Raw genomic sequence first — 55,000 nt, 5'->3', positions numbered from 1 at the left:
AGTTGAAAACTTCAGCTAAGTTCGTGTTAGTAACGTCATACCTATGACCTCCATCATGACACAACGACCATTAGACATCTCACCCACGTCATCAATACAAAAACTTGCCTCTCGTTTTGTAGTCCCAATTGCCTTTAAGCCATTCAGTACCTTAACTTGTTGTCTTTGCTCAGCAATTCTACCAAACAACTTCTTTAGCTGAACATTACCCATAGCACGATTAAAGTTGCTAAGCGAATGAAGTAAGCCAAACCTATGATAGGCATTAGGCGGTTGCCACTCCGGCTCTTCCATAGTTGCTAAAATACCCGCATGTCTATCAGAAATAACGCATAAACCCATCCTTTGTGTGACATGCTTACTAATACAAGCCATGAACCACGACCATGCACCTATATAATCCTTCTCTACCAACTTCCATATATGGACAAAAAGGCTTGTTGCTTAGCACACCATGCTCGCTTATAATTCACTTCTACACCAAAAAGATCTTTAACCATCTGCCGTACGACAGATACCTTAATGGATGGGTCTTTAGCAACACAATTTCTAGTGACATTGTTAATGACAGAAGATGTCAAGTGAATGTGTCCAGCCGAGACATTGTCATTACTTAAAACACAAGACCCATGCTTACCCTTATACATAAAAATACGCCATGAAGATAAATATGAATCGAGCGTAGCCCTAAGTCTCCACGAACAGCCCCGCTTACACTTCAAGGTAAGGACAGTTTGGTTTGAGGTCTCCGTTCTATACTCCACATTTCTACGAATATGATACACTCTGATAGATTCTAACAACGCTTCCTTACTATCAAACATTATACCCTTCTCCAACTCCCCTTTTGCAATGTAATTGGTATCACAAGCCCAAGTCCTCCAGGAGTTGTCCTCTTCATACTCGTCTAGAGGTGGACATAGGGCATAAGGTGTAAGAGGAATGATTGGAGGAATGTTGCCTAGGGTCATGTCATTTGCTAGCGCATCCTCATCGACATCCACATCATCCTCAAAAGGATCGTTAATGAGCTCATTACTCTCATTTCCATCATCCTTATGGGAAGAAAGTTTCTTTATTATTCAGTTACTTAATATTAATCAGGTATTTTAGGCAGCTATGATTCATTTTCTTAATAAAACAGTACTCATGTATATATAGAATAGAAGAAGTTACTCTGTAATATAGAATATAGCAAAAAAATTGTATTTTTCATGAACAAAATACTCCAAAATCATCAAATCTTCATGGTATCAGAGCCTTAGGGTTTAGATCCGGGAAGGCCTCATCATCTACTGTTTCTTACCTTGCAAATGGCCGATGTATCAGAAGAGCAAGCACAGCAAACCCTAATGTCAATGGAAAAGATGGAACAGATGTTTCAGATGTTCCAGAACTCAACAAAGTAACCAATCAAACAGAAAACCCAACATCACTCAAGATTTCAGAAAAACTCACATACAACAATTATACGAAATGGTGCAAGCTAATGCACGTAGCAATTGGTGGGGGGCAGCTCAATCACATCACTGTCGGACCCCCACCACCGTTAGACCCCAATTACACCCAATGGAAACAAAGAGATGCCATGGTTATAGCGTGGATAATCGAGAACATAGATGGAGATATTGTAAATCAATTCCTGGACTACACAACAGCACACAGCCTATGGCAAGGGATCGAAAGTCTCTTAGGATATGGTAGGGACGAACTACAAATCTTCGATTTGAGTTCAAAAGCAGCAACATTAAGACAGGACAACGACAATATCGAAGTTTACTACGGTAAACTCAACATACCATGGAAAGAAATCGATCGGAGAATGCCAAATCCAATGACATGTCCACAGTATATAAAAGAATTCAACAAATACATCCAGAGACAAAGATTATATCAATTTTAAAGTCTTAAATACAGGTCTGAAGAAGACATTGACTGGAAGTTACAAAAATTACGTTTTCTGTTTTTAGTTAATGTAAAAGGTTAAAAGTTTAATTAGTTTCTTACTTAAGTTAATTTATTAATTGGCAAAAAGTTTTTGAAGAGACTTATTCCTCACTGAATTAGTCTCCTATAAAATCGGACACCCAAGAGATTTATTCTCTACTTTGAACAAGTCTCCTATAATTTAGGATCATCCTAGTGACTCATGTACTATTAACCGTACAAGAGAACCGCAGTCATTTTCCACCTCTACTTTCAATAACTTCCCAATTTTCTTTGGGAGCAAGTAAGTAAATGGAAGTCATGGGGTGAGTGCATTACATGGAAATCGTGGGTTGAGTGCACTGATGGTTGTTCCCTTTATAAACGAGGGAAGCTACGCTAAACCGATATCCATCTAAGAGTGTCCTTAAGGTGAGATCAAAATAAGAAAAATATTTTGTTCATGTATTTGCCAATTAATTCATTATATTTTTCTTGAGCAACTACTTAATTTTAATCTTCTTAAGAATTGGCCTTGTAAGGGTAATTGAGTGTTTTTGTTGTAATTAGACTTAAGGGAAGTCAAAGGGAATAGAGAAGCGTGAGAAGAGAAAGAGAAGGAGAAAAGAAGAGTAGAGAAATAGGCCTAGAGTAGAGAAGCTTCAAGTGAAGCATATTTGTTTTATGTAATTGTAATTGATTGCCTAAAACATAGTGAGAATTTTGAAATCCCGGGGGGTCGTGGTTTTTCCTTCTTATTAGGCCAAGAAGGTTTCCACGTAAAATCTTTGTCTCCCTTTATTATTTTTCTTTTCGTTTTTGAGTTTAAGTTTTGTTCTTTACTTGATACAATTCCGCAAAAATTAGAGGCAAAAATCTTAAACCTAATACACAACAATTCACCCCCCTCTTGTTGCATTCGATCATCTATTAGCATTCCTACAATTGGTATCAGAGCCCTGTTCCTCATTTAATCAAGAAACCCTGAGAGCAGTATTCTGTTCCCTGGCAAGATGTTGAAGATGAACGAACGCATGGAAGAAGGGTACTCTACGCAAAGGCCACCTATGTTCGATGGGAAATTCTATACCTACTGGAAAAATAGGATGGAAATTTTTATAAAGGCCGAAAATTACCAAGTATGGAGAGTAATTGAAATAGGAGATTTCGAAGTGACGACCATCAACTCCAACAATGAATCGATTCCAAAACCAATCACGGAGTATGAAAAGAAGATTTTCAAAAGATGGAGATGAACGCTCTTGCTATTAAATTAATTCACTGTGGACTTGGTCCTAATGAGCACAATTGTATTATGGGTTGCAAAACTGCCAAGCAGATTTGGGACCTGCTGGAAGTTACCCATGAAGGTACCAGTGAAGTGAAGCGCTCCAAGATTGACCTCCTAATGTCCAAATATGAAAGGTTTGTTATGGACCCTAGAGAGAACATTCAAGAGATGTTCACCAGTTCACAAATATCACGAACGAATTAGTCTCTCTTGGTAAGATCATTCTCGTTGATGAACAAGTCAGGAAAGTACTTAGGAGTCTTCCTCAAGACGAACGGTGGAGAGCTAAGGTCACAGCCATTCAGAAATCGAAAGATTTCACCAAGTTTGATTTGGAAGAGTTGGCTGGTTCCCTCATGACTCATGAATTGCATTTGGGAACAGCTGACAGTTCCCGTAATAAAGGACTGGCTCTGGCAGCGGATGATAGTGAAGAATCAGAAGCTGGTGAAGAGGAAGCTGCTATGTTGGCACGTAAATTCAAAAAATTCTTCAGGAACAGCAGATATAGAAACCAAAGATATAATAAGGAAAGAGGAACTGCTAACTTGAAGACAAATTTTGAATGCCACAAATGTGGAAGTACTGATCACTTCATCAAGGATTGCCCTCAATGGAAGAATGAGAAGGGCAAAGGGAAGACAAGGGAAGCTGGAAGAATACCAAAGAAGGGAAACTTCAGAACAGATTTCCGCAAAGCAATGATCGCAGCTTGGGGCGACACCGAAAGCAAAGCTGAAACTGAAGTTCCAGTAGAGGAAGAAATTGCAAATCTGTGTCTCATGGCATCTCATGAAGAGACTAAGGAAGAAGAGGTAATGTCTTTTAGTTCTTCTCCTAAATATCTATTCAGATTAAGTAAAGATAAATTAATTAAATTATTTTTGGAAACACAAGAGAAGTTGGAAGAAAAAACAACTAAGTGTCTCCAAATTGAGAAAGACCTTAAGTTAAGTAAATATCACATCTCATACTTGAATACTTTTAGGATCGATGTGCAAAGTAGATTTCTTGATTTGTTAGATAAGAATGTTATTTTAAGAGAGCAATTGGAGAAATTAAAGCAGGTTTTTATTATTCTTAACATTGAAATAAATCAAAACAAATTGCTAAGATTAAAATGTGATGAAAATGATAAATCCACTAATGTGTTTAGCATGGAATTTCAAGAAATAAAATCAAAATTAGAATCCTATGAAATAGAAAATAAATATTTGAAAAATAAAATAAACTCAAGAGGAAAAGGGAAAATCAATGAAGTTCCCAAATGGATCTGTTCCTTTTGTGGCAAAACTGGACACCTGAAAAATCAATGTGTAAAAAGGGTACAGCATACAAAAGCAAATAAAAACTATGTCGAACGCATATGGATTAAGAAATGTGATTCAAGTATTATCGACAGGGAACCCAAGGAAGACTGGGTTCCTGTAACTAACCATTAAGTTGCTTTGCAGGTTCAAGTGAGGGGGAACAACTCATGGTATCTCGACAGTGGGTGTTCCAAGCACATGACGGGTGACAAATCTAAATTTCTCTCACTTGAAGCTTATGATGGGGGAACTGTAACCTTCGGTGATAATAGGAAGGGTGAGATAATCGCCAAAGGAAAGGTTGGAAGGTCAAGTTCCCATGCCATTGACAATGTATTTTTAGTCGAGAATTTAAAACACAATCTTTTAAGTATTTCTCAATTTTGTGACAAAGGTAACTCTGTTAAGTTTACTTCTGAACGATGCATAATTTCTAGGAACAACACAGGAGACCCTGTACTTGAGGGAATCAGAAAAGGGAACACTTATGTTGTGGACCTGGACACTGTTCCCAAAACCAGTCTAACGTGTTTAAGTGTCATAGAAGAAGACCCACTACTTTGGCATAAGCGACTAGGTCATGCTAGCTATTCATTGATTAATGCATTAAGATCAAAAGACCAAGTTAGAGGACTACCAGCTATAAAATTTCTTAAGGAAGAAATTTGTGATCCTTGTGCCAAAGGAAAACAAGTGAGGACATCTTTTAAATCAAAGAATTTGGTGACTACCACTAGACCGTTAGAATTAATTCATATGGATTTATGTGGACCTATGAGAACACAAAGCCGTAGTGGCAAAAGGTATGTGTTTGTTGCTGTTGATGATTATAGTAGATTCACTTGGACATTATTTTTGGTAAGCAAAGATGAAGCTTTTGATGAGTTTGTTTCTTTTGCTAATAAAATACAAAAATCTACCAATAATCAAATTGTTCACATAAGGTCTGATCATGGGAAAGAATTTGAAAATTCAAACTTCATGAATTATTGCAATGAACATGGTATAAATCACAATTTTTCCGCACCTAGAACACCACAACAAAATGGAGTGGTAGAGAGGAAAAATAGGACTTTAGAAGAAATGGCTAGGACTATGTTGATTGCTAGTGGTCTACCTAGAAATTTTTGGGCCGAAGCCGTTAATACTGCATGCTATATTTTGAATCGTGTGTTAATAAGACCAATCACTTCTAAGACACCCTATGAATTGCTCAAAGGTGTCAAACCCAATATTTCCTATTTTCGTGTGTTTGGATGCAAATGTTTTGTTCATGTGAATGGAAAACGAAATATAGGTATATTTGATGAAAGAAGTGATGAAGCAGTGTTTCTTGGTTATTCATCACATAGAAAAGCTTACAGAGTTTACAATAAGAGAATAATGTGCGTAGAGGAATCTATTCACATAATTTTTGATGAAACTAACTTTTCAACAAGTGAACAGGAAACAAATAATATTAAAATAGGTCTTGCAAATTTAGAAGATGATGATGAAGGAGTTAAAGTGCAAGATCAAGGAACAGTAGGTGAACAGCCAATACAAGAAGATGCAGGAGAAACTGTCCAAGTCCAGGAACTGCCAGCACAACAGGACCAGCGTACTGTTCCCAATCCAGCTGTTCCCGCAGATGACCAAGATGATCCAGTAGCTGAACAAAATGCAAATCAAGATGCTGAATCAGAACATGCTACTGTTCCCTCCAGAGAATTTGTGCCTAAACCTTGGAAGTATCAAAGTTATCATCCTCTTGACCTGATTATAAGTGATATGAATAAGGGAACACAAACCAGATCCCAACTGAGAAACTTTTGTGCACATTTTGCGTTCCTATCATCACTTGAACCCAAAAATCACGAAGAAGCTCTAAAGGATTCCGAATGGATAGTAGCCATGCAAGATGAATTAAATGAATTTGAAAGAAATAAAGTGTGGCACTTAGAACACAAACCAAAAGGCAAAAAGGTAATTGGTTTGAAATGGGTATTTCGAAATAAGCTAGATGAGCATGGAATAACTGTAAGAAACAAGGCAAGACTCGTGGTAAAAGGGTACAATCAACAAGAAGGTATTGATTACACTGAGACATTTGCACCGTTAGCAAGGTTAGAGGCTATTAGAATCTTAATTTCTTTTGCTGCTTTTATGAACTTTAAGTTATATCAAATGGATGTGAAATGTGCTTTCTTAAATGGATTTCTTGATGAAGAAGTGTTTGTTGAACAACCTCCTGGTTTTGAGAGTGCCTCTTGTCTTGATCATGTCTACAAGCTTGATAAAGCTCTTTATGGATTGAAACAAGCTCCAAGGCAATGGTATGAAAGACTATCAAAGTTTTTGATACAAAATAACTTTGTAAGAGGAAAAATTGATAAAACCTTATTCTTTAAGAATAAAGGTTATGATATTTTAGTTGTTCAAATTTATGTTGATGATATGATTTTCGGTGCGACCAATGATTTGTTATGTAAAGAATTCGCCAAACTTATGGGCACAAAATTTGAAATGAGCATGATGGGAGAATTAAATTTCTTCCTTGGTTTGGAAATTAAACAAACTGAAAATGGTATTTTTATTCATCAACAAAAATACATAAAAGAACTTCTTAAAAAGTATGGGCTAAACAACGCTAAAACCAACCATACACCCATGGCAACAAATGTTAGATTAGATGAAGACCTAAAAGGAACTAACGTAGATCAAACAATGTATCGAGGCATGATAGGCTCCTTATTGTATCTAATTGCAAGTAGACCCGATATTTCATTTAGTGTTGGTTTATGTGCTAGATTTCAGTCCAAACCCAAAGAATCACATCTCACAGCAATAAAACGGATTTTAAGATATTTGAAGGGAACAGACGACTTGTCCCTATTTTATCCTAAAAGTGATGTTTATGATTTAAAAGGCTTTAGTGATGCAGATTATGCAGGTGATCTAGTTAATAGAAAAAGCACGTCAGGTATGGTACAATTTCTTGGTTCATGTTTAGTTTCATGGAGTTCCAAGAAACAAAACACGGTTGTATTATCCACAGCCGAAGCTGAATACGTAGCAGCAGCAGCTTGCTGTTCCCAAATGCTTTGGATAAAACAGCAACTAAGAGAATTTGGTATTAAGGTTGAATGTATTCCTATTTATTGTGATAATACCAGTGTCATATGTATATCTAAAGATCCAGTGCATCATTCACGAGCTAAACATATACATATTAGACATCATTTTCTTAAGGATAACGTGGAACACAAAAACATTGTATTAAAGCATGTCAATACTAATGAACAAGTTGTAGATATTCTGACCAAACCGCTTCCAAGGGAACAATATGAAAAGATGAGATTGGAACTTGGTATGATCAAGCTCCACTAAAGTTGGTTGCATAAAATTTCCAATGAAGCATCATGAAAAAAAGAGGGTCGGGAATCAACCTCAATATTTTGATTGAGAATCAATTATTGCATGGATCAGGTAAACACGTAATAAAGTTTGTACTATGAATATTCTCTTTTTTGCATGTTGTTAATTTGATCAGACCAAAGCAATATGTTCGTTATTCTCTTTATAATATTTCATAATATCATAATTCAATTTTTTAAATTACTTTACCTTGATTTTGTATTTTATTTTGATATCATAAATTATATTATCATATTGTTTGAAAAATGTTTAGCCATTTTAAACTTAAATAAATAAAAAATTTAAGGGAAACGGTTTAATCCAAAATTCAATCCCAACTCCACTCAATCCTTCCATATCAAAAGCCATGATGAATGGCATTGATGAGATGGGACGTGAGGTAACCGTCCGCCATCTTTAAAAAGGCCCTAACACATCAAATCACTCAAACTATCATCATCCCTTCTCAAAACCGTCTCAAGAAACCGTCCTTCTTCTTCTCTCAACCTTTCAAAATTCAAACATGAAAACACCAAAATCAAGCAAGAAAACTTCTAAATCAGGAAAGAAAGCCTCTACATCCCACCAAAACATCCAGCCAAAACCCTTAAAAATTGTTCATCCACCCCCATTACTGAACGCTGCACCATCACCATCCCAAGAAACCACTGAAAATGTTGGAACAAAACGAAAAATACTTTCACCAAAAGGTGAATCATCCTCCAAAGCGGTCAAGCGTTTGAAGCAAGTTGATCCTAACAGTGCTGAAGAGATTGCAAAAGAAATGTCCATCGGATTTGGGGTAGATAAGTACTGTTATGACTCTACACACTTTCCTCAACTTCATACTATTTTAAAATTTCAAGAATGGGAGGTTTTGATGACTGAGTTTAGTTGTAATCCCATTTTTTCAAACATTATGCGAGAGTTTATTTCAAACTTCTCCAATAACTGTGGAATGTGTTCTAGTATGGTTAGGAACATAAAATTAGAGTTTAATAGCGCATTGTTGGGGGAATGGTTCAATGTTCCAAATGTTGGGTTTGATACATATTGTGTTGGTGCAAAGATAGTTTTTTCAGGAATAAATGAAAAAACGATTTTTAAGTTTTTAGGGATTGCACAAAAGAAGGGTAAAATCAGTCACAATATCTTGTCTCCAATGCATAAATTACTTTACAATGTTGCACGAAGATTCATTTTGGCCCGAAACTCCAAGAGGAGTGAGGTGAGTCTACGTGATGCAACCTTGATTTATTGCATGGATAATCAAATAAAAATAAATTTTCCATCTTTGATGATATCACATTTATCTGACTGCATTGAGAAAAAGAATGTTGTTGGCTATGGGGGGCTGTTAACATGGATTTTTCGCAAGTTTGGGGTACCATTGGATGGGCTGGAGTTTCCAATGGGTCCCAATATGAAAATTGGTGCAAGATGTCTGAAGAATTTGCATCTCAAACTAAATGATAAAGGGTTGTTAGTAAATGAATCATAAGAAATAATAGATGTAGGTTCTGATGAGGAGGAAATGGATGAAGAAGAAGGAGAAATTGAAAAAGAAGTAAAAATAAAGAAGGAAAAAGGAGAAGAAACAGAAAAAGAAGAAAAAATAGAAAAAGAAAATGAAGATGAAAAAGAAAATGAAAAAGAAAAGGAAGAGGAAGTAGAGGAGGAAGAACAAGGGCCTGTTCCCACTGAAGAAGGAAAAGAAGGGGAACAGGAAGAGGGGGCAAGAAAAGAGGGGGAACAAGGAGAGGAAGAAGCTTTAGGAGAAGAAGTGCCTCATGATCTCTGTCATGATTCCAGTGATGAAGAGGTTGTGATTGCATTAAGGAGGAAGGGTAAAGCAGTTCAAAGGAAGAGTAAGAGGCTTGCTTCAAAACAAAAGGCTGCATTGGTTGATGATATCACTTCTGAAACCATTCCTGAGCCTACTTCAAATGAACCTCTCTCTCCCAAGCCAACCACTCCACCACCAAATCACTCTCCATCACCACCTCCATCACCTATTCACTTTACACCACCACCATTTCCATCATCTCCTGGTATTGGTTGTGCTGATCCTATCTCTACAGCTTCCTCACATTCTGTTCTCTCCAAGATCATTGACCTATAGTCTCAATTCAGTGCTTTTCAAGATGAAGTTCGTGTCTCACTCGCTTCCATTGTTGATCAACTTACCATGATGGAGAATCGTCTTGGTGCAAAGTTGGACACAGTAGAAGTGCAGACCGAATATGTGGATGACGAAGAGACTGCCCCTTGAACCCTCTCCCTATATTTTTTTAAGATTTGAATGGCTGTTGCATTTCACAAACAATTTCACTTTTTACTTTGTACCATCTGGGGTACATTGTTGTTGTTACGTTGAACATTTGCTACTTTTCTTTGCTTTTATTAATGGTCTGTGACAACTAACTATATGCAGGTTTGATTATTGTTCATTGCACTTACTTTTATTATTGTTTCTTGCTTTCATCACTGACAATTCTATATGTTTTGTGCTGAGGATTGATATTCCTTATCTTATTTTTGATTGATGACAAAAGGGGGAAGAGAATGCACAAACTTAAGAGGAGCTATGTGAATTGACAGTTACATATCTCAATTGATTCATATTGATTCAATTATGGGAGATAATGTGTTGTGTGCAAGGATCATGCTGCTAATTATTATGCTACTATTTATGTTTATGCTAAATTTATCATCTGTGTTGTTTTTAACATTACGGTTATTTTGGTTAATTGTTTGTTTTTGTTTAACTGTTTTAAAAGTTGTTTTAAGAATACTTTATTTTTTAGGTTATTTTCATTTTTGTTTCAGTTTAATTATTTAAATAATTTGAGTAAATTGGTATATGCGTGCTTAGTAAACTATACTGTAACGAGTTAATTTACTAAGTTAGTTAGAGTTACTTTAATCTCTAGTATACTCTAAGAATTTTGTTTTACTCTTGTTTACTTAAGTTTGTTTATAAAGTTTGTCATCATCAAAAAGGGGGAATTTGTTGGCCTCTTAGGTTTTGATGATGACTTCACTTCTAAATAAACAAACATACTTTAGAGGTTGTTTTGTAGGTATATATCCGATTGTATTAATCGTTGATGAAGTCTATGACTTTGTTCGTGGAAGCTGTATGTGTCTTAAATATCCAAGAAGTTGGACAATTGCTTTAGAAGTCAGTTTACTGTTCCTAGAGTTAAAGTCCTGACGAAAGTTGTAGATGGAGACAGTGCGCTGTTCCCCACGATACAGGTCTGAAGAAGACATTGACTGGAAGTTACGAAAATTACGTTTTCTGTTTTTAGTTAATGTAAAAGGTTAAAAGTTTAATTAGTTTCTTAATTAAGTTAATTTATTAATTGGCAAAAAGTTTTTGAAGAGACTTATTCCTCACTGAATTAGTCTCCTATAAAATCGAACACCCAAGAGATTTATTCTCTACTTTGAACAAGTCTCCTATAATTTAGGATCTTCCTAGTGACTCATGTACTATTAACCGTACAAGAGAACCGCAGTCATTTTCCACCTCTACTTTCAATAACTTCCCAATTTTCTTTGGGAGCAAGTAAGTAAATGGAAGTCATGGGGTGAGTGCACTACATGGAAATCGTGGGTTGAGTGCACTGATGGCTGTTCCCTTTATAAACGAGGGAAGCTACGCTAAACCGATATCCATCTAAGAGTGTCCTTAAGGTGAGATCAAAATAAGAAAAATATTTTGTTCATGTATTTGCCAATTAATTCATTATATTTTTCTTGAGCAACTACTTAATTTTAATCTTCTTAAGAATTGGCCTTGTAAGGGTAATTGAGTGTTTTTGTTGTAATTAGACTTAAGGGAAGTCTAAGGGAATAGAGAAGCGTGAGAAGAGAAAGAGAAGGAGAAAAGAAGAGTAGAGAAATAGGCCTAGAGTAGAGGAGCTTCAAGTGAAGCATATTTGTTTTATGTAATTGTAATTGATTGCCTAAAACATAGTGAGAATTTTGAAATCCCGGGGGGTCGTGGTTTTTCCTTCTTATTAGGCCAAGAAGGTTTCCACGTAAAATCTTTGTCTCCTTTTATTATTTTTCTTTTCGTTTTTGAGTTTAAGTTTTGTTCTTTACTTGATACAATTCCGCAAAAATTAGAGGCAAAAATCTTAAACCTAATACACAACAATTTACCTCCTCTCTTGTTGCATTCGATCATCTATTAGCATTCCTACATTAACGATAATCTAGACAAAGAAAGACGGGAAATTCTCAATAGTGAACCTTTACCGATGGTGGAGACAGCCTACGCATCAATCAGACGAGAGATCACACGCCGGAAAATTGTGAACGGCGTCTCATCACCGGGAACTCGTCCTTCAGAGATTGGATCGGGTTTAGCCACGAGAAACAAACCTTTCCAAAGAAGCCGAGAAGAGGATGACCGGAGGAAACTCCGATGCACTCACTGTGGTAGTTCTAGGCATACAAAGGAGGGATGCTTCAAACTTGTGGGGTACCCCAAGTGGTGGGACGATCTACAGAAAAGGAAAGCCGCCACCAAGGCACCGATAAGCCGGACCGGCGGCAAGGCTAACCTCAGTACTGCCGATCAACCGACATCATGTTTAAAATCAGGTGAACTAGAAGGATGGAGCAAGGGGGAAGGAGAGGCAATAGTAATCACAGAACAGGGAGCTAACAATGGTGAGAAACGGAAATGGGAAGAGAAAGGAAAAACAGCCGTCAGACAAGGGGAAGGGAAAGGAACGCCTACCCCTAAATGCCCCAACATCCCCTTTTATAATCACCAAACCCTAAACCCAACCTCAAAATATTCCATCCCAATTCCCATCCCCAAGCCCAATAGTCCTTCTAGCCCACAACAAACCAATTCCAAAGGCCTTCTTAGTCACAACACAAGTTCCCAATGGCGAATGTGGGGCGACCGATACGATGACCTTTGACCCCAGTGATTTTTTATCCACTCATCCTACTAACCGAACCCATATCCAGACGACTAATGGGGAGTGTGTACCGGTTGCCCAAGCTGGAGCAGTCAATATCTCTCCCTCTCTTCATCTTAAAAATTGCTTGTTAATTCCCAATTTGTCCCATAAATTATTGTCAGTTAGTGAGTTAACTAAGGCCTTAAACTGTACTGTGATTTTAACCTCTAAAAACTGTATTGTACAGGATGCTCAGACGGGGACGATCATCGGGCGTGGTATTAAACGAGGTGGACTATACTATGTCGATGAGGTGATTCAAAATAGTGGTGCAATGCTTGCTCAAGGATCTCCTGCTCACCAATTGAGGACTTGGCATCGTCGTTTAGGTCATCCATCCTTAGGTTATCTAAAACAACTTTTTCGTTCTCTTATTAATGGTACTAAATCACTAGATTGTGAAACTTGTCTACTAGCTAAGAGTCATAAACATTCTTATTCACCTAGTAATACTCGTGCTCCCAAACCCTTTGATGTAGTGCATTCTGATGTATGGGGCCCAGCCCCGCATACTGACTCTCATGGTTTTTCATATTTTGTGTTATTTATTGATGATTGTTCTCGAATGTGCTGGGTTTATTTTTTGAAACACAAGTATGAGGTTTTTGATGTCTTTGTAAAATACTATAACATGATTCTCACTCAGTTCCATGTAAAACCTAAAATCCTTTGCTCAGATAATGGTGGTGAATATATCTCTCTTGCAATGAAACAATTTTTTCATGAACATGGTCTTATTCATCAAACATCCTGCCCCGACACTCCCCAACAAAATGGGGTTGCTGAACGCAAAAACCATACCCTTCTTGAGGTAGCACGGGCTCTCATGTTTGACACCCATGTACATGTACATTTTTGGCCTGAGGCCATTGCTACTGCCACCTATCTCATAAACTGACTTCCCACAAAAATCCTCCAATTCCAGACTCCTCTTGCCACACTCAATACCTTTACCCCTGTTCCCTCTTCTCACTCCCTTCCTCCTCGCATCTTTGGGTGTGTTGTGTATGTCCATCTTCCATCTAGAGCCAGAACAAAGTTTGAACCACGGGCAGTAAAATGTGTGTTTCTTGGGTATGGCACTACACAAAAGGGCTATCGATGTTATGACCCTATCCATCACAAGCTTTATACCATCATGGACTGTGACTTCTTTGAACAATCTCCCTACTACACCCAACCTCGATCTTAGGGGGAGATTATGAGTGAGGATCTCAGCTGGTTGACTCATCCCTTGGCTGACAGTCGAGCTCCCAAAGAGCAAGTAGGCACTACCACCGATATTGCCATTGACATTGTTACTGAATCATCTCCTCAGACTACTACGCCAGTCCCTGAGCATCCAGCTGAACGAGAGGTAACACTGAGTTCTACTGCTCCTTTCATTGATATATCCACGGACTATATTGTGCCAAGTAGTGTTGTTGTCCCCAGGAAATATAATTTGCCCCCTCAAAGTACAAGAGGAATGCCTCCTAAGAGGTATGATCCTGAGTATGAATCCCAGAGATCACGATATCCTATTGGTAGACCGGATGATGAACAACTATCACAAACAACTGTTGCCTTCAATGCATCCCTTTATTCCAGTACTATTCCGAAAATCACTGAAGAAGCCCTCCAAGAACCAATGTGGAAACAAGCTATGGACGAAGAGATCATGGCTCTCCAGAAAAACGGAACGTGGGAGAAGTGTAGATTACCAGGTGATAAGAAGACGGTTGGCTGTAAATGGGTTTTCTCAGTCAAGTATCATGCTGATGGAACCATTGAGAGGTATAAAGCAAGGCTTGTTGCTAAAGGGTACACACAGACTTATGGGGTAGACTACTCGGAAACATTCTCACCTGTGGCTAAAATCGATAACATTCGAGTTCTCTTCTCAGCAGCAGCAAATGAAGAATGGCCTCTATTTCAATTTGATGTAAAAAATGCCTTCTTACATGGAGAGATTGAAGAAGAGGTGTACATGAAGCCACCACCCGGGTACTCAGATAAGTATAGCCAAGGAGAGGGGTGGTTTGGGAGATTCACAACAGCAATGAAGAGATTTGGCTACAAACAGAGCAACTCAGACCATACTCTATTTCTCAGGAGGAGTGGAAACCAAATTACATGCCTCGTGATCTATGTAGATGATATGGTGATTACCTGAAACGACTCCAAAGAAATTGATCGACTCAGGAGCAAATTATTCCAAGAGTTTGAGATGAAGAATTTGGGACAACTGAAATACTTCCTTAGAATAGAAGTTCTAAGATCAAGAAAGGGGATATTCAGCAATCAGAGAAAGTACAATTTAGATCTCTTAGCAGAAGCAGACATGTTAGACTGCAAGCCAGCAGATACTCCTATGGTAGCTAATCATGGTCTACAAATCGTTAAAGGGGCAGAAGTGGCAGATCAAGATCGTTATAGAAGGATGGTGGGAAAACTGATCTACTTATCCCACACGAGACTAGATATTGCCTACGCAGTAGGGATTGTAAGCAAGTTCATGCACCGACCTCAAGTGGAACACATGGCAGCAATCCTGAGGATCCTGAGATACTTAAAGGGAACCAGTAATAAGGGAGTTTTCTACTTAAAGAATGATAATCTTGATCTTGTTGGTTATACGGATGCAGATTGGGCTGGTGATCGGGACGACAGGAAGTCTACCTCGGGGTACTTCACTCTTGTAGGGGGTAATCTAGTCACTTGGAAGAGTAAGAAACAGAAGGTAGTGGCTCTATCCAGTGTTGAAGCAGAATTTAGAGGGATAGCAAAAGGAGTTACAGAGATTCTGTGGATCAGGAAACTTCTAGGAGAGCTAGGTTTTCACCAGACACAGGCAAGTCTTCTATATTGTGATAACAAAGCAGCAATAAGTATCTCTGAAAATCTAGTCCAACATGATCGAACGAAACATGTAGAGATTGATCGACACTTTATCAAGGAGAAACTAGAAAGCAAGGTCATTCGTCTCCCTTTTATTAGATCTAAAGACCAACTAGCTGACATTCTCACAAAAGTAGTTTCATCAGAGGTCTTCAATAACACTTTATGCAAGTTAGGCATCGGTGATCCCACGACTTAACTTGAGGGGGAGTATGGGAAGGAAGTTTCTTTATTATTCAGTTATTTAATATTAATAAGGTATTTTAGGCAGTTATGATTCAGTTTCTTAATAGAACAGCACTCATGTATATATAGAATAGAAGAAGTTACACTGTAATATAGAATATAGCAAAAAACTGTATTTTTCATGAACAAAGTACTCCAAAATCATCAAATCTTCAATCCCAAGGTCCCATCTCATCACTTTCTACTAAGTTAACCATTGATCAATTGGAACTTGATTCGGAGGGGTTGAGAAAGAGCATAAAATGTGGAAGGAACGAAAGGATTTAGAGTTTCCTGAGTTGATATAGGCATATGGTTAGGAGTAGGATTAGAAGCAACTACATTCCCCAAGGGTACTTCTTCTACGTATAACTCCAAAGAGGGAATTTGGGTGGACTTTGAATGCTCCCACATAGCATCTATAGCCTCATTATCCTTAATAGGAAAGGATTACAATTCTCCACTCATGTCATATTTAAAGCTTATATTTACAGTACTTCTAGTGGGGTCCAATCCAATCTTAGAACATATAAAACGTTTAAACTGATTCAAATCTATGTTCGAATTGCATGCAAACAACCTACGTCTTCCCCCAATATAATGAACTTTGCCACTACTTTCTCGAATACAATCATCTCAAAAATATACTATAGTGACACGAAATGATGTCATTTCTACATGAATAGAAACAAAATCAACATCATCATTAACTTCATGCCCATACAAGTACATTATATTTATTTGATTATAATCTTTTTAGTCTACAAATTAATAAAGTCTATAATGTAACTAAGTTCATACATATATAATGCACATAAAATTCAAATAATAAATCAATTAATAAGTTCATAAATGATATTTCTAATAACAACATCAAAATTTCTAATAATCTATAATGTACATCAAATTCAAGTAATTCAATATGCTCATCAACAAGAATACTTCAAAAAATAACATAAAGCTATGAAAACAATTAAACATTACCTTGAACAGTTATGGATGATTAAGAAAAATGTTGATTTTAGAACTAATAAACTACATTTGAGAAATAACCAAACTTCATCAAAACCCTAAAAAAACGATATATATATATATATATATATATATATATATATATATATATATATATATATATATATATATATATATATATATATATATATATATATATATATATATATATATATATATATATATATATATATATATATATATATATATATATATATATATATATATATATATATATATATATATATATATATATACTCAAAAAAACGCATAAAAGTTTACCTTTGTGCAAGCTGGAGTATTCCAGAATGATTTTGAAGTGCCAAATTGAAAGAGGAATGCAAGAATTGATGGATTGAAGCTGGTCTAATAGTGGTTTTGTAAGGGGAATGTCGAGTAGTATAAGATAGGGTTTTGAAATTGGGGAAAATGGGAACGAAGGGAGCTGCTGTGCGTATTTGCGGTGCATTCTATTCGCAGTTACTTACTGCGAACAGGTCAAACAAAAGTCAACATCTGTTCGAACAACTAATTTTCTTTTTTGACCTGTTCGTAGTTAGTAATTGCAAACAGCCCCAAACCATAGGTTTAAAAATTACACGCTTATTTTTTAAAATAAGTTAAAACTTGTCTTATTTCCTATATTTTGTTGATAATTATTATTCATTTCAATTTTTCAGTGAATTGCTGCCAAAATAAAATAAATGACCTAAACCCGTATAATCCGCCCCACTAATCATTTCAATCCACATCTAAACCAAAATAACGTAATTCAAACGGACTTCTAGCGGGGGAAACGGGGAACCCGTATATAAAGCCAGCATCGCACCAAACACCAAAGCAAGCTCCCCAAAAGTGGAAAATGACCTCCAAACCCGAAACCCACCCTACCATCATCTACACTTCCCTCCCACTTGACCCGAACCCCCGCGATTACGTGATCCTGCAATCTCGCCCACCCACTCGCCACCACTATAACCGCCGCGTATTTCAAACGCTCTCTCTCATCCTCCTACTTTCTCTCTCTATCTACCTCCTATTCCCTTCCGATCCTCACATCCAACTCGTCCGACTCCAACTCAATCACATCCGAGTCAACACATCTCCTCACCTTCTACTCGACCTTTCTCTTTCTGTTACTCTCAAAGTTCATAATCCTGATTTCTTCTCCCTAAATTATGATGATCTTGATGTTTCCATATCGTATCGAGGGAGACAATTAGGGTTTGTGAAATCTGATGGGGGTAAAGTTCGAATGAGAGGGTCTTCGTATGTTGATGCTACTCTAGATGTTAATGGGTTTGAAATTTTGCATGATATTTTTTATCTGATTGAAGACGTTGCTGCTGGTAAAATTCCTTTTGATACTGTTTCACATATTGAAGGAGAGCTTGGTCTCTTGTTTTTCAAGTTTCCTATTCAGGTTTGAAAATTTTTTGTTGATTTAGGCTCTTTATTTCTTAATTTGTGTGGAATTTATAAATGTTATGCATTTTCAATTTGAGCTTTCTACACCAAGTATTGCAAATTCAGTGGGAGGGAGGGAGGATTCATTTTGGATTTTGATGTTACAATTTTAGGGGATATGGGTATTAAGTTGGTGGAACACTCATCTCCGCTGAACCAATTCTGTTATTATGTTCTGTATTGTATGCTACACAGTTCAAAATTAATATGCTTTTTGACTGAATGGTCTCGAATTCACTCTATTAAAGTAAACATTGGTAAATACTGAGCCAATTATGGTGATGGAGTTACAGGATCTTTTTTTGAGCGGTACTTTTTTTAGTGAATGACGTCAAGTATAAGTTTACCAGATGTTTGGAAATGCTTAGATTTTGATTTTATTTTTCGGACGGCTATGGTCTTTAGGGTGCTCATGAAAGTAAATTTGACAAATGGGATTTATTCCTTTGAGATTCTATGGTTGTTTTTTTCCCTGATCTTTTCCATTTGTTTTGAAATGGTTGAATGTATGGTGTTCCACCTAAAAAGTGGAAGAATTAAATTTGGTAATTATAAGCTGATTAGCATAGTTTTTGTAGTAGTTTGTACATTTGAGACTTTGAGTTAAATTTCCTTTGAGCTGAATTTAGAGTATAGTTATTGATGATCATTTGTAACATTCACAATCTTTACCGACGTGCAAGCATTATTCACAGTAAATGAAATTCATACGTCAGTCTTTACTTGGTTTGGTTCTTTAGTGTTTGTGCTCTTAAAATCTTGTTCGAAGTTGGCCCTTTACCCACAATCCCATCTTCTGGCTTAATTTGTGTATTTGATATTGTTGGCCCCTGCCATTTTTCTACCTTGCCTTGTATGAGAAAAAGTGGGGGAGTTATTCTTTGTACTTGAATACCTTTTGAAGGCTCTTGTTATGAATGGCACAATGTGAATGGGGAAAGGCGACATAAATTATGGTGTGTTTGATCATCTCAATGGTGTCATTAGAATCACCTACTAGGAGTTCTGAAGTGAATCACTGGCAGTTTGCATACTTGATCATGATTGGTGCAGCTTCTCTCATTGGATATCATAATTCTTATGCTTATGCCTTGGGCCTCGGGGAATGTCGTTTTAGAGTGGAAGCTTCAAAAGCTTTGTAATATGGAGTGTGAATCTCTGATAAACCCTTGTTCATGGTTTTATCTTGACATAGGGTATCAATGCCTTAAAATGTGTTCTTATCTCTTGTAGCTCTTTGTGTTAGTATTTGTAAAAGGGTTATGTCTATCCATGTAGGTCCAAAGGTTACACTAGGTTTCTTGGGTTTAGTTTGTATTGATGTATCCATGTGTGGATCACTTGTTGAAGTATTGATGTGACTGCAATGCTTATAGGTTACAATTGTATAAGTGCTAATTTACTCCTTTGCTTTTTATGGTGTTCCAAACCCCTAGTACCTTTGATAAGTAGTACTGAATTTGATGATTATATTTGTCATCTGTTACCTTGTTTCTGCTGTTTTCCCCGAGGTTATTTACATGAAGTATTTGCTTTTTATGATCATGCACTGATTTAGGTTATTTACATCTCAGGCTAAAGTATCATGTGAGGTAGATGTAAATCCAAAGGACCAGACAATTACTCATCAAAATTGTTATCCTCAGGTGAGCTACCGAGCTATTTTTGTACCTTATTTACGCTTACCTCTTTGTTTAGCTTTTGTAACAGCTGATATTTGTTTTGTATTTTTTTAGTACTTCATTTTCTTTGTTCATGTCAGTACTTTCTTTTAAAATGATGTTAGTTGATAGGGAGTGTGGATACGTGAATTGGTTATGGTCTTCTCGTTGTGAGAGTGGAGTAGATGGTGGTAATAGGTATGCAGGTAGACCTTAGCACGTGCTAGTGTTACATTAGATTGTTTGGAAGACTTACTCTTTATTTTTACTGGAATTGATTTCTAGGTGGTAGGCAGTAGATGAGTATTAGATAGGGCAATGGAGATCTAATCTAGCCGACTTTATATCGTTGGGATTAAAGATTTGACATTGTCGTATAGATAGGAACTTCAATCTTATGAAATCATCAAGGTATGATTTAAAATTGAATTAATGGTATAGTGAGTTTGCTCGTAATTCCAGTGTTATGAAAGAAGCTTATTTTGACTGAATAGTTTTAAAGCCTCTTTAGTCTTAATATACAATTGTAGAACTTTTTCCGAGTTGTAGCTTTTATTCCATGAAAACGAGGGCTCTATTAGCAAGTCCCATGTCAATAACTTATCTTACAAATTGATATGTAATTTTAGGTGTTCGTTACTATCATTATTTGTTACTTACTCCGTCCCATTTAATTTGCATTTGCCTCAACAGGTAAATAAAACTTTCACTTTGATTTCCTAGTTATAGCAAATTTAAAAGGACGGATGGACTATGATCTACCCAGGATGCTATGTTGGAGTCTGGTGACGTATGAGAGTAGTTATGGCGATTGTATTCTTATATTTCATATTGATTTGTAAGAGAAGGTATTGACATGGGACTTGCTAATCGATACCTTGATTTTGTGAGAAACTCTGAAAAATTAGTTTCTTTCATAGGTGTTTAACTTGGGTAAGGCAATTTCTTAACGGGCCGAGACTGGTCAACTACCTATTTTTGGTCTAAAACTACCCAAAACTATAACTTATTTCATTGCAATCTTTCCTCGAAACAATTAATTAACAATATTCAACAAACTTTTTCTTGCCTCTCGAATAAAGGATAGAACTTGTAAGCAAAAGCTACATTTATATAATATTCATCCCAACATTTGTCAAATTTCATTAACATAGGTGCAATCATTCTACATATGAACTCATTGGAGTTATCAAAGCCTTAACTAAACAACACTTGACCATAAATGCACCTTTAAAATACAAGTTTAAAGTTAGAGATTTCACTGAAAAGAACATACAAATAACATCATAGGAAACATTAAAAAAACTTACACATAATTGTCAACTTATACGAATCCATATTCGATGGTGCAAGATCCTTGAAATGAGCATTTATAGACCCTAAATGTATAAACACATCTTTTATTGTATAAAATGTTGCAAAGCATCTTAAAAGTTGTGAACTTTGATGTCTAACTAAAGTTTTCTTTTTTATTTCAAATGAAAAATCTTAACCACATCATAATATTCTATATTTCTTCAAGATTTTTTCAATCATTTTCACCAACCATAATTTTAAAAAGCAGGAGGCGTAGTGAAGCTCAAAAGGTTCATACTGCCGAAGGCGCGCACTTTTTACAGGCAAGGTGCAATTTCGTGATAGAGCTTTAACATCAATTTTAAAACATATTCATCATCATCATCATCAATTTTAAAACATATATAATACTTAAAAGATGACATTCATATTATAGTAGTAAAAGCTTGAAAACATTCATTATAATAACTGTAAACATAACTAACTATTACTATACTTCATTTTTTTTATCATCTACACTTTTCCTTTGAGGATTATATAAAGTATAGAGGTCTGTTATCAATGTAAACCGACTATACAAAACAAACTCGTTGCACTCTATAACATACACTAAAAGCCATTTTCCTTGATGCTTGATAAAAAAAAAAAAAATTTCTTAACAAATCCATATTAAAAACAAAGGTTTCTACTAAATTACCCCCATCCCCAATTGGCAAACTATTTTGCCTTAGCGGACATCTTTCAAGTGGTGTTTTAGATGAGATGTTCCTTTAATAGGGCTTGCTGCTAAGACAATTTTACAATGCTGTTGCAGAAATAATAACGCCATTTTCATCAAAATCTTGCAAAAACTCATTTCAATTCTTGGATTTTTTTTTTCCTTGCACGAGTTAGGGCATACTCGTTGTATTCATCATCGATCGACATTGAAGATCACGCATCCAAATAATAACAAATATGTCTAAAAATGAAATCAACAAAGATATACAAAACAAACATGAATTAGCATAAGCATCAGCCCCTATTACTCAAGTTTCTACAATGCATGAGCATTTCCTCTTCCTACAGTTAGACATCCTAACATTATGAAATCTGAACTTTTTGAATTTTGATGCAACTTTTAGATATAAATCAGTGCCTTTTAGCTAGATAGATAAACAAATATACTTAAATGGATGTATTCTTGATTAAAACAAAACAAAACAAAAGTGTACAGTGTAGATAAAGTATATTCTTAATTAGTTAGATAGAGAATTTTGCAAGAAATTCCAAAAAATACTAAACTAAGAAATTAATATAAACTAAATTAAAATACGTTGAGGTTTCAAATCATATTAGTGATGGAGCAGATTTATAGTAAGAAGCGACATAATAAAAATGATTCATATACAATGATATCGTTGCAAGTGATGCCTAAGGAAAATATTTGCGATTTATATCATTGCGAGTGATGTAGAATACTAAACATGATTTATTAATAATGATATCATTCGTTTGCGAAATTCGTGCGATTTCACTCAAATATAGAAACAAGAAATATGTGAAAGAACCAGAACAAATACTCAAAATACTTGTTTGGAAAACGTAAACGAAGGAATTGAGGGTTACCTAGGAAACTTGATTAATCGAGAATTATCAATTGGGAAGTAGCAAATTTGATTAATCCCTAATTTCTAAGGGTTTATGAGAGAAAGAAAGAGAGATAAAGTACATGAATAAAGTTGGCAAAATATTTCACAAAATCTCAAAATAGAGACTCAAACACTAGATATTATTTATTTGACCCTTAAAAAGCCCAAATAATAACTTTACCCTTAAAAACCCACCCCCGACGCGTTAAATATCTATTAGTGAATCGATCCTCTAGAAGCCTGCTCCTTTAAAATTACAAAGGGTCAAGCCTGTTTATAATGGCCGGGTCACCGGCTTTTTGCGGGTATCCAACCCATCAAACACTTCTAAACATGATACATAATTGCTGCTAGTTGTAAAATCACAATTCAGTTTAAGTCTTGTAATAATGGCTTTTGTTTAATTTACAGTGACTTAGGCTGGCATATGAGCAAGTGCTGTAGTTGTATCACCATTAATGATGATGCTGCGTGCACTATGATCTGGATTCTGGACTCTTGAGGTGTACATTTTTCAGCAAACCATGCCTGAAAGTTATTATGTGCATTAATACTTGTTTATTAATGTTATTGTACAGGGGATTATGGGGATTATGTACATTATGATTATTAAATGAAAATTTGAAAAATCTCCATGTTCTTAAAAGCATTGCCTCAGAATCCATTTGCTTGATTTTGATTTGTCAGTTTCTCCACAATAGACTATGTGGCTTCTTCCTTACTTCTTTTAAGTGTTTTCGTTGAAACTTGTTTTCTTACCATGCACTCATTCACTGTGTCTGTATCTCTGTGAAAATACTCTAATAACAGAGCCTTAGTTCACCTTAGTTCTTCCTTTAATGGGCCGGGTTTAATTGTTTTCGTTCTTTTTGGTGTTAACTCCAAACACACCTACACGGAAATTTTAGTCTCTATTTTACAATAATAGTTGATCAAGAGCTTTAATTTACCACAAATCAAAAATTAAATAGGACCTATACTCTTTGCTCCACGCTTTTTAGTAAATTGACTTGGTAAAAGCAACACTCATTAAAAGCCAAATCTTATACACTACATTGGTTTGCTCTGTTTAATCTGTTTGCCTGTAAATTTTTAACAATTTGCATCTTCTAGCACATAAAAAAACATCAGAGTATGACCAAATTACTAATAAAAAATGTATTAAACGCGCTAGATTTGATCACTAACAACAACTAGATTTGATCCCTAAAATTAATCTGTTTACAACTCAAAAGATCTAGCAGTAACTCAACTTCATGCTGCTGCACCATACATAATCTTCATGGTGAAACCGACATCGAAATGAACCTGGGTGTGTCGTCGGTGAGCATAAACACACCTTTCTCTTTTCCTCTCCTCCACTGCCTCCCACTGCTGGAGACACACCCTGTCCGACCACAAGAAGCGGTGGCCGGCGGATACTACGAGCTCTTGCGATGAGTTCCTCAAGGTTGGGTAAAGGTGAACAATCGTACACTTCTGCTGCTTTGAGGCACATGATGATATGAATTAGTTGTGTTTAGCAAATATAATATGTTAGTGTCTTTTGGTTTGGTATATTTATATAGTGAATTATTCTAAGCCTGAGGTGGGAGAAATGGATGAACGTAGAGTTGGTTAAGAAAAGATGGGTATCAAAAAAGAGGACAAAAGAGAGAAAGGATCATAAAGTGTGCTTTAATTTGATTCTTGGGAGAAAACAATATGTTTGTATAGTTGCATGATGTGTACATCTTCAGTTGAGTGTTAATTCGTGTGCATGTTGTAGTTGATGACATTGTCACTTATTTTGGCCATTTTGAGCTTTTTGGGTCCGAAAATCATGATGCCTCCTTAGCGCCTAATAAAGATAAAACAACCTCCCTCCATCGGTTGCAAAATTTTATCCATGAATCCTCTTTTTATTTCAAATAAGCTAATTTAATACCACATTCGCCGAACATGAAATCTTATATGGCATGTATTCTTTATTTGGACATTTGAAGTATGAGTTAAGTCATCGATCAGAAATTCAGTTTTTAACATCATTTTTAATTGTTTTATATATAATGCCAATAAATTTCCCAAAAAATTTCTGTTATTGACATTTACCAACAAGTTCATTTTCCTATATTTAAAGTGTATTTGATGGAGACAAAACTAGTATTTCAAAGTATGAGAATCATAACTAACACAAAATATTTGAGCAAAAAAGCATAAACTACTGTATTAATAATTGACATTGAATGCTTTACTGTTTAATCAGAGGGTGAGAAAAAATGGTCTCCGCAATTTTTTAAATTTCAGTGAGAAAATAAATCTTGTGATCTCCTTGCGGTTTAAGGAAAGTACTTATAAGAATTCCGTAGGGTTAAGAAAGCATAAGAGCTAAAAAGAAGGAAAATTTGAAAAAAATAAGATTATTTAACAACTTTATTCTAAAAACAAGGTTCGTGAAAACTTTATTTCCAAAATAAGCGTCCGTACATTCAAATCTAGGCTTGGTTTACACTCGCTCTTACTAACAGCGAATTTAAGCAAATGGTCAAAAAATTAGTAAAGGGTCAATTCGCTGTTAGTAACAGCGACATAAGGAGTTGACTGGTCAACTCATATGTCGCTGTTACAAACAGCGACTTAATGCAAGTTAAAATTTTCAGCTTTCCTTCTTCCTCATTTTAGTTTACTTCTTCATTCCAAGTTTGTAACCTACGAGATCTCCCTCTTCTTTCCACCATTAAAATCAACTTCAGTCCTTCTAAATCTCATCAAATTTCAAGTTTGTACTACTAATTAGTTCTGTCATCTTCCTACATTCACTTAAGATACTATTTTTTTGTGTTTTTTTCCATTTTCGAAAATTAGAGTTCATAAAATGTTCATGAACTTTCACATAAATGCAGGTTCTTAAACTTGCAATTTAGTACTTCTTGTTGATGTACAGCCTATTAAGGTACGTTTTTATTATAAATTTTTTAGTTCTTGTTGATTTTAAAATGTATGTCATTTATGGTGGTCGTTTACACTTATACTCTATGAATATGTCAAATGTAGTTGTTATTTTCCATGATTTTCATATTGAGGTTGTTTGTTCATGAATTTAATGTAGAAAATGTTTTAGTTTAATGTAGAGAATGTTTGAATGCGAACCCTAAATTTGAGTTTAATTTAGAGAATGTTTGAACGCAAAACCTAAATTTAATCAATGTTGTTATGTAGTATATATTTATGAACTTGATGTTGATGTTGATTTTGTACGTATTGTTGTAGAAATGGCTTCATTTCGTGTGATTGTTGTATGCTTTTGGAATGGTTCAATTCGATCAAGTAGTAATAATGTTAAGTATGTTGGGGGAAGACGTAAACTGTTTGCATGCAACTCAAACATGGATTTGAATGAATTTAAACATCTTATATGCTCTAAGATTGGCTTTGACACTACAAGAAGTATTGTTAATGTAAGTTTTAAGTACAATATGAGTGGAGATTTGTTAGCTTTTCCGGTTGAGGATGAGGAGGCTATATATGCAATGTGGGAGTGCTCAAAGTTTACCTCTATTCCTTCTTTAGAGTTATATGTAGAAGAGGTTCCCATAGGGAATCAAGATGTCAATGTTGTAGAAACAAATGCATTCCTGAATGTGACTTCTTCTGCTCCTTCTCATACCCCCTCTGCTACCCAAGAAACCCAAAATCCCATTATGCCATCTTCCTCTTCTCCTTTTAATGAACCCAATCAACTTCAAATTCAAGTCTCAAATGATGATACTTTTAACTTAGAAGATACAAATGAGCCTTGGGGTGATGTTAATAGTGAGAGTAATGAATTCGTAGAAGCTCCTTCTGAGGACGATGTGGGTGTTGACGAGGAGGCTCTAGCTAATGACATGAGCTTAGGCAACATTCCAACAATCATTGCTCCTACACCTTATGCACTAGTTCCCCCTATAGATGAACACGTTGAAGACAACTCTTGGAGGTCTTGGGATTGTGATACAACCTACACCGATGAAAGAAAGTTTCAAAAAGTTATGATGTTTGATAACAAAGATGCCTTGTTGGACGCTGTTAGATTGTATCATATTCGTAGGAACGTTGAGTACCGAACTGAGACTTTAAATCAAACTGTGCTCACCTTAAAGTGTAAGAGAGGGTGTGCTTGGAGGCTTAGGGCTAGGAAGAGCTCCTATTCACCTTCATGGGAGATTGTTACATATAAAGGGAAGCATGAGGGTTGTGTATTAAATACTGAAAATGTGTCAGCTAGATACATTCATTTGACATATTCCGTGATTAACAATCTTATTAGAAACTGTGTTGCTGAAGACCCATCAATTAAGGTCTCTGTGGTGCGACAAATGGTGAAAGACCAATTTGGTGTCGATGTGACCTATAAGCGGGCATGGTATGCTAAACAACAAGGCCTTCTCTCCATCTATGGTACATGGGAAGATTCTTATCCTCTTCTTCCACGCTTCTTGAAAGCATTGCATGTTTCTAACCCCGGGACTGTAGTTGAGTGGTTCTTTAAGGAAGATAATGATGTTGGTGTGTACGTCTATCCTAGTATTAGAACTTTCCAACGTGTGTTCTGGGCTTTTAAACCTAGTATTGAGGAGTTTAAGTATTGCAAACCCCTTATTGCCATTGACGGAACACATTTGTATGGTAAGTATCGCCATACGTTGTTAACTGCGATTGCTCAAGATGGGAACAAGTGAATCTTCCCGCTTGCCTTTGCTTTGGTCGAGAAAGAATGCATAGTCGCGTGGTCTTGGTTTATGGCGTGTGTTCGTAAGCATGTGATGCATAGTCCAGGTTTATGTTTTATTTCCGATAGACATGTGGGCATTCTAGCAACCATGGAGGAGCCGGAATGGCAACCTCCGAATGCCCATCATAGGTTTTGCTTGCGGCATTTGTTAAGTAACTTCAACCGTCAAATGGGTAATGTGAAATTGAAGAACATGTATGGAAGGATTGCAGAGCAAAGACAACCACATAAGGTCATCGAGGGATTGAAGGCCATTGGTGTTGCTAATCAAGAAGCTCTTTTTTGGATTGATCAAGTTGGTGATATGTGTAAATGGTCAATATGTCATGATGGAGGGTATAGGTATGGTGTTACTAATACCATCTTAGCCGAAGTATTCAATAACGTGATGAAGGGTGTACGTTTCTTGCCCATAATTACTCTTGTTGAGTTCACCTTCTATCGTGTTAATGATTATTTTGTTAAAAGACGCGAGAATGCAAATGCATGGCTAATTGGGGGAAGTAAGTACACTTCACACGCCACAAGAATTATCACCCGTAACACTGAGAAGTCAAACTACCATGAGATCGTCGCATTTGACTACAGACGAGGCCTTTTTCAAGTTAAGACTGGACGTGGTAATAGAGGATCCGCCATGGGTGGTAAAATACAAAGTGTGGATATGAGAGAGATGAAATGCACTTGTAACAAACTCTCCATATATCACTTAACTTGTTCTCATGTTCTTGCCGTTTGTATTAAACGACACTTATCGTATGAGCATTTTGTGGACTCCTGCTACACGACCCAGAGATATGTGAATACATATGAATCCATATTATTGGTGTTGATTGATAAGAGGTCATGGCCTCAATACACCGGTGTTGAGGTGATACACGATCCAGATCACATTCGTGGACTAGGGAGACCTAAGTCAAGGAGGATCACCAACGAGATGGATGAAGGATCAAGGAGACGCAACGCTTGTCGACGGTGTGGTAGTGAAGGTCACAACACTAGAACTTGCACGTCAAGGTAAACAGTATCTGTATTTGCGTATATGAACATAAAGACTATAAAACAAATACATAACATAAGTAAACAATTTGAGTATTTCTTAAGTCTTTTTACATATAATCATAACTACAAGGACCCACACAGGATCGGGCGTAGGGTTCTACCACAATCAACTCGATCTACTTCGAGCTGACTAGGTAAAAACTTCACTACAACTAGTCTTGTAACCATCATGTTGCGTAATTTATTAATTACATTTTCAAGTGTAGTTTTGATGGGACCCTTATCCCGCTGAGGCATACGCTGCATTGCCTCAACACTCAGGGATCTTGTCAGGGGCATGGAGAACGTTTGTACATTTGATATGCTTCGACATAGTCGAAGTGCATCTCCCTGAGCGCGTACTGCGCCAATTTGGGATGGTACAGGGTATCCCGCCGCCTTTGTGGCGGATCTCCATCACAGCTCCCGCAAGGGTCGGGAGCCCAAGAATTGGTTGGAGATTAACATGCGCCATATAGCTCGTTAGGAACACAGGCTGGAGCTGCTGGCCCAAGGTGCATCGATCGAGGCTATAGGCGCACCTACTTCGGTGGATTACATGCCGGGGTTCTTCTCCTTCACTCGTTGATGGATGACACCACAAGGTATCATCGCGACAGCCTAGTACGCTCCCGCAACACCGACGATGACACACTTTGTAAGTATTCTTCAACGTTGATTATTATCCATACAACTTACATGTTATACATTTCATTAATACTTAAGTCTTAATGCAGGCACAGGGCATTGCATCTGTCATCAGCTCGACCCAAGAGGAGCCTGTATGGGAGATTGCCTAAGGCATACTCCTAGGGACACAGTTTCAGCACTTCATTCCAGAAGTCGTTGTGCCCCACACCACTATGGACGAGTACGGGTCATCTCCTTATCATGCCGACGTTCATCTTGATGAGGTAGACTTAACGTGCCCCGACTATGGTGCCGGGTCCTCACAGGGTGCTACATCATCACAATATCAATCACCTCCCCTACCCGAGCGTCATGCAACGACCTCTTACTATTGTAGGAGGTGTCGTAAACCGTCACAGGTAGACAGGGTTCAGGAGGAGGATTAGCATTAGAATACTGTTTGTATATATTGAACAGTAGTGACATTTTGTATATATTGAACATTTGTACATACTCAAAATATTTGTAACATTTGAACTTTTGTTTTAATTTGTAATATATAAGTAGATGTACATATTTTTATCGTATTATCACACGTTTATTATGAATGAAATGATGATAAATACTCAGAGTTTTCGGCGATGAATCATTCCGCCAAGAATACAGTATGAATTTAAACAAAAACAAACAGACAATCATATTCAAATAGGGAAAATGCTTTCGAAAATTCAACACAATTTCATTTATGTTCAACGAATTCATATCAAATTACATAGTTAATTTGTTAAGTTAAACTACCGTCGCTAACTAAGATTGCTTCTTAAACTTTCTCATAACCCTTTCAGTCTCTTTTTTCCTATGTGCTATATCATCTATTTGTCTCTTGAGATTAAGTACCTTATCTCTAAGCTCTTGTTTTTCTTTTTCAAGCCATATTATTAAATCTCTCTGCCATTTGGTACCCTCCGGAGCAATCCATCTAAAGTATGTGCATCCTAATCCTTCAACCAAGTAGAAAGGACAAGTAACAAAATCACGCCCATGATCGAAGTCGCTCCAATCTGTATTAATCTCAACTTCATAACCACAATCACAAAGCTCTTCAGTAGAATGCTCCTGTGACATCTACGGAACACATATGATATAGTAACGTAAGTAAACATTCAAAAATAATATTAACATTTATAAATTGAGAATAACATTAACATAATACCTTATGTTACCTTTAAAAATTGATTAATAGGAACAAGAATGATGTAGATTAGATACAATGAAGTAGGGAAATGATGGAGTTATTTATAGAACATAATTACAATGATTATTTTCAACTTCATAACGACTATTTTTCAATTTAACAACGGCTAGTTTAATTCATACAAGAAAGTCAATAAAAGTCAAACTAGTCAAGCCTTAAGTCGCTGTTAGTATCAGCGACAATAAGGTTTGACCAGTCAAGCCTCAAGTCGCTGTTAGTAACAGCGACATTAAGGTTTGACCAGTCAACCTTAATGTCGCTGTTACTAACAACGACTTGAGGCTTGACTCAAATTTTGACCATTTGCTTTAATTCGCTGTTAGTAAGAGCGAGATTACACCAAGCCTAAGTTTGGATGTATGGACGCTTATTTTGGGAATAAAGTTTTTACGAAGCTTGTTTTTAGAATAAAGTTGTTAAATAATCTTTTTTTTTTCAAATTTTCTAAAAAGAAGTATATGATGTATATTATTGCCTTCTTTAGAGGCCATGACTTCTTCCAAGTCCAATGCTCAATCTTTCTGGGCATGTGCTTTAATTCAATGATCAATGGGCTTTAGCCTACCTCTAGACGAGCTCCTTAGTTCTTAAAGGTTAGATTAAACTCGTAAAATTTTTCCCAAACCTCCGGACCCTTGAGCATGAGAAGGAGCTAGCCTTTAACCAGTATGGTTAATGGCATATTCAATCTAATCTCATCATCTCATGACTTTGCCTCCTTTAATTTTTGAATTTAAGTCGTTTTCATCATCATCATCATCATCAGCATCAGCATCAGCATCATACCCAGTGTATTCCACCCATAAAAACTTATGAGCAGGGTCTGGCGAGAAAAGGAAGGCGGAAACTCATATCCTTAAAGGAAAGCGCAACTGATGAGTCCCTCAACTCGAGAAGATCAGCAGAAGTTCTTGCAACGAATAAGACTGAGAATCAAAGGAGGCATCTAAACTCAGCAGTGTGTTCCTTTAATTTTTGAATTTCAGTGTTTTTTTGATAAAGAAGTCTTAACTTTTAATCCACCTCCATGTTAAAAATATCAAACTTCTTGTGAAAGTCCTTGAGAATTGAGTTTCATCCTCCTAAGTCAGGCATCTAAACAATTTCTTACCTCTAACTTCAATTCTACTATGGGAGTTATCATTTCTGTAAAGATTTTAGATAAAGAAGTTTAAGAATCTTTAGAGTTTGCCTATTTATTCTTGCCCCTTAGTCTTTGCCTTCAGGTTACATGACAGTTCACTATGCCAACTTATCTCGTATCTTGTTGTATAATCTTCAAATAGAGATACTAAGCTCCCCTCTACCGCACAATTGGTTGGGCTGACCTACCCTAGTTGGCTTTCCATTTTATGTCGTTACTAATCATTTTTGCTCGAGGTATTCTAGTCTTATGGTTTAAGAGGATACAATCATTGCCCCGTAATTACTCTTTGTTCAAAATCTTTCCCCAACTTTTCTTTTAAAAGAAAGTATATATTTTAGAATCATCGAGATTATTGTAATTGATTTCCTATTATTTTGTTTCCTAGTATAAAGTTCTCACTCTTGTATAAATCTTAGCCTTGTATCATTCATGAAGATATACAAAAATCGGTATTCTTAACCTAATTCTGCATTATACTCTTTATCATGGTATCAGAGCTGATGGTGTTTTACGGCGACCTATAATCGACTCGCCTTATCGGTTTTCATCATCTACCCAAACATTTTACCTGAAATGGAAGTAAAATTTCGGTTGTCTTCAACGACACTTTTGTTGCAACTTGAACAATTAAACACCAACAATTGAACAATTAAGTCACCCTTCCCTTTCCTTCTTTTTCCTGGCAAAGAAAAAATTCATCCCATACAGTACATGAGCCTGTCGCCACCAGGGGCTCCGGAAATTCAAACCGGCGGCAAGGCGTGCTCTGTAATAGCAATGGCGTCGGGTAAGGAAGAAGGGAAAGGGAGTCACATAAGCAAAATTTTCAATGGAAAAGAGAAGAGCAATCTGCTCTTTAACAGTGGCGGCATAAGAAAGGAAGGGAGGAAAGGATTGGAACACCTACAGCCGTGTCATGAAAGAGAAAGGAGAACAGAGGGAAGCCCCTTACTTAAAACATGATTTTGATTATGTGAGAAGAGAGAGAAAAACAAAGGCCCTTTATATGGAGACCACTACAAAAGAGTACACCCTTAGCCCTAGTAAACCGCCTAGTTACCCGAAAACCCACAAACTCATTTTTTCCTCAACAAGTTTGAGTTTTCTTTGTAATAGTCCTACGACCCCTTGGATTTTTGATTGTGGGGGCAACTGACACCATGTCTTTTGACTCCTCGGATCTTTTATCTATTAATACCCACTTCTCGGACTCATATACAAACTGCAAATGGTGAATGTGTTAGTGTAAATCGAGCTGGAAGTGTTGATATTTCTCCTTCTCTTCATTTAAAAAATTGTCTTCTTATTCCTAGCCTATCCCATAAATTGTTATCTATTAGTTAACTAACTAAAGAGATTAATTGCATTGTTATTATGTCTTCCATTGATTGTGTTGTGCAAGATGCTCAGACTAGGCAAATCATTGGACGAGGTACTGAACGAGGAGGTTTGTATTATGTGGATGAGGCGACTCAAAAGGGTTATATTTTGCTTGATCGTGGGCATCCATATCATCAATTGTTGCTGTGGCATCGACCTCTAGGTCATACTTCACTTGGGTATCTAAAACGTCTCTTTTCATCTCTCAATAATTGTAATGTACCCCTGAATTGTGATGCATGTGTTCTAGCGTAGAGTTATAAGCACATTTATTTTCCAAGTCTAACTCATAGTATAAAACCGTTTGCTTTTATTCACTCTAATTTTTAGGGTCCAACTCTTGAATCTAATACACATAGGCTTTCGTACTTTTTTTCTGTTTATGGATGATTATACTCGGATGAGTTAGGTGTACTTCTTGAAACATAAATCTAAAGTCTTTGATGTTTTTGTGAAATTGTATAACATGCTCATAACTTAATTCCAAACCCAACCCTAAATTCGTCAGTCTGACCATTGGAGGTGGTGGGTGGGTGGGGGGAGGGAGGGGAATACATAAACTTGGACATGAAAAACTTTATATCAACCTATGGCTTAATTCATCAAACCATTTGCCCGAGCAGTCCACAACAGAATGGGGTTGGTGAGCTAAAAATTTGTACCTACTTGAGATAACCCGAGCACTTACGTTTGAAGCTTATATCCCAACTCAGTTTTTGCCAGAGGCAGTTGCCATTGCTACTACCTCACTAATCGCCTTCCCACAAAATCTCTTCACTTCAAAACCCCTTTGGAAACACTACAAACCCATACTACTATTCCATCATCTCATTCCTTACATCCTTGAGTATTCGGTTGTGTTGTATATGTTCAACTTCCCAAACAAGCTTGGAACAAATTTGAACCTCGTGCTGTTAAGTGTTTCTTTACTGGGAATGGGGTGAATCAGAACGGCTATCGATGTTTTGATCCAATCCACAACAAACTCTATACTACCATAGACTGTGATTTCTTTGAGATTTCATACTACTACCCCTCGCTTAGTCCTTAGGGGGGAGACTATGAGTGGTGATGGCCTAACCTGGCAAACATATCCTACTGCTATCAATCCAGATCCTATGAGCAAGTAGGTAATCCCACAGCTATTGCCACTAAAGATATAGTACATCCTCTTCCTTAGACTACTCCTGTCCTGTCTGAAGCATCTAGGGAGCAATCCGAACAAGAGGTCATTCTTGATCATTTGATTGATATTGCTAATGATGTTTTAATTGTTGAGTCATCTCGCAGATATGAGTTACTCCTAAGGAGTACGAGGGGTATTCCACTAAGGATATATGACCCTGAGTTTGAAGCACAGCGGTCCCGATACCCCATCAATCAGGGTAATGTTGATAATTTATTCCAGATTGTTGTTGCTTTTAATACTTCCCTATACTCGAGTCCTATACCCCGAAATATTGAAGAAGCACTTCAGAACCCAAAATGGAGGAGGGCTATGGAAGATGAGATAACAGCCCTCAGAAGTAACAACTCATGTTCGAAATGTATGATATTCAAAGGGAAAAAAACAGTAGGCTGTAAGTGGGTGTTTTTGATAAAATATCATACTGACGGGACCATCGACAGATACAAAGCCCGACTTGTAGCCAAGGGATATACTCATACATACGGGGTAGACTACTTAGAAACTTTATCCCCGGTTGCAAAGATTGATACAATCAGAGTCCTATTCTCAGTAGCTGCAAATAAAGATTGACCATTATACTAGTTCCACGTAAAAAAATGCCTTCCTCCATGGTGAAATTGAAGAAGAAGTCTATATGTAAGCACACACTAGGGTTCTCAATTGAGTATGGATCAGGAGAGGGGTATAGACTCAAGAAAGCTTTGTATGGCTTGAAACAATATCCGTGAGCATGGTTTGGCAGGTTTACTACAGCAGTGAAGAAATTTAGTTACCAGCAAAGTATCTCTGATCACACTTTGTTCTTGAAGAAAGAGAAAGGAAGGATTACCTGTTTGATAATTTATGACGATGATATGGTTATCACTAGGAACAATGAAGAAGAGATTAGTGACCTAAAAAAGAAGCTGTTTATGGGGTTCGAAATAAAGACCTAGGAAACCTGAAATATTTCTTCGGGATTGAAGTTCAATGGTCAAGACGGGGGGTTCTTCATCAATTAGAAAAGTACATACTTGATCTCCTAGCAAAAACTGTGATGCTTGATTGTAAGCCAGCTGAAACTCTAATTATAGCCAACCATAAGCTTTAGACAATACAAGGTAGAGATTAGCCAATAAAAAGCAGTATCAAAAGTTGATGGGAAAACTCATCTATCTATCCCATACTAAACCCGGTATCTCGTATGTTGTTGAGGTGGTTAGTAGATTCATGCATCTCCCACAAGTTCCACACATGGATGTAGTCATGAGGATTCTTAGGCATTTGAAGGGTACTAGTAGCAGAGGAGTCTTCTTCAGGAAAAATGATCACCTACATCTCATGGCTTACACAGATGCAGACTGGGCAGGTGATCGGGATAGTAGAAAGTGTACCTCAGGGTACTTTACTCTAGTAGGAGGGAATCTAGTCTCTTGGAGAAGTAAGAAGCAGAAGGTAGTAGTTCTATCAAGTGCTGAGCTAGAGTTTAGGGGAATAGCCCAAAGAATAATAGAGATTTTAAGGCTCAAGAAACTCTTAGGTGAATTGAACTTCCTACCAAAGGAAGCTTGTAAATTATTTTGTGATAATGAAGCATCCATCAACATCTTAGGTTACCTTGTTCAACATGATAGACCAAAGCATGTGGAGATAGACAAACATTTCATAAAGGAGAAACTTGAGAAGCAAGTCATCAATCTTCCATTTGTCCGGCCCAAAGATCAACTAGCTAATATTTTCACGAAGGCAGTCACAATTGAAGCCTTTGAAGATACTTTGTGCAAATTAGGTATTAGTGATCCGACGACCTAACTTGAGGAGGAGTGAAGGAAAGTATATATTTTAGAATAATCGAGAATATTGTAATTGATTTCCTGTTATTTTGTTTCCTAGTTAAGAGTTCTCACTTTTGTATAACTCTTAGCCTCGAATCATTAATAAAGATATACAAAAACCACTATTCTTAACCTAATTCCACATTAAACTCTTTATCATCTTTATGGCTCTTACTACTCTTCACCAATGTCTTCTCGAAAATTAATTTGTAGGAGAGACGATCCCTAAAGGTGCCCGGTGGTTTACACCATTGGATCTTCGTCATGTTTCTTGCTAAATTTCTTTCCCCTGGAAAGTAGGAAGGGTTTGAAAAAATGGAAAATCTCCTTCCCGGAATTTCTCCTATGCGATTGTGTTGATTCTGTTACACTAGGGAACATATGATCGTTCCACATGGAACGATCAATCGTTTAACTTACTATCCCCGATGCTTATTTTGATTGATTGTTGCCATTTTGGAATTATCACAAACTTTTTTGTTATAGTTCCAAATTCAACATTTGACTAGTCTATTTGAAACATTCAAAATCAATTTTAAAGAATGAAATCAACATTGTGGTGTGTTGATGTCCATAAGCATTTAAATGAGCCTTTTCATGAGCGATGCTACTTGCTTTATGCTGGATGGACTTCTTTTTTAAATCTTACCCTTATTTCTCTTCGGCTTTGATCCATGCTTCCCCTATTGAATATTTATAGCATGTAGGATAGTATCCAAAGGCTTAAACAATAAACTAAGAAAGAACATAACAAATTAACCAAAAACATGCTGCTTGACTTGGTTGCTCGTTTGAGTACTTCCTTAATCTTTTGAGCACTTCTGTTTTGTGATGTCAGTTTATTTCAAAACATTTTGCTTGGTAGTCTTGGCATGTGCTTGTTAGAGCACCTTATGTCTTCGTTCGAGCACTTAGCAAATTTCGTGTCAGAATGTTTGTGAAAGTGATTTTGGCTCATCCTCCTTCGAGCACCTATAGTGCTCGATGGAGAACGTCAGAACAGTGCGACTGTTTGTGAATTGAATCTTCGTTTCATGGAGCATTATGTTGTTATGAACTAATGTTTTACGTGATTATTAACTGATAACCATAAGTTATAATTAGTAAGTGGATTTGGATGAAGTCATGCCACATTACATTATAAATAGGAGTGGGTGCATAGAAATCACTTACACTTTGAACATCAATTCAGAATTTCATCTTTCTCTCATTCTCTTGAAACATAAAAGAGAGTTATAAACTCTTTTGTTGTTTTCTGATTTTAATCTCTACACAAACACATAATCATTTAGTTTAATCGGTTTGTGCTAATCGGTTGGAGTGATTGATTGTATCTGATTCAGAATTTCCACTGTCATAACCCAAGTACCTTTTTGGGGAAAATATTACAATAGGAAAGCTAGTAGTCGCCTTCAATCTATATCAAGATTTCCGAGTAGTGTTATCGTTATAAACTAATCTTCTCTACGATGTTGTTCATTTTGTTGTTCATTCAAGCAAGGAGTCCATTTCCATACACAAAGGAGGCACTATAAACATCATCTTGTATTTGTAGTCCAATTTCTTGCATTACTATTTGTAATATCCCCAAGCTTGTGGTGAGATTTCTCTAACATGTTTTAAGGTTCAGGAATTTGTGATCAATCTGCAAAAGACAAGCAACAAACACGGTACTCTACAAATCGCGTAAATCTATACAAACGCAATGGAAATGAAATTAAAGGTTGAGGAATAATAATTGATTATTCAGGCCAAATAATTTGTAAAAACAAGGCCTATCAATTGTTAATGAAAAAGTTACTATAAAAAAACAAGTGAATTAATAAAAAAAAATTTATGGATAAGATAAAAATAATTGTTTTTTTAAATAAGATTTGGAGAGAATATATGACTTATATTAAGGGGCGTTCAAAATCAAATAAATTATCCGGTATTTGAAAACCGGATAATTTTCACCATGTATCCAGTTTTAAACCGAATATCGAATCCGAATCAAAGTATTCGCAAAACTAGATGTTTGGATATCCGACTTTTGGATTTTTTATTTTTTTATTTTTTTATTTTTAAAATAAGATATATAAATATTTTTGGTAAAATATTTTTGTTTGGGTTGTTAAATTTACTAATATATACAATTCTCAATTATAGCTAAATTGTATAACTAATTTATTGTAGTTAATTAAGACTTTTGAAAGTCAAACCATATTTCCAAAACAATTTGTATTCAAAGTTTAAAAAATAAGCTTGATTAAAGGAGAAAGTCAAGTGAGCTTAAATATTTATGTGAAATAAGACGTTAAATTGTTTAAAAAGACAAAAAAAATAAAAAATAAAAATTGGATATCCGATACCTGATATGGATTAAATCGAATATCCGAATTCCGGTTATCCAAACAATTCAGATTTCTGGATTCGGATTAATCCAGTATCCAATTTTAAACACACCTACTTAGATCATAAATAAAACGTAGCAAATAATCGGTGGGTCGAACAAAAACCTATAGAAAATATAACAAATAAAATGAAAGTAAGTATATGTAATAAACTTCAATATATACTACAATAATAGATTGTATATTTGCTCATCATACACCATATTAAGCCCTTTATTAATCTTGTGGTATAATCTTCAAAAAGAGATACCAAGTTCCCTTTCGCCGTACAATTGGTTCGGCTACCATGACTTGCCCTAGTTGGTTTTTCATTTTATGTCGTTGATGTAGATCTATCATTTTTTATCGTAGTATTCTAGTCTTATGGTTTAAGCGAATACAGTGATTGCCCCGTAATTACTCTTTATTCAGAATCTTTTCACAACTTTTCTTCATGGCTTCCACTGCTCTTCACCAATGTCTTCTCAAAGATTAATTTGTAGGAGTAACGATTCCTAAAGGTGTCAGGTGGTTTACCATTAGATCTTCGTCATTTTTCTTGCCAAATCTTCTTCCCCTGGAAAGTAAGAATGATTTTGAAATGAAAGTCTCACAGAGGTTCAATAATGATAAACAAGATGAAAATCAAATGCAAAATGAACACAAGTGTTTATTGAGGTATCTTGGATACCTCCCTCTCAAATGTAGTTTTATTATATTGAATTCAACAATTACAAGTATAAAACCTTCCCTTATCTTCAGAACAATTCTCTCAAGATCACAAATGCTTGAGTAAAGTAAGAACACTCTCAAATTTCTAACAATCAGCAGTGTCGTTCCTGACAATTTTTGGGCCCTAGGCGAAACATAAAAAATACCCCCTTGTATAAGTAAAGTTTCGATTCGAATTTTTCTCCAACTATGCATCATATAATTTCTCTTTTTCCATCACATTAATGTCAAATAAAATTACAAATTTAAGATCATGTAATGATAAGGTACTTATGCACAAACTAATAAAAAATTCTTGTATGAGATGTTCTCACCGTGGGACGTACCCCATAATTGGGTTAAATTGCCTAATAATAGAAAATTTAGCATAACGGACATTTGGTATGGTCTCGTCTCACGATGAGACGGCCTCATACAAGAGGGGTTCACTAACTAATTTTTAATAATAAGGTTTAACTCAATTTGAGCCTGTTTATAAGTTTGGCCCTAGGATGTTGCACCTCATAACTACCCTTAGGAACGACCCTAAATGCAATAGACTCCCTCAATAATATGTGTTTGTGTTGCTTTGTTCTTATGAATGATACCCCCTTTTATAGAGGAAGGTGAGTATCATTGTTAGAATCGCACTCAATGCACCATCAAAGCTTAATTAACCACCCAATTAACTATGATAATAAACATAACAACAAACATTACAATATACAAGTACGTATTGCACACACTCAATACAAAAAACCATAGGAAAAAGTGTCATTGAGTTCCCCTGACAGACCTACTCGAACGAGCCAGCCACATGCTCGAACAAGCAAGACCTTCCTGCACCTTCTGCCTGTTGATCTTCTTCCTATTGGAACAAGCCACTAAACGCTTGAACGAGCAGCCCTTAACTGCTAGCTTCTGACTTCGACTTTTCTTGTTGCATCGAACAAGCACCACACATTCTCATTCCTTGCCTCGTTCAAGGCATGGTTCCTTCACACTTAGTGAAGCCTCAAACACCCCAGATTAATCACCTCATTGATAAAACATGTTCCATAATATGATTAAAGTTAACGTTATTGTCACGAATATTGGTACTTGCACTAACACTCTCCCCCTCAAGTGTAATATTCTTATTATCCTCAAATGTAACTCTCTTTGACACAAACAAACCATCATTACTTTTGTGGCATAGGCTACCACAACCAACTTGAAACTCATATAAGTTCCTCTTACTTCTAACTCCCTTTATAAGCACAAGGCTCCCTCTAATGACTTTCAAAATCCCTCCACTCGTTTTAATAGTGCTTCCTTTACTCTCAAGTCTACCTAAAGAAATAAGGTTCCTCTGAAACTTAGGCACAAACCTTACATTACTAAGTTTGCTTTTGACACCTCCATGTGTCTCAATTTCAACCTTACCAATACCTTCTACTTTCACCTTTTCATCATTTGGTAAAGTAACAAGGCCCTTATCACCATAACTAAGCTTAGTAATTTTTCCTTTTCACAACAAATGTGGAATGAGCAACTGGAGTCTATTACTCATCCTTTACTATGAACCACTCCCCATCAAGCCATAGAGCCCCATCTTAGTCATCATCTCCAACAAACCCTAGAGTGGCACTCATACTACTCTCGTTCTTATGTCTCCCACCATCCCTTAAGTTTTTCATTCTCTTAAGGTGCTCCTTAAATTCCTTGCACATGAATTGTATGTTCCCCTTCTTCTTACAATAGTAACACTCTTTGTCACTAAGATCACCCCTCCCATGTGATTTACCCCTTCTTTGATATCCCTTGTCCTTGGTTCTCCCCTTATTAGAACCCTCACTAAACAAGAAATCCCCAACACTCTTCTTTTCTTTCCCCTCTCTTCTCACCGTGAACCTATCATTCTCTCTCAATGTCGCCAATGTTTGATCAAGAGTAGAATCCCTACCTATAAGCGTTTGGACAATGTTTCTATAGTCCTTGGAAGTGAAGCCAATAGGAGTAATGCTTGCTCCTCATTCGTTAAGTTCTCATTCGCATTCAATAATTAGCACACCAACTTGTTAAATGTGTTAATTTGGTCTTGCATTGTTGTATCCTTATCCTTCATGAGTTGATACAACTCCCACCTCAAGAAAAATTAATTGGTTAGGGATTTGAAAGCATACACCGTTTGTAATTTTACCAAAAATTCACCGGGATCGGTCTCTTTCAAGTAGTGATACTTGATTTCAGGTGTAATGGCAAGTCGGATTGTGCTTACCGTCTTTTTCCTCATTTGTGTCCATTTTGCCTCTTCATTTTTATTTGGCCTCTCCTTCAATAACGCATCATCGATGCCTTATTGCACCAAATAATCCACCACTGAGCTTTCCCATATTGCAAATTTGATCTTCCTATCAAATAATTGAATACAGAATTTTCCCCTTCAATCATGTTGTTTTTCTTGCTCTTTTAACCTCACTTTCTCACACCAAATAGCCCAAGAAGCTCTTCCACTCTGATACCAATTGAATTGAAATCCTCACAGAGATTCAACAATGAAAAATAAGATGAAAGTCAAATGCAAAACGAACACAAGTGTTTATTGAGGTATCTTGGAAAGCTCCCCCTCAAATGTAGTTTTATTTTATTGAATTAAAAAAATTACAAGTATAATAAACTTCCCCTTATCTTGAGAACAATTCTCTCAAGATCACAAATGCTAGAACAAAGTAAGAACACTATCAATTTTCTAACAATGCAATAGACTCTCTCAACAATGTGTTTATGGTGCTTTGTTCTTATGAATGATACTCCCTTTTATAGAGGAACGTGAGTATTATTCTTAGAACCACACTCAATGCACCATCAAAGCACAATTAACCACCCAATTAACTATGATAATAAACATAGCAATAACAATCACAGTAAACAAGTAATGCACACATTCAATACACAAAGCCGTAGTAAAAAGAGCCATTGAGTTCCCTTGACAAGCTTGATCGAACGAGCCAGCCATATGCTCGAACGAGCAGGACATTTCTGCACCTTCTGCCTGCTGATCTTCTTCCTATTTGAACGAGCCACTCAACACTCGAATGAGCAGCCCTTGGCTGCCAACTTCTGACTTTGACTTTTCTTGTTGCCTCGAACAAGCACCACACATTCCCATGCCTTGCCTCGTTCAAGGCATGGTTTCTACACACTTAGTAAAGTCTCAAACGCCCCACGTTAATCACATCATCGATCGTTCCAAACCTTAATCCACTCACACTCGGCACATCCTCATCACTCTCCTCCAGTGTACATGATAAAGCATGTTCGATAATATGATTAAAGTTAACATCATTGTCATGAGTATTGGTACTTGCACATACAGGTTTAAAGAAAGGGAAAAGCTCTCTCCCGTAATTGCCCCTATGCTATTATGTTGATTCCTGTTACGCTAGGGAATGTACGATCTTTCCACATGGAACGATCAATTATTTAACTTACTATCTCCAATGATCTTTTTGATTGAGTTGTTGCCATTTTGGAATTCTCATAACATTTTCATTACAGCTCTAAATTCAACGTGATTTGAAGCAGACAAAATCAATTTTGATGAACGAAATCAACATTGTGGGTGCGTTGATTTCCATGAGAATTTAAATGAGTCTTTTCATGAGCGATGCTACTTGCTTTACGCTAGTTGGACTTCTTTTTCAGCTCCTACCCTTATTTCTCTTCAGGTGACATCTCTCTAACAAGTTTTAAGGCTACGAAATGGGTGATCAATCTGCAAAACACAATTAACAAACATGGTACCCTACAAATGGCATAAATCTAGGCAAAAGCAATGAAAATGAACAAAAACTAAAGAGTAATCACTGATTACTAAGCCCAACTAATTTGTAAAAACAAGGACTATCAATTGTTAATGAAAAAGTTACTATAAAAAACAAGCGAATTAATGGAAAAACCTTTGTGGATAAGATGAAAAAAAATTGTGTTTGTAAATCAAATTGGGAGAGAATATATGGCTTATATCAAGGGGTGTTCAAAAATATCTTGCCCAATTATCCAATCCGGTACCTAGTTTTATAAATCTGATAAATTATGTACAATTTTCAATCATAACTAAGTTGTATAACTAATTTACCGTAATTAATTTATACTTTTGAAAATCAAACTATATTTCCAAAACGATTTGTATTCAAAGTTTAAAAAAATAGCTTGATTAAAGAAAAAAACCATGTGAGCTAAAATATTTATGTGAGAAAATGTTAAATTGTTCAAAAAGAAAAAGAAAGAAAACTGGATATCCGGTATTCGATCTTGATTGAACCGGATATCCGAATTTTGGTTATCTAATTTTTCGGATCAAAAACCGAATAGTGATTTTCACTATCCAAAAAACTGGATATCCAGATTACCAGATTGATTCGGTATCAAATTTTTAACACCCCTACTTATATCAATAAATTAAACATAGGAAATAATTGGTGGGTTAAACAAACACTTAAAGAAAATATAACAAATAAAACGAAAGTAAGTATATGTAATAAACTCCAATAATACATTGTATATTTACTCAACATACAACATACTAATCCCTTTATTAATTATTATACACTAAATAAGTATCATTATTGCACGACTGATCACATTAAACTCTTTATAAACAGAGTATATTTTTTCAATAAAATCACCAAGTGTAATCATGAAAGTTGCATGAAGATCATATTTTAAAACATGAATTCTCAAACAAAGTTGGAATCACATGCAATTCATCTTTCCTCCTCACCGATAATCCAAATACTTCATCCATATTAAGATCTTCTGGTGCCATTTCATTGGGTAACTTCCAATCAAAATGGTATAACAAAGTAGCTACACATAGCTCAATATTTGCATTAGCTAATCCCATACCAGGACAAATTCTTCTTCCTGCACCAAAAGGAATGTACTCAAAATCATTTCCTTTATAAGTGACTGAAGTTTTCTCAAATCTTTCAGGCTTAAATTTATCACCCTCAGACCAATAGTTGGGATCTCTTCCGATTGTTCGAGCATTAACTACAACTCGAGTTCGAGCAGGTATGTCATAGCCTTGTAGTTGACAATGCTCGATGGTTTCTCTTGGGACTAAGAAAGGTGCAGGAGGGTGTAATCTCATTGTTTCTTTCACTACCATTTTTAAGAATTTGAGTTCTTCTAAGCTTGATTCGTCAACCATGCCTTTGTCTTTTTGTACTTTTCTAACTTCATATTGTGCCTTTTCCATTGCCTTTGGATTCTTTATTAATTCTGCCATAACCCACTCGATTACTAGTGAAGATGTTTCGCTCCCCGCACCAAAAATTTCCTAGATGACCAAAAATATTTATCATTATTAGGTTTCGAAATATGATAAATTATATAAAATCAATTTATTAAATAAGGTGCACTTCTTTTATTTTTTTAATATTTTAAAAGATGCTTCCTATTATTAAGGTCAATCATTGACATTAGTTCCTCTGAAATTGGCTAACCACAATAATAGAATTTATGAAATAATATATTATAAGATTATCTACTAAGTGTGAGTATATTAATGATTACCTGAAAATTTATGAATGTGTCTCAAAATATAACTTTTATAGAAATTAGTTGCTGATTTTAAAATTTTTTATGAGCAATTTTAGTATTTTTTATTGGTTAGAAAACTGAATGACTCAAAGGTCATATTTGAATTATTAATGCGAATATTAGATAAACATGGTGATTGGCGTTAAAAGTCAATCACTATAGAAATATCCATTACTTAGTGCTATTACAAAGGTAAAAGTGTTTAAAGGTCATATCTCTTCTTTGCATTATTCACCAATTACTCTTAATTTGTTTAAATTATAAGTTAAAAATTGTCAAAATAATTATTTTTTGTTTTGATTTATGGTGAGTTTTAATAATATCAATATTTTTATAATTTTTAACCAAATATAACTTGGATTAGTGAAAATTGAAATAATGCATGAATACATATAAGTAAAGATAATCACTTACCAAGATTATGCCCTTGATGTTATTGGTGGTTAGAAAAAAGTCAGAAGTATTCTTAACATTGTCTTTGTGAAATTTCATAAGAACATCAAGCAAGTACTCCTTCTGATCATTTTTCTCGGAGAATTTGTGGTGATTTATTATGGGATCAAGAATTTTATTTGCTTCTTCAACCATCATTTCCATTTCTTTGATCGTCCCTCCGATTGAATGGAGAAACTTCAATGAAGGAAATATATCCGCAATTGCAAATCCAGTGTGGTTTTGTGAAATCCATGTTATTAATGCTCTAAAAGCTTCTTGATCGGTCCCTTTCCTATTGAATACCGTTCTGCCAATATATGTAATATTAAACACAGTTTTTATTAATTAACTTCTTATTTTTTAAGTGCGTTAACTTTTAACTTTTAATCAACTATAATAAATGAAACTTTCTCCATTACATTTTGTTGATTACGATTTAAATATTCCAAAAAAAATATAACATGATTTTTACAGATGTTAAAATGTTTTCATATGAGAACTTTGAGCAACTCATATATATATATATATATATATATATATATATATATATATATATATATATATATATATATATATATATATATATTTTGCATAAATTTTAATATATTGTTTTTATAGTTTTTATAAAACGTAGTTATTATCATATATATTTTAATCTGATTTATATTTTAAATACTATGAAAAACAAAGATAATCAACAAGTTAAACCCGGGTATGATATAATAAAATCCAAATTTCACTTTATGAGTTATTATCTATGTTTGTATGAGAGTTGGTTACTTAGCTTTATAACCTACTTTATGTCTAGTGCATATAAATTTAATCTCATTTGTTATTTATTGGTCAAATTAGCCCCTCTTAATTGGCCTCTTCTAGATTTTAAATTCATCTTGCAAGTTATTAATCACCAACTTTTTCTAGGCTTTTAATTTTTGCCTTCGATTGGTGGAATGGCCATTTTTTAAAAAAATGTCTTTTAACTTAGCTCTAAAACTTGTAAGTTAATATCAAAAAGCTATTATGAGCATCTTATTTCATTGATTTTTCGCGTTTATCTATTTTTTCCTAAATAAACATTTATAACAGTTGGCTTAAATAGTTGACTTATGAGCTAGTAAAATCCGCCAACAATTTGAACCAACAATCATTTAACAAATAGGCTGTATATGAGCACAGCAATGACCTAGCAAAGCATCCATTTGTTACCCGAAGGTGAGTTTTCCCACATCAGAGAAAGAGAATGGTGTATACTATATTATGAACTTGAGGAGTAACTCATACTACTACCTACTAATTTTATTGTAAACCTCTTTTGGGTTTACACATTAGTTACTTCTTCTCCTCCTACTTTGGGGTGGTCAAACTTATTTTTTAAATTATATCATAGTATCAAGCTCGATTTGTTTTTGGGTCGTTATAATCGCACATTTAGTCAAAAATAAAAACCATTGTTTAAGAGCCTTTAATTAAATGTTCATTTCTAATGAGTTTTATAACTCTGTCGTTGGGTAAAATTCTAAGGACACTCCAATGTGATAGATAGCATTTAAGTGTCTATTTGTTATCCGCATTTGTGTTGCTTTACATCCGAGAAAGTGAAGAGTGTATATTATTTTATAAACATTATGAGTAACTCCTATAACTATTAATTAGTTTTTGTAGTAAATGTTCTTAGGCTTCAAAATGACTTAGCACTTATCCCCTTGATTAGATTACAATAATCCATTTTCAAAATTCTATCATTATTTTAATTAAAAGTCAACAACATTATCATCTATCATATAGTGACATTAAGGGTATGCTTAGATTAGGTATAAATATTTAAGATAGAAAATAAAGTCAAATTAATGAAATGAAAGCAAATAGAGATGCATTTGAAGTAGTTGAGATAGTTGTAAAGAAGGTAAAATGAGCATGATATAAAAATAATGAAGAAAAAAGAAAATGATTTCCCTTATTATGGAGGTAATACATTTCAGTAATTGAAATCTCTCCTTGGATAAATATTTATCCCACAAAATTAAAATCTCCCTTCATCTTTTATTACTTTGCAACCTTTCTTCCACCTCTACAATAAGCAAATTTCACTAATTTCTCATTTATCTACTTCTTTTTCTTACTTTGACTTTTTTTACGCCCTTAAATATTTACACCCAATCCAAGCATGCCATAAGTCAAACTAACAATAATGTCATCCTCTAACATGTTGTGTGATTAATATTTTAAAAAATATTAATTTCAACGGCTATGTCACTATCCCCCAAACAAGTTTAGCCCATAAACGGTTATCTCCGCGACCAACAATCTACCGTCGGCCGTCAACCTGAGTTCAACGTCACTAAAAGTACCTCTCGGACGTTGAGCCACAGGTAAGTTAAGAAAAGGTAAATACTTGGTTCCCTCTCGGTACGAACCCACCACCGTCGGTGTTCGTTTTTCTTCCCACCAATGGTATTCCGGCAACCGGCGTCCGGGTAAGCTGACCTCAAGAACATAGCTCTCTCTCCCCTGAACATCATTTAATATCATAAATTGACATCCAAATGTAACTCCATTAACATGTGTTGCTCTGATTTTCGATGCAATTAAGTACTTTTCTTGATCTGGTGTTGTTTTGTTTTCCATTCATTTTTCTTCTCCTACTCATTTCCTTCTCGGTTCTGTTTTGCATTCTTTAGTTTTTTTAGTTTTTTTTTGTTGTTTTTCAATAGGTTCTTATTTAAATTTTGCTCTACATTCAGTGTTCTTGGTTGTTTTTGCTGTATTTCAATTGGGTGTTCGTCTCGTGCAACTTTAAATCGGTGTTTTCGGGTGTTTTTTTGTTGTCTTTTATTGAGTTTTCGTCTCGTGCTTAATTAAATCGATATTTGTAGTTATATTTTGGTACTGTTCAATTAGATTCTAAGTTATTTCTTTCGTAGTGTTTATCGTTTTACGTATTTTCTTTTATATATCTGTCTTTTGTGTTGATCTGTTTGTAACTTTTTACCTTAGTCTGTAGTGGCTGAATATAGAGTTAGGAAGCAATTATGGTCACCTGAGGTCAGGTCCAAGGAGAGGGGGTCAGGGGGGCCAACATAAGCGGAACCTAGAACTAAGAGTGGGGACTTGGAACATAGGTACCCTAGAAGCCAAGTCGTTGTAGTTGGCAAATGAGCGCTCTAAATAGGATTCATGTAGCATGTGTTCAAGAAATTAGGTGGAAGGGGCAAAAAGAAAAAGGTATAAAGGGATATAAGTTGTGGTATTCAGGTTTGGACGGCAGACGTAACGGGGTTGAAATCCTAGTGTCTAATGATATCCTGAAGCAATTGGTTGAAGTAAGGAGGTGTAGTGATAGGATTATGCTAGTTAGGATAGTAGTAGGGGAAGAGATCATTTCCATTGTCAGTGTGTACGGGCCCCAAGTTAGGCTCGATGAGTAGGTGAAGTGCGAGTTCTGGGATAACCTAGGAGACCTCATGAGAACTATCCCGGAAGATGAGAAAGTTTTCTTAGGATGAGACTTTAACGGACATATAGGCAGAGATGCAGACAACTTTAACTCGGTACATGGAGGGTTCGGTTTGGGGACAAGGAACGAGAGTGGGGAGAATTTTCTAAAGTTTGCGCAAGCAAAAAAATTTGGTCATAGCAAACTCGATCTTTAGAAAGAAAGACGAGCATTTGACCACTTATAAGAGCGGCGGGCATGCAACTTAAGTTGACTATTTCTTAGTGCGCAAGGGAGATCGGGCCTCATGCTTGGATTGTAAAGGTGGTGTTGGGTACAGAGATGCCCATCCAACACAGGCTTTTAGAACTGGGTTTTAGGATGAGGAAGAAAATCGCAGAAAAGAAGGTCAAGTCCAAGGGAAAGATCATGTGGGGAAGACTCAAAGGGGATATGGTCACAATCCTGTCAAGCAAGATAAGTTTATTGGGCTTTCCAAGTCAGTCTGAGGATGCGAACAAAATGTGGGTAAACATGGCAAATACCATTAGAAAAGTGGCAAAAGAGACCTTGGGGGTGTCGTCGGGTAAGCCAAAAGTGTTCAAAGAGTCATGGTGGTGGAACGATGAGGTGGAAAAGAAATAAAAGATAAAAACAAGAGATTTAAGGAACTTATAGTATGCACGGAAGAGGAGGATAGGACTGAAAAGAGAGTGAGCTATAAAGAAGCAAAGCGGGCAGCAAAGAAAGCGGTAACGAAGTCAAAAAACCGTGGTTATGAGGACTTATATCGCAAGCTTGATACCAAAGAGGGGGAGAAACAGATTTTTAAGTTGGCGAGGACTAAGGCCAAACAGCGGCAAGACTTAGAGGTAGTGAAATACATCAAGGATGAGAGAGTACGAGTTCTCCTGAGCCATGAGGGGATCAAAACCAAATGGCTTCAGTACTTCTCCCAGCTGCTCAATGAGTCTAGGGGGCCAAAGGAGGTGGATAATCAAATTTTTGACGTCCAAAGACTACTGGAATATGGGTCAACGAGTGATATTACCACAGGAAAACTAGAAGAAGCTCTCAAAAAGATCGGGAGAACAAAGGCAGTCGGGCCAGATAACATCTCGATTGAGGTGTGGAGGGGTTTAGGAGAAAAGGGCATTCGTTGGCTGATTAACCTCTTTAATATTATTTTGAGGACACATAAGGTGCCTGAAGAATGGAGGAATAACACACTAGTACCTCTGTTTAAGAACAAAGGCGATGCCAAGTATGAGGCAACTATAGAGGTATCAAACTCCTAAGCCACACAATGAAATTGTGGGAAAGAGTGATAGAAGGGAGAATTAGACCGGAAATGGTGATTAGAGAGAACCAATTCGGTTTTATGCTAGGAAGGTCAACCATTGAGGCAATTCATGTTTTGAGGAGACTGATGGAGAAACATAGGGAGCGAAACAAAGATCTGCATATAGTGTTCACTGACTTGGAGAAAGCGTATGATAGCATACCACGACGTGTCATCTGGGATAGCCTCAAGGCTAGAGGTATTTCTTCAGTGTACATTGAGGCATTACGGGATATGTATGACAGAGTTTCGACTAGCATTCAAACACCGATGGGGATAATAGAGCCTTTTCCGGTTAAAGTGGGACTACATCAGGGATCGGCTCTAAGCCCTTTCATTTTTACTGTCATAATGGAAGAGATTTCTAAATCTATTTGAGAGATAGTACCGTGGTGCATGATATTCGCGGACGACATAGTGCTGGTAGCAGAAACTAGAGAGGAGGTTAGTAACAAATTGGATGAGTGGAGGGAAGCTTTAGAAGGTAAAGGATGCGCATTAGCCGTACGCAGACCGAGTATTTGCGCTGTGACTTTAGTGAGACATCACTAGCAGGTGAACCAGACGTGTCCATAGATGAAGCAGTTGTTAAGAGTACAACCAAGTACAAGTATTTGAGATTGATCATTCAAAGGGATGGGGAGATTGATGAGGATGTAAATCATCGTATACATACGGGCTGGCTCAAATGGCGACCAGCCACCGCAGTGCTATGTGATAGGAAATTCCCAAGCAAGTTAAAAGGAAAATTCTACCGGGCGACAGTTAGACCAGCTCTGCTATATGGGACCGAATGCTGGCTTGTAAAGAAGATTTTCGAACATAAGATGGAAGTTATGGAAATGCATACGCTAAGGTGGATGTGTAGGAACACATTGATGGATCGAATTAGGGACTAAAAGTTTAGGGACAAACTAGGGGTAGCCCTTATATATGAAAAAATGCGCGAAAATAGATTGAGGTGGTTTGGTGATGTGCAGAGAAAAACTTTCGACGCCCCTGCGAGGAGGGTAGAAAGCATTATAATAGAGGGTAAGAGGAGTCGAGGAAGACCCAGGAGAACTTGAGATGAGCAAATAAGGGTTGACTTACATGAGTTAAACCACTCTGCGGACCTGATTAGGGATAGGAGCAGTTGGAGATGCCGTATCCATGTCTTAGATTACTGATGTCCTCTTAGTTTACCTTTTAGTATCCTTAACCTCTTACTTTTATCGTTTCCTTTCTATTAGTTCTCATGTTTTCTTTTTTAGTGGTTCCCCTTTTTATAGGCCTTTAAGTCATCTTTTATGTGTAAGTACGTCTCTTTATCTTCCTCGAGTTGGGGGACTCCTTTGGCCGCGTTCTCCTTTATGGATATGAGTGGCCGCCGTCTTTCCCTCCTTATACTCTGTCCGTATTTTTTCTATGAGCGGGATATACTGGGTAGGATGATGATGATGATGATGGTCAATGATTATCTATCACACTTGAATATACGTCCTCTTTATTTTGTCCCATTAATTTATCATTCACGCAATTTAAGATGTAGATTTTTCAATACATAAATAAAATACCTAATTCAAACGGAAATAGTATTAGTCCAAATTTCTGTCAATTATTTCTGACAGAAGATTAAAAAAAACACAACTTTGTTATATTGTACTTTAAAGTTGGAACTTGGCTTTTCAAAATGTATGGAACATTCATATCCTCTTATTTTCTTTGCTCCTTCCAAATAATATGTATACATGCATGTTTCATTTAAAAAGGACAATATAGTAGATAAGATCATAAGACTTCGTTAACTTTTCATTGAATTAAGCGTACACTTCCTCGTATTCACTAACTTGTTCCGTTCAGTTTTGCTCATTTGTCATGCACATATTTAATATGTCAAATTTTATTTATTTGAAAATAATAAAATATTAATTGTAATAAAATTTTTACTTTAAAATAAATTAAACAAGATTCCCATGACTAATGTTTTAATAGATAGATTCAAAATAAAATACTACCTTCTATTCAGCTCAATAGTCTCCTTTAGTTTTTTCACACTTGTCGAGACAACATTTTAAATCAAAATATATATAATTATTCTTAATTAAATAGTATATATAAAGTTAATATTAATAATCTTTGTATCGAGACGAATTAACAAGATCATCCCACACATGTCTATGTATTAACTTATAAATTAAGAATAAAATATAAATTAAAAGTGATAAGTGAATAATGACAAAAAATAAATGAGATTAATAGATTGAATAGGAGGAAGTACATAGACAAACAAAGAAAAATTGATGAATTATGCCATAAAAAATCAAATAAGAAAATAATATTTAAGACTCTACACTTTACCCCTAAATATGTTCAAGAAAATATATGGGAAATTGGGAATTAGTTTAACTTGATAAGATGCACATTTATTTAAAGACCGTTATGGACACAGAGTAACATACCTGGAGGTTATGTCAAAAATAAGTCCAAACAGAACTTTAGTGAGATTAACCACAGAACCTTTAGCTGCCATGGAAGCAAGAGACTTAGCCATGTTGTAAGTCTCCTCTTCCCGAACAGCCCGAAACGACTGAACTTGTCTCATCGTAAAAAGCTCGAGCGTGGCGATCTTACGTACCTGCCGCCAATACTCACCGTATGGGGCCAACCCAATGTCACTGCTATCAAAGTAAACATACTTCCCGACCATAATCTCGGGCCGGTTTGCGAAGTTGGCGTCATGTGTACGTAGCACCGCCTTTGCCAATTCAGGTGAAGATATTACTATGGCCGAAACTTCCCCTAGGCGGAGGTGCATGATAGGGCCGTACACCTTTGCTAGGTTCTCTATGACCTCATGTGGAGGCGTTTTCTTAGATGATAATTGGTGTAAGTTTCCAATTATGGGTAATTTTGGAGGTCCTGGTGGTAAGTTTGGTTTTTTAGATGTTGGTTTAAGTAATGTTAAGACGAAAAATATAGGTATTAAAAAGAGGGATAATTGCCATATAATCTCCATTTACACTTTCTTTACTATGTATATTTACTCTTCAGTGTTTATTGATGTTGCATAGTATGAAGTGTATAAATAGATAAAATGCCGATCAGAAGTAAATGCACGAAAAGAAAGAAGTCCAATAAAGTAGGCTTATCTTGAAAAAGGTGTTGTTTATCGCAAATACTCAAAATAATCAATATTTGTGTTCCATCGACTGTACTTTAGTTTTCAAGTCAACTACTATACGTTACGACACATTAAAAATATACAATAATTATACTGACTTTGTTTAGTATACGTTTTTGAAAGAAAATAACTCGGACCCAACAATGGTAGAATAATGGGTAGAAGTTGAGTGAAAAACAGAGTATGAACAAGCGAACAACAAACAATCAACCCAATGTATTTATGAGGTATCTTTGGATACCCCTCTCAAATAAAGTATGTTATCATTAATATAATTAACAATACACTAATGACTCAACTTACAATAGTTAAGAGATCACTCTTAACCCATAAAGGTTTCACCTTTGATGGTGAAACCCCCACATATGATACTAATACAAGAAAACACTCTAATCGTCAATGCCCTAACTTCTCTAATGTATGTGTCTCATCTCTCTTACTCTAATGATGCTCTAAGACCCCCTTTTAGTCCCACAACATAATAGAAAGCCTTAAGACAAAACACCAAAAGCCCACATAAAGCCGAGAACAACACGGAAGATTCTGTTTTTCATGGAATGATACCTGCTCGGGCGAGCCACCCAGCTCAACCTGGTCAAGCGGCCCTTCAGAGCCTTATATTCTTCTCACCAACTGCTGCCTCGATCGACTACACCTTCACTTGTGCCTTGCCTCGTTCAAGGCACAAGTCATACCTCATATTGTGCACTTCCTTGCCTTCATCAAGACCTCGCTTATGCACCATACCCATGTCCTTCGTTGATTCATCAGTATGACATACCGAAGAGCCTCTTGTGTTTCTCACAACACCTTCACATTGGTTAGATTGGGCTCTTGCTCTAATAATCTCCCCCTCAAGGCCAAATCTACCTCTATCATCAAAAGTCACCTTTCTTGGTGTTCCAATCACAACCTCAACATATGATTTGGGTCAGCTCCTCCTCAAGACCAAACCCATCAACAACCTTCTTTGTGCACCATCCATCATTGTGGTCACCTTCATCAAATGTCACCCTTCGTGACTTAGGCCTTGCACCCCTTTCAACATGATACAAACCTCCACTCTTTAGCAACACATGGCCATTTTTGCCCATAACTCCCTTCAAGTGCACTAAGCACCCCTTTGCCACCTTCAAAACTCCATCACTTTGAGCCTTCATGGTGTACCCAATCTTCTTTAATCTCCTCAATGAAATTAGATTCCCCATCATCTTAGAAACATATCACACACCCCTAATTAAGCTTTCTCACTATGCCATTGTGCATTCTCAAATGCACCTCACCAATGGCCTTAATCACAACTTTCTCACCACTAGGAAAGGTCACTCTTTCATGCTCACAAGCCATCACCCTTGTAAACAAGCTTTTGTCTCTACAAATGTGATATGGGTGTACGGAATCAAACACCTAATCACCATCATCATCACATTTGGCCAATAGCACATGACAATAATCAACATCACAATTAGCCTTCATCGAAAGGCTTTCGTCACCGAGGTTTGGGAGCTCACTCTTCTCTACAGCCCCTTTCTTGAAAGTTGATGCCTTTTTCACCTTTTCAAATGGAGCTTCACACTTCTTCCCTTTGAGCTTCTCTCTATCACCAACCTCTATTGTTGGCTTCTTCATCACCTTTTAAAGCTTCAAGCTTCTTGTCTTTCTTC

General features: G+C 36.1%; 3 protein-coding genes across 7 annotated transcripts; 2 read left to right on the top strand and 1 right to left on the bottom strand.

Moving 5' to 3' along the window:
- Positions 1-17,784: 17,784 nt before the first annotated feature.
- LOC130814601 (uncharacterized) lies at positions 17,785-26,024 on the top strand. 5 transcript variants are annotated; one of them, XR_009042456.1, is made up of 4 exons: positions 17,790-18,450; positions 20,069-20,140; positions 20,441-20,566; positions 23,494-23,728. XR_009042456.1 is itself a non-coding variant. In XM_057680724.1 (3 exons), the coding sequence occupies exons 1-3, from the start codon at positions 17,890-17,892 to the stop codon at positions 23,494-23,496; spliced, it is 636 nt and encodes a 211-aa protein (XP_057536707.1). In that variant the 5' UTR covers positions 17,785-17,889; the 3' UTR covers positions 23,497-23,728. The 5 variants fall into 5 exon arrangements, 4 of the variants coding, with proteins under 4 accessions (XP_057536707.1, XP_057536704.1, XP_057536705.1 ...); XM_057680724.1 differs by lacking the exon at positions 20,441-20,566 and having other exon boundaries at positions 17,785-18,450; XM_057680721.1 differs by lacking the exons at positions 20,441-20,566; positions 23,494-23,728 and adding an exon at positions 20,849-21,712 and having other exon boundaries at positions 17,785-18,450.
- On the top strand, positions 26,025-30,074 carry LOC130814600 (uncharacterized). The gene is made up of 2 exons (XM_057680720.1): positions 26,025-29,534; positions 29,614-30,074. Exon 1 carries the CDS (start codon positions 26,334-26,336, stop codon positions 27,780-27,782), a length of 1,449 nt encoding a protein of 482 aa, XP_057536703.1. The 5' UTR covers positions 26,025-26,333; the 3' UTR covers positions 27,783-29,534; positions 29,614-30,074.
- A 13,764-nt stretch (positions 30,075-43,838) lies between these two features.
- On the bottom strand, positions 43,839-53,304 carry LOC130814599 (desmethyl-deoxy-podophyllotoxin synthase-like). Its single transcript, XM_057680719.1, has 3 exons — positions 52,615-53,304; positions 45,378-45,705; positions 43,839-44,700 (listed from the first exon to the last, which is right to left on the bottom strand). The coding sequence occupies exons 1-3, from the start codon at positions 53,169-53,171 to the stop codon at positions 44,074-44,076; spliced, it is 1,512 nt and encodes a 503-aa protein (XP_057536702.1). The 5' UTR covers positions 53,172-53,304; the 3' UTR covers positions 43,839-44,073.
- Positions 53,305-55,000: the final 1,696 nt, after the last annotated feature.

Source organism: Amaranthus tricolor, chromosome 6 (assembly GCF_026212465.1).
Source record: "Amaranthus tricolor cultivar Red isolate AtriRed21 chromosome 6, ASM2621246v1, whole genome shotgun sequence".
Lineage (NCBI taxonomy): Eukaryota > Viridiplantae > Streptophyta > Magnoliopsida > Caryophyllales > Amaranthaceae > Amaranthus > Amaranthus tricolor.
The sequence above is the reverse complement of the archived record's forward strand: the minus strand, read 5'-3'. Positions and strand labels throughout refer to the sequence as shown.

What these genes read in the sequence shown, in the direction of transcription:
- LOC130814601 (XM_057680721.1), top strand. Translation starts at nt 17,890, where the DNA reads ATGACCTCCAAACCCGAAACCCACCCTACCATCATCTACACTTCCCTC. An exon ending in TTTTCAAGTTTCCTATTCAG is followed by an intron (nt 18,451 to 20,068) that starts GTTTGAAAATTT and finishes TTTACATCTCAG; the next exon opens with GCTAAAGTATCATGTGAGGT. An exon ending in ATCAAAATTGTTATCCTCAG is followed by an intron (nt 20,141 to 20,848) that starts GTGAGCTACCGA and finishes TTGCCTCAACAG; the next exon opens with GTAAATAAAACTTTCACTTT.
- LOC130814600 (XM_057680720.1), top strand. Translation starts at nt 26,334, where the DNA reads ATGGCTTCATTTCGTGTGATTGTTGTATGCTTTTGGAATGGTTCAATT.
- LOC130814599 (XM_057680719.1), bottom strand. Translation starts at nt 53,171, where the DNA reads ATGGAGATTATATGGCAATTATCCCTCTTTTTAATACCTATATTTTTC. An exon ending in ATTTTTGACATAACCTCCAG is followed by an intron (nt 45,706 to 52,614) that starts GTATGTTACTCT and finishes ATATATTGGCAG; the next exon opens with AACGGTATTCAATAGGAAAG. An exon ending in ACATCAAGGGCATAATCTTG is followed by an intron (nt 44,701 to 45,377) that starts GTAAGTGATTAT and finishes TTGGTCATCTAG; the next exon opens with GAAATTTTTGGTGCGGGGAG.